The 71,126-nt window shown below is 47.2% G+C and overlaps 1 protein-coding gene across 1 annotated transcript; it reads left to right on the top strand.

Annotated features, from left to right (window-relative positions):
• The first annotated feature begins 31,971 nt into the window (after positions 1–31,971).
• LOC111150831 (regulator of G protein signaling 8) lies at positions 31,972–58,891 on the top strand. The gene is made up of 7 exons (XM_022508453.1): positions 31,972–32,010; positions 32,351–32,424; positions 34,344–34,472; positions 37,013–37,114; positions 37,920–37,984; positions 54,000–54,166; positions 55,363–58,891. The coding sequence occupies exons 3-7, from the start codon at positions 34,447–34,449 to the stop codon at positions 55,543–55,545; spliced, it is 543 nt and encodes a 180-aa protein (XP_022364161.1). The 5' UTR covers positions 31,972–32,010; positions 32,351–32,424; positions 34,344–34,446; the 3' UTR covers positions 55,546–58,891.
• Positions 58,892–71,126: the final 12,235 nt, after the last annotated feature.

Raw genomic sequence — 71,126 nt, 5'->3', positions numbered from 1 at the left:
TCTCTCCCATGGAAATACGAAACTTGAGTTCAATGAAACAAGATGGTAAAGATGAGTAGGGTTGATTAGTCCAGATAGGGCTGCCCTGGGGAAATTGTTCATTTCTGGAACCAAGAATCTTAGTGTTTTCCTAGACTGTGCTTTTTCTGGGACCTGAGCATTCCAGTTTTTCCTCTTGAGTTTGGGAGCTTTCTCATTGGTTAAGTTGACCAGAGTTGGATTCTATAGCTTGTAACCAAGAACTGTAATGTTTCACATTTATTTGTCACAGTAGTCCTAAAGGATAGTGGTTTTTGTTATCCCTGTTTTAAAGATGAAGAAACTGAAGCAAAGACATTGTTAGGACTTCCGGAGTTCACAAAGCAAGGAAAGGGTAGTAGTGAGGCTTGAAAAAAAGAATTAACTTGACAGTAGTTTGCAACTTGGTATCCTCTTCTTAAAGACGGAGAATAGGGAGAGCTTGTCAGAACCAAAATTCTAACTAGGTAAGGAAGTGCCAGTGAGATATGGTGTCATTCAGTGGCAATGCCTGGTACCTTCTCACCCCACCATTGTAGGTACCCAGGCAGCCTTTGGCCCTACAGTTCACTAAGAGCTGAGGAAGCTGAGTGTCTGGGTTCTAAAGGCAATTAGGTGAGAGGCACCATACTGATGTGGAGACCATCATCAGACCATAAAAGAGAAATGTCGTCCTTTCAAAGGGCTCTGGTGAGTTTGAGCCAAACATATTGTGGCTGAGTGGGAAGAGCACATGTGTGCATAGCTCAGGGATTCTTGTGTCTTTTCCCTTAGTTAAGCACCATGCCTGGGCTTTTGTGAGCAAAGAGAGATGGGCTGAGGAGAGCAACATTGTAAATGATGAGACCCTAGGTTTCTCCACTAAGACATAGACCCATAAAATGGGGATTTTGTAAGAGAGGTGTATGATTCCTATAAAGTATATATAAAAAAAAAAAAAAACACAACACAATCCTACACGTACATAAAAGCACATATGCAAAAGGAGGAGGAAAAGCAGGAAAAGGATGAGCCACTAAAACCAAAAAAGAAATTAGGAGAAGGAGGTATGTGGAAAACGAGAAAGGCATTTCAGTTAGGTCACTCTTTCTAGGTCAAAGGACGGCTGTCCCGGCATTCCGCACAGGTGATTATTCCCTTCCCTGTCCTCTTCCTGTGGAGAGCTGCTGAGGGGAGCTGTGTGTCAGTGAGCAGATGTTAGGGCAGCAGCGTCTCCCTGGATATTCTTTCAGAGGTCACCGCCTCAGGCCTGTGGTCAGACAGGAAGCGGTTTCCTGCCCATACATGGCTCTATCCCTTAGGGTGAGAGCTCGTGGTAGCCCTGAGCCCTCTTCTGCACTGAGGCCCAAACTTACTCCCCAGACTTTGCAGTCAGTGGTTCTCAGCAGGGTCCAGGAGCCTCAGAGCAGAAGGACATAATTGGCCTCTGTCTGGAGCCAGCTTGGTGGCAGGAGAGATGGAGCCATGTTAAGACACGCAGAGCTAAAATTATCCGCCCTTATTTCTGCAGCTGGAAGACACATGCTGTGAAAGTCATGGGTATTATGCTGTCAGTCCATTGATGGCTTCAAACCCCTTGTCTGAGCCATGATTTTATCTCAGGGGTGGGGGAGCTCAGGCACGCCTCTGTAGAGAGGACTGCTTTTCAGCACAGGGCTAACCGTGGCTGTGAGCCAGGTCTCGTCTCTCCTTCATGCATCTCCTTGAAGGACACCACAGGGCCCAGGCCAGGCTTTCCTCTCTACTACAGCCTCTCTACTACAGCTCATACTATGAGCAAAAATTCTTTTGGCAGGTCACATTGTGAAGAGATGAGGTCACTGGGTAGAAGACACACAGCAGGAAGCAGACTTTTCCTGGTTGACCTTCAACTAACTAGCACTGCTTCCCAAGAGTTGCTGCTGCCTCACCTACTGGTTATACATTTGGAGTTGGACTGCCTTGGTTCAATTCCAGCTGCAATACTTATAAGTCGTGCGACCTTGGCTTAGCCTCTATCAGCTTCATTGTTATCACTGGGCAATGATAAACTTAGCTCACATGTTGTTGTGATGATCATAAGAAATGATCCACATAAGAAATGTAGCACCATGCTGACAAATAGCAAGTGTCTAATACCTGCTACTTATTGATGATGATGACCAGAGAGTTGTATTAGGTGCCTCTGCCCCTTGAACTTTTTCTGGCCACAGCATGAAGATCATTTTGGTTCCACATTAGGGGGTTATTGGAATGATTATCCTGATGGTAGGTAGAAGTAGGAGTAGGAAAAGGAATAAAGATGGTTTGACAAATACTGAAATCAAATTCTTCACATTTCTGGCCACATCTTACCCTGCTTCATTCTTGAATTTGGACTTCTAGGTCAAAACCAAGCTCAAATGCCCAATATTCTTAGAAAGCTGGACTTCTAGGTTCAAAGCCAAGCTCAAATGGCCAATGTTCATAGTTGCTCCAGTGTTTTTAGTGGGCAGGAGGCCATCTTCCTCAGCTGGACCAGCTCCAAGCAAAGCAAAGTAGAAAGGCTGACTTTGCCTCTCCTGCCATCTTTGTCAAGGCCCCGTTTTCTATAGTGCTATCCTCCAAGGCATGTGGGGTCTTCATGATCCTTTCTAGTTCCTATCAGAACCTTATTTTAGAAGATGACCTGAAACAAATTCACACTGAGATGTAAATGACTGACAATTTAAAGTGTTACTTCTTCAGGGGAATTTCTCTCCTATTAATTTTAAGAGACGGGAAGGCATTCTGGGGACATAAGGTCCTCCTACTTAGGTGGTTAATTACCTGCTTTATCTTGGTCCTCAAATCTCTGCTGTGTGGCTCAGCTTTCATGGGTGGCATGATTAGCACTGGTTGAACAGGAGACCCAAATTATTACCCTGATTTATAGGATCTATTTCCAAAAAGTTTCTTGGGGATTCTAAGGCACTGGATCTCACCCTCTCATTCCCTGACTTATTCCTAAAATTCTTCAGTTATAGGAGAACCTAATAAAGTCAAGGGCTGCTTTTTCCTTGCTGAGTCAGGGGAACGGGAGGCATTTCTGGAACTTGAATGTTTTCCAAGAATTGGAAAGGGCCAACATTTCTCCTATACAGACTTGTTTTAAAAGAAACCTCACCCTCCCCATCCCTTGTCCTTTTATTTATGTTGTCATTTGCTTTTACATGTTCAAATATTTACTCTTACTGTAGCATTGATTCAGTGAATATTATGGGATCATTTCTAAGGCTTTCTGCTTCAATGCTCACCTATACTAATGGTGCATACCATAGATAGAGTTGCTTTAAAAAAAAATGATACAGAGTAGGAATACCCATAATATTTGTCATTTCACATAACAATAGTTACATTCACTGTGTGAGAAAAATGTTGTTTGACCTCTGAACTCCACTTCAGAGGTCAAACAACATTTTTCACAGACAGTGAAGGTGTGAAATGGAGTTCAGAGGTCCCTTGCTGTTAGGAGGCCAGGACTTACTTTTGTACCTGGTTTGCATGAGCATCAATGGTCATGGGTATAGTGAGGGCCTCTGACAACGATGCTAAAAATGTTGGTCCTTGGTAATCCTGACTGGAGGTGCCTTTCGTGAATTCTTCACTCATTCATTGCATGAGGACGCTTTCCATGCAATCTACCAAGGATGTCTTGAGTCTGCGATGGGCTCCTAGAAATGGGGGCAGGAAGAGTGGGTCTGGGATTCACAGCTAACAAGAGACATGCACATAACTCACATAGCCATTTCCCTTTGGTGTAGTGGAAATGGCAGAGAGGGAGTGGGAAGGAACCAGTTTTAGTGGGGAGAACCGGGGTGAAGGTTTAATTCATGGTTCTACACGTTTGTGCCACTTTCCCTGTGGGTCCAAGACAGCCCTGCTCCCTTACTTGCTTTTCCCAAATTGGCCTGTTTTACATCTGTGAATGACTGAATTGGGGAAGGCGGAAGACCTCTGCCCTTTGAGGGGGAGTGTAACTGATTCCAGGCACAGGGATATAAACCAGAAGGAAATCTGTGGTGGGGCTTGCCTAGAAATCGTTAAACTGAGGACAACGTGAGACATCAAGTATTTGCTTCCTCAGTGATTAACTTGTCAGTGAATTCAGACATCGAGTCTCAAGGGGAAAGCTCTCCAACCCATTATCGTGAACGCTCATGTACTTTGGGAAGTGATTCCTGTGCTATTTCATATAAGCTGAAATACTTGCATTTTATACAAGCAGAGAAGCCTGGAAATCTGTGTGGTTGCTGGAGGAATTATTATTTATCTGCATCCCACTAGATCACCTGGACCCTCTGGATATTTGGGTTAAAAACAGTGCTCTCTATGGGCACCAGGGTGGCTTAGTAAGCTAAGCATCTGCCTTTGGCTCAGGTCATGATCTCAGGGTCCTGGGATCGAGCCCCACCCCTGTATCTCCCCGCTTCTCCCTCTGCCCTTTCCCCTGCCCGTTCTCTCTCAAATAAAAAAAATAAAATCTTAAAAAAAAAACAAAACCAAAACCATTTAGGCTTGTATTTAAAACTATAGTGAAATCTCAATTGTAGAAATGCAAAGTCTTTACGCACTCTTGTTAAGAAGGTGGAAACTTCTTTAGGGCAGAGACTATCTCATTCCCACTGTGCATCTCCTGCAAAGCCAAGTGCCATACTATCCCATTTGTTACTGTTCAATAGATATTTGTTAAGTGAATGATGCAATTGGAGGTTTCATGCCTATAAATTTTTATCTCAAACCAGCTTTTCTGAACACTCAGCGCACTCCATGGCCCCCTTTCTGACTTCTCAGTCAATGCGTGTTGAGGGAAGGCCAACAAAACCTAATTAGGAAGGTAAATCTACTTTGAAATGGACACATATAAACAAATGTGGGCCAAAGCCAAATTGAAATTATTCTTCAGAATTGTCTGTGGTTATTATCCATGACCTGTGCTGACCCAATTTTTACAGATAATCAGGTTATAGTTGATATTGTTTCTGCATTTCTACTTTAGAACAGAAGGGAAAAAATGGGAGGATGCTGTAAGCATGGATTAGGAGAAAATAAAGTTATAGAAACCCGGGAGTTGTGGTGAGTTGAAGATCCCAGATAAAAGGGTAGTATTTTTCTTAGCTGAAGTCTGTACAGATTTACTATTAGGCCACCCCTGGATGATTTCTATTTGCTTTCTCTCCAGGTTGTTCAAAGTGGGGGGTGGAGTGAGGGGGATAGGTAGGATCCGAGAGACCAGAGCAGTTTGTCCCTCAGACTAGATGCCATAACTTTCCCAGCCCTCAGAGGACAGTTCTGGTTTATAGCTTCTGCTACTAAGCAAGCATTTTCCCCAGAAATTTGGGTGGCAGGAAAAAGTGTCCTTCCCCTTCGGAGGGAAGGAGCTGGGAGTTTGTAGAAGTTGAAGCCTAGGGGTAAGGATCTGTTTTTTTGTTTTGTTTTGTTTTTTAAGATTTTATTTATTTATTTGACAGAGAGAGAGAGAAAGAGAGAGCACAAGCAGGGGAGAAGCAGGTAGAGGGAGAGGGAGAAGCAGATTCCCTGCTGAGCAGAGAGAGCCTGACATGGGGCTCGATTCCGAGACCCTGGAATTGTGACTTGAGCCGAAGGCAGACGCTTAACTGACTGAGACATTCAGGCCTCCCTAGAGGTAGGGATGTTTGAAAAAGTTAGGTCAGGGCTCTGACTCGGAATTGAATGCTGAGTCTGGAGCATTCTGGACCCCTCTATCTTGTCCAGCATTGCAGAGTGCAGGGCACATAGCAGGTTCTCTGATGAATGAGTGGATGAGCTCATGAATGAACTTGCTGGAAACAACCAAAGTGCTCCTGCCCTTTTGTCATCTGCCTACTTAGCCAGTGACCTACTGCACTCCCATTTAGAGGAGGTGACTTACTGGGCCATGTGCTTGAGCAGACAACTGTGATATAAGTAAGCTAGATATCATGAGACAGAAGCTTTTATCTCTTTGACAATATTGGGTCATCCCCATGCCTTTGACCTGGTCTAAAACTCCTATCACTGTTATCACTTAGGGGGTTAGATAATAAAGTTAAAGAATTGAATTTCTTTAGGAAGTCACAGAAAAATGGAATATGTGCTTTCTTAGGACATCACAGATAATGGAAATATTTTACTTAGGATTGGACCCTTACCCCTCTCCCAGGTTAGCTGGTTGATTCCTTTGTTAACAAGTACATGACATACAGGGCAAGCGCTTTAAAAGCAGAGAAGCCATCGGTGGTGGAGGAAAGATCAGAGGATAGGTGACAACTCAAGGATTTCAGCTCAAGGATTGACTGGACTTTTGACTCTGTTTACTTAGATAGAAGAACCTGCTTCCCAGTTTCAGCCAGGCTGTGCCCCATCACCAGCTGGAAATCAAGATCCTTTGTGAATAGCATTCAGTTTTTCAGGCTGCTGGATGTGACAGATGCTTCTAAAGACTAATCTTGAGGTCAATCCTGAAATCGTAGCTCATCCTAGGCGCAGCTGCAGGAACCTCATTCATGGTATGCTTTGAGGAGCAAAAAGTTGCATTTGTCCCATAGCAAGATTGGGCATGAATATGGCCCAAGAGAAGTGATAACTGTGATCTGCCTTTTCTTCAGCATCTAGTGCCTTGCTCCCAGATAGAGTTTCCTAAAATAATGCTGTTACAAGGTCACAGTTCTGCTCAAGGACATCCACGGGCTGTCTGTTGTCCATCAGCTCAAACTCCCACTCTTCTACTCTCTGCCACCACTTTCAGTTTTTTGCTTCATTTGAGATAGAGCTGCAGATAGAGGAAGAGGGGGCCTAAGTGCCATGTGGGCACCATTTAACAGGTTTGCAAGAAAACATGACACACGTGGTAGGTAAATTTATATGACAGTTTTTAAAATAATGATTCATGAACTATGTAATTTATTTATTAAAATTGGAAATTTGAAGAGGATATTCAGCTGGGATTGGGACAACTCGAATATGAATCCCAGCTCTGCTATATTACTATAATAAATCCTTCGATAATTTCGTTTTCTTCTGGTGTCTCAATTTCCTCAAAGGCACTTAGCCTACTGGACTGTGGTGGCGATCAAATTAGTTGATTGCCAAAGAGTCCTTTCAAATGTTAAATTTTAAATTCAAAGCAGTTTCAGATATAAAATCCCATCAGTTAATAAAAATTGGAGATTGCATTAATTCTTTTTTTTTAAAGATTTTATTTATTTATTTGACAGAGAGAGATCACAAGTAGATGGAGAGGCAGGCAGAGAGAGAGAGAGAGAGAGAGAGAGAGAGAGAGGGAAGCAGGCTCCTTGCTGAGCAGAGAGCCCGATACGGGACTCGATCCCAGGACCCTGAGATCATGATCTGAGCCGAAGGCAGCAGCTTAACCCACTGAGCCACCCAGGTGCCCAGAGATTGCATTAATTCTTAAGTAAAGTGTTGTTTCAGGTTTTTTTTTTTTTTTTTTTTACTTAATAAAATGAGAATCTAATAAAAAGTATTCAGTCTTCCTGAGACACCTATGACTTCCAGTCTCTCTCTGCTATTCCATGAAGGCTATGGAAATTTGACATCTGGAGAGCAATCCCACATCTTCTGCAGACAGAGTCCGCCTGAGGAGAACCTGGAGTCTCATCCAGGATACCACCCTGGGCTGGCGTTTCCTTTCTCTTGTAAGAGAGGTCAAGAACAGGGTTGCCCTCGGTTTCATTTTAGGGAAGGGATGCGAAGGGGTCAGAAATTGGCGCACTTATTAAAATGTACAGGGACAAAGTAACTCAGTCAGTTGTAGAGTATACGTGGGGCGGAGGGGGGACATTTTAGGGGGTCAGGTTGGGGTGAGTGGTTACACCTGCTTCCTTCCATTTTCCAGGGCAAATGGCTTCAGCCGCTACCCAGCAACAAGCCGGTTCATCAAAGCCTTTGAGAATAGCTTTCAAAATGTGTCAGCCAATAGCCAGACAGGACCAGCCTGACAGCTGAAGGGCGCCCCCTCCCCTTCGCTGGAGCAGAGAATGGGGAAGGAGCAGATGGAGGCCCTTCTCCCCTTGGCTGGCTCTCAGGGCACATTGTTATGCATTCAGGACTCAGAAGCTGAGACCAAGGCACACTCTTCCCACACTTCTGCCCTCGGCCCAGAGCTCCGGAAGGAGTCTCACCAAGCCCTCTGTGGTCCTCTTCACGGGGGTGTGAGGTGTCGGATCTTATCCAGGGCACACACCCTGGAAGGGTTTGCTCTCCTATTAAATTTGCCTTTTCATGTGGCATTAATCAAACAGCTGAACCATGCTGGCGGCTGGAGCATAGCATTCATTACAGGCCCCGAGGGATCCCTTTCTCCAGATTTCAGACCTTCAGCTTCTGGAATAGAGATATCCGTCCTGCCGGGAAGGCCCCCCCCCCCCCCCCCGCTCTGCAGGCCACTCAGGAGATCCTCTTTCCCTGCATCCTCCCTGTAGTCCCCATGGTGCTACTAATCCCCTCGGATTCCTAACATCCCCGCAGCAATCAAGCTGACTTCGGGGAGCCACCGCACAGAGAGAAGAGCCTCCAACAGGGACATACATGGGGGTTTTCTGAGGACACAGCCATATGGCGCGTGGCTAGCCCCTCCTGTAAAGTCCTTTCCATGCTCCCTGTGGCAAGCGCCAATCCCCAGAGGCTGGAGTGGGGAGAGCTCTCAGGCCTGCTTCTCTTGTCCTCCTGCCATGGAGGGTTGGGTCTCTACACTAGTCTTTGCTCCCTGGGAGGTGTCTGGAGCAGCTGGGGTCTGCAGAAGCCTGCCTCCTCCCTCTCCTCTGCACTTCCTGCACACACACTGGAGTGAACTTCTCTGATTTCCAAACACTGGGCCTTGCTGATAAAAACTCCCACTTGGCCATAGCTCCCTTTTCAATATCTTTAATGTCAGCTGGAATAGATGAAATGAATGAGGGCCTGTTTCTATCATGATGTGGAAAACCCTCTGGCCCAGGGATGGAGGAGCTCGGGGCGATAAACATAGAGCAGGAGGGGAAACTGCCGTGTGTGTGTGTGTGTGTGTGTGTGTGTGTGTGTGTGTTTAAAAGATTTTATTTATTTGAGATTGAGAGAGGGAGTGCACAAGTGTGTGAGAAGCAGATTCCCCACTGAACAGGGAACCTGTTGCAGGGGTCGATCCCAGGACCCGGAGATCATGACCTGAGCCGAAGGCAGACACTTAGCCGGCTGAGCCACCCTGGTGCCCCTTAATTCCAGTGTAGTTAACATAGTGTTATATTAGTTTCAGGGGTACAGTGTAGTGATTCAACACTTCCACACAACACCCAGTGCTCATCATGACAAGTGCACTCCTAATCCCCGTCACCTATGTCACCCATTTCTCCCATCGCCCCACCCACCTCCCCTGTGGTAACCACCCATTTGTTCTCTGTAATTAAGAGTCTGTTTCTTGGTTTGTTTCTTTTTATTTCCCTTTGTACATTTATTCCGTTTCTTAAATTCCACATATAAGTGAAATCATATGGTATTTGTCCTTCTCTGACTTCTTTTACTTAGCATAATACCCTCTAACTCCATCCATGTTGTTGTAAATAGTAAGATTTCATTTTTTATGGCCAAATAATATTCCATTGTAAAGATAGAAAGATAGATTGCTCGATCGCTCGATCTCAGATCTTCTTTATCCATTCATCTGTCGACAGACACTTGGGCTGCTTCCATAATTTGGCTATTATAAATAATGCTGCAATAACATAGGGTGTTTTTGTATTCTTCATGTAAATACCCAGTAGGGAAATTACTGGATCATAGGGTAGCTCTATTTTTAATTTTCGGAGGACCCTCCATGTTGTTTTCCACAGTGGCTGCACCAGTTTGCATTCCTACTCATGGTGCTTAAGGGTTCTTTTTCTCCAAACATCCTTGACAGTACTTGCTGTTTTCTTGTGTTTTTGATTTTAGTCATTCTGACAGGTGTGAGGTGATAGCTCATTGTGGTTTTTAGTTGCATTTCTCTAATGATAAGTGATGTTGAGCGTCTTTTCATGTGTCTTTTGGCCATCTGTTTGTCTTCTTTGGAGAAATGTCTGTTCATGTCTTGTGCCCATTTTTAATTGGGTTATTTGTTTCTGAGGTGTTAAGTTGTATAAGTTCTTTATATATTTTGGATACTCTTTCTCAGATATGTCATTTGCAAAAATGGAGAGGCTGCTTTTAATATGAAAGAATGAATCAGAATGCACGAGTCCTGGCTCTGTCTATTCAATAAACCATCTTCTGCAGGATTGTAAAAAAAAAAAAAAGTCTAATTTCATCCAAATAAATAGTTAATGTTTCTCTGAGTGTTTTGTTTTGTTTTCTTATGTTTTTGCAGACATACAGTATGTCTCTGAGCACTTACATAGACATGCTGACTATAAGGAACTACACATTCGTTATGAAGATGTATGCACACAGTTGCTAATTCCTCCTGTTCCAATTTCCTCAGTAGATTCTGTGTGTAGGAAATAAGACTTACTTCAGGGTTAAATGAAATAATGATGAGCATCTGACTCTGGCTGGGACCACTTGCCCTTTTCTCATTCAGGACTGGTGAAATTTTGAACACTGAAAAAGGACTTAGCCCCGTAGCAAATTCACCTTCACCTGAATAATATTGCTGGTTTTTTTTTTTCTCCCACAAAAAGAAAAAGTCCCGGGGAAAGGTATATGTGACTTTAATCTTGGAGGCGAAATAATTCTCCATCACGGAAGGATGTAAGTTTTTTCTAGGACTTAATGGCATTCTTTTTCAGCTTTCCGGAGAGAAGGGATTGTTTTTCTTTAAGGAAATTTCAAGTAGGAAGTAATAAGAAATAACCTATTGAGTGCTTCTATGTGGCAGACATTTCTGTAAGTGTAAAGGTATCAACTCATATATGATCCCCATTTTACAGATAGGAAAACTGAGGCACAGCTGGGTTGAGTCATGTGCCTAAAGTCACACAGCTTTTAAGCAGTAGAGTGGGGATTCAGATTAGACGGTGTGGTTCCAGGACCGTCCCTCTTTAGTCCTATGATGGATATAATAAAACAAAAATATAAACAAAGAAACAGACCCTACAATGACCCAGATGGTGTCAGCTCCTTATTCAAAGTCTATCAGCTAGTTTCTAGAATCTGCATACCTTTGGCTTCTTCCTTCTCCCTGATTTTATGTTGTTCTTCATTCTGTTATCCAGTAGCTCCTGTGCCAGAGGGTAGCAGGGGAAGGAAGAGACAAGAGAACTCAAATCCATTCACTTCCAATGATCATCAGCCCTTATAGAAACTGTCAAGTGGGGAAAATGATTATTTATGCCATCCTTCCCAGTGTTACCTCTGGTTCCCTGAATTAGAGACATTATTAATGCATTAAAGATTTTGGAAGCCCTACCCTTTCTTGTGGCTTTTCTTTTCTCCTACTTCAATTTGAATCATTTTAATAAGCACTCACTTGGCCTTTGGCAATGAAGAGTCATGGCCCACGACATTTTCTCAGTTATAAGATTCCATCAATTGAAAGATGAGTTATGTTTTTAATACAGCTTTATTATTTGAGGGGCACTGACATGGATGGGGGTCACCAACCTTACCACATTATAAGTATATGCTGATTATAAAACATCTTGCTACAGAAATTTTAAAATGTGAGGAAAAATGTGTTTTATAATTGAGAAAATGTATTTTATTTCCATCTTTCAAATAAGGAATAAGCCTCATTAATGTAGTATTTTGAAAGGGTTCCTCTTTCATGGTCTGCCCTCTCTGCGTATCAAAATTTTGATTACAGTAGTCAGCTGGAGTTCAGCCTGGTTAGGATATCTATTTTTAACAATAGCTGAAGGGTTGCTCTTTTTCCAGACAAGAGAAAGATTATTTAAGAATAAGGGAACTGACTCATGGAAGGGTCAGAGCTTCCTTCTTGTTAGAAAGGGGCTAGCTTCCAGGGTTGCCCCTTAATGGGCTGGAAATTGAAATTGAGTGGAGATGCCTACCTAAGGCAGAAGGTTTGGAAAAGTCAAGAGAGGTGAGGCAGGTTTGAGATCACCTGGGCAAGTAGAGAAATTCAAACTCTAGAAATAAATTCAGACCTAAGGGTTTAGAATAAGAGACTAGGTTTAGAGAAACAACCATTGAAAAACAAAAGATGGGCTTATTAGGTCATCTTTGAGAAAGACCTTGGGATATCTATGAATTTTCTTCAGGACTAGCTGGTGGATTCTGAAATTAGGTGGGTTTTGACAAAGGGATTAAGGGATGAAGGCAGAGTAGGGGAAAATAAAAACTAGAGAAGAAATCAAGATTATTTTGTTCATGGGGGTATTCCTAGCAATGGCATCCTCGTCACAGTGCCTGACCCATAGTACAGTGTGCTAAATAAACATATGTTGATTGAATTAATAAATAACCCATATCTCATGTAGAGGTTCATTTGTTCATTCATCCATTCAACACATTTTATATTGAGTATATATGGTATAGATGCTCATAAGTGGGTAGATAAAGGTGCCCGATCCTATGGAAGTTTTGAAATTCCACATCTACCAAACACAGGATGTATATAAGTGGTTTACTAAACATGTATTTTTTTTTTAAGATTTTTATTTATTTATTTGACAGAGAGAGATCACAAGCAGGCAGAGAGGCAGGCAGAGAGAGAGGAAGGGAAGCAGGCTCCCTGCTGAGCAGAGAGCCTGATGTGGGGCTCGATCCCAGGACCCCGGGATCATGACCTGAGCCGAAGGCAGAGGCTTAGCCCACTGAGCCACCCAGGTGCCCCCTAAACATGTATCTTAAGCATGTGCACAACACGTACCCTGAACTGGAGTGTGTTTTGCTCTTTGTGTCCAAGGTCTCATATCTAAGGGCAGGGTGCAGGCTGGGAAATCTCTCTTGTGTTCAGGTAGTAACTCTCTTATTCTTTCATTTGCTTCTGTATTGTCTAGTGACCACTTCTGTGTACTGGGCCATTCATGTTCGATATTAGTCTCAGAGGGAATGCTTTCCTAAATCTCTATTTAAGAGTGATTGTAAGCTGTGTTGCAGTTTCTCAAAATTCAGACTTGATCCACAGAGTCTCCTCGGTAAGATTCCTGATCTCCATTAGCTGTACCCTTCTGAGTGTGCTGGAATAAAGGAAGATCATTTTCCCTCAACTGTGTTCTGGGAACAGAACAGCTGTCTGTTATAACGTGTCCACTTTTATGGTGCCACAAATTTATCTCACTTGTATCAGCTGCAGTGGGGGGAAGGGTCAGAATCTGCTCTAGTGTAGGTTTCCAGGTCAGTCCGGAAACAAACTAACCCCTTTAGTAGAGGTTATGAATGTTAAAATATCCCCTAGGTGTTCTACCACGCAATTGTTTTGTATATGCAGTGTAGTAGGCTAGTGGTTCACAAGTCAAGTCCATCCATAGGTGCCAAAGGCAAATCAGTGGTCAGAGAAAAATGAAAGAAAAAAAAATAGCACAGTGTACTGTGTGTGTCTTTGTGTGCATATGTGTACATGGGCATATGCATGTGTCTGTGTTTAAATATTTCCTTATATTAATATTTATGTACCTAAATGTGGGTGCTGGGTTGCCAATTGTACTTTCATGGGAAGAATTATCTTTCATTCAGAGCTTATGTCCTGTATGTGTTGGCATCAAAATTATCTTTGTTTTATAAAATGATGGCAATGGTAGATAAATATTTAATGTTCTTATTTGGAAAAATAATGGCCTTGCAGTTGCCATTTGGGAATTTTATAAATGTAACTGGGCCATGATTTACAGGTCTGGAAATCACCAAAAAGCTACCCTAGGGACTGTGATGGGCAAAGAAGGATGACTGTTTGCTCTCTAAGAGTAAGCAGTTCTGGTGGAAAAATTAGACACTTTGGCAAAATCACCTGCACAAAGTTTACTTCCAAAGCTGTGTTTGATAAGTGGCTTTTGCCCTGATAGGTGAATAAATTTGTATATCTATTTATATATTATATAACCACCCTGAGGCAAAGAAAGATTGTCCAAGGTTTCAGAAGAAACAAACACGAATTGAATCTCTCATAAAGCCTGGATTTCATTTAGTTGTCTATGTCACTTTTTGCTTTTTAATGAAGTTGGGGGGTACAGTAAAAAAGACTGATGTTCAGGGAATGGAGCTAGAAGTACCCAGAATGGGCTTCGAAATATGGGCTACTCTATGATGTATCAGTGAGCTTTTGCTGTGTAACAAAACATCCTAAAAACTTCTTGGCTTAAAACAACAATCATTTATTGAGGTCATAATGATGTAGGTCATTTGGGCAATCTTGGTTGGGCTGGCTTAGCTGATCTTGTTCATGTGTCCACAATCAGCTGATGTATTGGCTGGTGACTGGATTATCTAGTATGACTTCACATGTTTAGCAGTTGCCTGGCTATTGGTTGGTAGGACAGTGGTGACTAGATCACATGTTTCTATTCATCCAGTAGTCTAGTGTGGATTTCTTTACATGATGGCTACAGGATTTCAAGGTAGCAAGAGATAGAAAACTCCAGTTCACAAGTGCTTCTCAAACCTCTACTTGTATCATATTTGCTCTTGTCTGATTGGTTAAAGCAAGGTACATGGCCGCATCTAGAATCAGTGCAGGAGAGAGTATCCAAGGGCATGGGTGCAGAGAACTGTGAACAAACCATCGCTTCCACAGTCTACACTCCTGGTGATAGATAATAACTGAGTAGTGGTCTTATCAAATTACTAAGCATCCTTTGTCCAAAGTCTTCCAAGGATTTATTCCAGATGAACAAGAGAAATATAGTACAGGATTATAGAATTATGGAAATCGAAGAAAATGTATAGATAACCTAGCTTAGCACTGTCATATAATAGAAGAGGAAATAGGGACTCAAAGAAGTTGGATGGCTTGCCCACAGAGAGCTAGTACAGATAAAAGTTTTAGACCATCTATGCCTATACTCTGGGAATTAAATCTTGGGTAAGAAAGAAAACTCTATTTCATCTTTGATTTTTTGAACACATGAGATGAGGTGAAAAAAGCAAAGTGAAACAAGGTATAGTTTCTGCTTTTGTGGGGCTTTTAGTGTAGTGGGAATACGCAGACAAGAAACCAGATAATTAAAATTGTACACACACACGTACACATTTGGGTAAGTATAGGATGTTATGAGCAATCAAGGGGGATCGTGAATCCTGAGGGAGCAGATGGGATATCCATTATCCATAGTCTAAACTGCTTACATATAGGGGGACGCCCGGGTGGCTCACTGGGTTAAAGCCTCTGCCTTCGGCTCAGGTCATCATCCCAGGGTCCTGGGATCGAGCCCCGCATCAGGCTCTCTCTTCGGCAGGGAACCTGCTTCCTCCTCTCTCTCTGCCTACCTCTCTGCCTACTTGTGATCTCTGTCTGTCAAATAAATAAATAAAATCTTAAAAAAAAATAAACTGCTTACATATAAACCCATCAGTTTTCATAACATCCCTATGAGGAAGGTGCTATGAATATCCCAGTTTAAAGGAAAAGAAATTGTAGCACAGAAAGGTTAAATGAAGTGCTCGAGGTCACAAAACTGGTAAGTGGCAGAAGTGGAATTTGTGTACAGAGTACCTGTTCTTGATGTACCAGAATCCATGTTCTTTATCATTTCTATCTGCTGCCTATGGAAATGGGGATAGGGGAGAAGTGTGTATGGTTGAAGGATCATTCAGACCTCCTACAGAATGATCTGGTCGAGAACAGAATTCCTGGATAGATATAAATCCTATTCTCTAAAATAACCTCCAGATACGTGCACATTTCAAACTCTGTGAGTGATGCTCATGTGTGTGTTTGCACGTGAACATGTGCAGGCCTGTGCCCTTATGCATCCAAGTATAAGGAGGGTTGAACTCTAACAGACCTATATATAGATTGGCCCACAGGGTGAGGCTCAGCAGCTCTCTTGGCCCCTTTGACTAACCGTATCTATCCATTCTTCTCTTCTGTTTCCTTCCTATTCAGAATCTACTTCTCCTACCCTGGGACAGAGTTATTTTGATTTTGTTTCTGTTTGTTTACTTTCTTTTTTCAAGTTGGCAGTCTCTGCTTTCTCATTGTCAGAGGCTACTCTTCTGCTAAAGGAGGTACCCCCCTCTCTACTTTTCTTCTCTTAAGCCTTAAGCATTAACTGTGTTTCCTTTGACAGGTGATACTATATGGGAGAGCAAAGAAAACCTTCCTCAACAATGGCTAATTAGAGAGAGGTAGCCACTTTTGCCAGATGTAGAATATGCCTGGGAAGGGGAGGGAGCCTAATGAATCACTTAAGACTGAGCTCAGGCATTCACTTGTGGGGTGTGTGTGTGTGTGTGTGTGTGCGCGCACATGTATGTGTGTGCGTGCACACGTGTGCTTACATTTGCGCATGTGTGTGAGAATGACATACACTAAGGGAGATATTTAGACTTTGCACCTCACTAAAATGAGGAGGTTATCTAATTTCTGATGTTGGTTCTTCCATGGTTTCTGTATGTCTACACTGAGCAAGACATGTCCTAACTCTGACCAAGGACAGCTCCTCTATATTATTTTCTACAGCTGCTGTAACAAATGGTCCCATGCCAACCCTTCTGTAGGCTGGAAGTCTGACACGAGTCTCACTGGGATAAAAGCAAGGTGTTCACAGGGCTCTGTTCCTTCTGGAGGCTCTAGGGAAGGGCGTGTTTCCTTGCTTACTTGGGTTCTTTAGACTCATCAGGTTCCTTGCAGGGCAGGACTGAGGTCCCCTGGCCTTTGAAGCCGGTTTTCAAATGAGAGATTGTAGGGCCATTCTCAATTCCTTCCTACTCTTCCCTATTCTGGACTCTCCCCCATCCCTCACATCAGATCAAGTCTAGCTGATCTAGCTGCCCCAAATCTCTGTACCTTGTTTTTTCCTCTTGGGTATACTGTTTCATGTTGGTACTTGTCTACTCACTTGGGGATTTACAACATAACCTTGACTGGATTCCCACCCCCACCCCCAGTCCTTCACCACTCAGTGTCTTCTCAAAGCACAGGTCTGATCATGAAAATGACTTGACCATCAATCTTTTATTTGAAGTTTTTTCCTACCTGGTCATAACGTGCCCCTTCAATCACATCTTCCACCATGGCCTCTTCCTATCCCACTTCACATCCTGCTCCAGCCTCTCTAGAAAGAACACTCACTATTCTTCACACCATGCCAGGCACCTCTAGACTCCGTGCCTTTGCGCAGGCTGTTCCTCTGTCTTGAGTTCCCCCCATTAAACTCAGGCTTGTCAAAATCCACAGGTCACCTTCAAGGTGCAGGTCAGATGAGACCTCCTCTGGGAGGACGAATGTGTTGGCTCAGGTGGCTGTCTCTATTTCCCCCTGGTATGGTGGTGGCACTGAGTCTTCCGCTTACTTATCCATGCGTTAGAGTCACTTAGGTAAGTCTCTCTCTCTCCTCTGGATCATGGGAGACCTAAGTCAGTTGTCTTCATTACCTTTGCTTCCCCGCCAACACACAGTAGGCTCCGACGATGGCCTGCTGCATTGACCTGATTTTGTTGAACTGCTGTGATTCTTAATGCATCAGTGAGCTGGTGACTGTGACCGTCTGCAGAGGCAAGGTCCAGCACCCCCGAGGGGTCATCTGGGGCAGCGCTTGTCAGGACTCTGGAGATAGGCCAGAAGAAGAGCACCAGGGGTGGACAGCTCCCTAGAAAGTCACAGCACACCGGTTCTCTACCCCCTTTGCCTCCTGTCCGCTCCCTCCAGAGAAGCCCTTCTCTGAGATCTCTCTTCCCCTCATTAGCCAAGCTTGTGTGTTATCCCAGCTGCAGCTTCCTTTGGTCTTCTCCGGCTTCCACTGTTTGTTTATTTTCTTCCCTGTCAGCCTCTTCCTCTGCTGTGGTTGTAAATAGAGCAGATGACTGTCAGCTCTGGGGCCTGAGCAGTGAACCCTGCTACACATCAGTGACAGGTCAAGTAGACTAGCATCAGATGCTATGGGGTATCCCTCAGGCTCAGGAGCTTCTCCAGGCACTGGCCCAAGCTGCCCAGCAGATTTTGCTCCTGACCATCCAAATAGAACTTCACAGATAGAAGCATCCCATGATACACTCCATACCCTCCTGGGGTGGGGGGTGCTGCCTCTTTCTCCTGTTCTTAACACCGCAACCTCCTGGTCAGAAGTTGGGCAGATGACAGAGGGAGCACTTAGACTTGCCTGCAGGGTAGAGTGACGTATGACACCAAATATTTCACGCATGACACTCTTTCATGCCAATTCTTTTTTCTTCTCTTTGAGAAAGTTGGAGCTGTGCTTGATCTAAAGTGTCTAGCCATTCCAAATTCCCAAGGCAGAGTGGCCTTGCTGGTTGGCTCTGGAAGGGGATAGAGACCACCTTGAAGGCAGGCCAGGAATATGGTGCTCCGGTATCTCCCCCACACTGCCTCATGAAGTGATGTTTCCAACCTGGTCTGTTTTTGAGCCAAAGCAGGTCATCCTCTCTCTCCTGTGCCAGTTACCCCACGTCACCTCCTTCCCCCCTGCACAATCTGGGGATCTCCTCCCCCTCCACCTGCCGGCTCTGCCGCCCCCTCTGCTCTCTGCCTCTGCCTGAATTTTCCAGAGCAGCCGGCCCCTCAGTGACGAGCTGTCAGCGGGAGAGCCACACAAGGCAGTGCCATCCTGCTCGAGGCTTCGGTCCTCCCCCGACTCTGCGCATCATCTGTCAGAGTGCCCCTCTCCCTCCCCCCACTTCCCCACCCCCTTCCCTCGCCGCTCTGCTCGCTCTTTCCCTGTTCATGAGATGCAAAGCCCCAGGCGAGCAGAGCCAGCAGGAGCCGGGAGCCTAGCGAGCGGCATGGTGCGGCAGCTCTCCTAGGGGCGCTGAGGTGAGGGGGGCCGCCCTCTGCCACCTTCTCCCCTGTACAGGGTGGTGGCTGACTCCATCACTCAGGGCCTCACCGAGCCATGCCCAGCTGGGGCCGGGGCCAGCCACACCTTCCCTGCTGCACTGCCCACTGCCAGACAGGTAAGAGAGAGCTGCGCCTTCCTGCAGGGCCTGGAGGGCTCCCCGGACTGGCCATCCCCAGCCACAGTCTTGTGAGAAGGGCAGGGCACCTCGGGGCAGAAAAGGCACTGTCCTCCCATCGGTCCTCCTCGTTCATTCTCTAACAGAGCTCTGCAGAGGGGGGCAAGCCTGTCACCCCTGCCAAGAGCATGAGTGCAGGACTTTGCCATTCTTCCCACTCAGTGGGTGCCAAGCTGCAAAGATTCTCTTTTTTTGTTCTCCCTTCTCCTCAGTCCTAACTCCCCAGGTCCCCTGAAACCTGTTTTCTGGCCCTGGAGAGATGCGGTTTCTTCCCTCACATCCCTGCAGGCTCTGAGAATATTGTAGTTTGCTATCTGGACTGTGACACTGTCTCTTTTCGTTCCATTCATGTCTTTTCTGCTGCTGTTTTCAGTGGATCGCCTGCACAGCAGTCTCGCTGCCCATGGCATCTGTTTCGTTTTTTCAGCATGCAGGTCTCCAGCGTTGCTGGTGACTAACCCTGGTGACAAATGCCGATGCAGAAGGACTCACCATGCCAATGAGTGGAGGGAGATTTAAAGTACATCTGAGGTCACCAGTTTCTTCTGTGTCCCCCCAGCTCCCAGCTTTATGGAAGTATAATTGACAAAATTGGGAGATGTTTCAAGGGTACCATGTGATGATCTGATACACAGAGACATTATGAAAGGCTCCCCACCATCAAGTTAACTAACAACCATCGGCAGGTCACCGATTTCTTTTATTTTAACTAAAAAGATTTTTTCTATTATTATATACAATGCTGAAATAACATCATAGTTAAAATTTAGCTTACCTTTGGGGCGCCTAGGTGGCTCAGTGGGTTAAAGCCTTTGCCTTCAACTCGGGTCATGATCTCAGAGTCCTGGGATCGAGCCCTGCATCGGGCTCTCTGCTCAGCGGGGAGCTTGCTTCCCCCCTCTCTCTCTGCCTGCCTCTCTGCCTACTTGTGATCTCTCTCTCTTTCTGTCAAATAAATAAAATCTTTAAAAAAAAAAATTTAGCTTACCTTCTGGATTGTTTTCTTAGACATATTCTTAACACTAGACTTTCTGGGGCAAGCGTTTTTTTTTTTAATATAAATATAATTGATATGTAACATATTAGTTTCAGGTGTATGACATAATGATTTGATGTACGTATGTATTGCAAAGTGATCACTGCAACAAATGTGGTTAACATCCATCCCCATACGTAGCTACCATTTATTTATTTGGGGGGGGGCAGGTCACCAATTGCTAAGCAGTGAGTTGAGGGCACATTTGCCACTTACAGGAAGTGACAAGTCTCTGGCATCAGCTAAATGGGTCCTTCTGAGGGCTGTGTTGGTAGTGACTTTTGGGAGGCGTGGAGGAGGACAGCGGCTTTTCTCTTTCTGTGTTAGAGCCACTCTCAATGCATTGTTTCACACACGCAGGCTTTCAGGTTCTTGTAAGTCTTGATCTTGGGGTGCTTTCAACCTAGTGAAGTAAGGAAGGCCTACCCCAGCCTGCAACCGGGGCTGTTTTTGGATTATTTGTTCCTACAGATTTGGAAACCTTGAGGGTTTTCTTGGAAGATGGGGGGGTGCTAGAAAGTGGGGCAGCGAGACAGCTGTTATCCTGACGGCCTATACATGTTTGGGGAAATCTCAACACTGTGAACGCACAATGTGATATTTATGATGCTATTGATGGCTCTTATTATTTTGGGAATGATAGCCCCGTGAGCACCCAATCAATCCAGTAAACTAGCTTTTATTAACCATTTGCTCTCTGCTCAATCTTCAGAGTAGGTTTCCTGGAGAAGGTTGATAGGTCTGGGGTGAGCAGGGATTGGATTCTGTAGAGAGTCCTGTAGCCCACCGTGGCCAGGCATTGGTAAGCTGCCCCAAGGAACCTGGTCCAACAGGCACTTTTTTTCTTTAATTTCACCCAGTGCCAAACACACGAAGAATCTGAAAACTTTCTTTTCTCCCTCCCACCCCCCCCTTTTTAAAATTTTGTTTATTTGACAAAGAGTGAGAGAGTACAAACAGGGGGAGGGGTGGGCAGAGGGAGAGGGAGAAGGCCCCCCCCACCCCCGCCTGAGGTGAGCAGGGAGCCCGATGCACTGTTCAGTCCCAGGACCCTGGGATCATGACCTGAGCTGAAGGCAGACACTTAACCGACTGAGCCACCCAGATGCCCCTGAAAACTTTCTCATAATCGTTGTCTAACTGAATTAAATCTGTTACTGAGGTCAACATCTTTCTTTCATGGGTCGGTTAACTCTGACCTATAGATCATGGTTGCTTGGTTAATGATAACGATTTCCCAAACGCGAGGTACTCCCAGGGGATTGAGTAAGAATGTGGATGGATGGCTGACCGAAACCCATCATATTTCCATTTAAAAAAAAAAAATCCTCCAAATGCGGATTTCAGTGATGGGTATGCAGCAGCATACTGAGTCTGCTGAAATGTGTGTAAAATAGGGAAAACCCTGGGGGTCCTGGTTTCAAGTCTCCCTAGGGCTATTACCTTCACTCAGGGCTATTGGACAGCTTTGCTTTTGTGGTTTGTAAAATGGGCACAGGAATAAGCACTCAGCTTACCTCCAAAGGTGTTTGTGAGATAAACTAAAAGGAATAGGGGTAGCTCCATTACCAGAGCTAGGTATTTTCCCTGCACTATGCTGTTTCATCTTCTCAACTTCCCAGAGCAAACTGAGGCTCGTGGAGGCTAAGAAACTTGGTCAAATTCAGCCAGAGAAGTGAAAGCTATTTGTAGGTTGTGGCTGCGCCGTGTGAACCTAAGTTTTGTTGTGCGTGATAACTTTATGGCTTAGCGTTTTTGTGCTGCCCTTCTGATCCCAGGCTCTCTGTTTTGTGCTTTTTAATTTCCTCTTTGTCCAAACACCTCCATCTCCAGAAATGCTAGAAATGCTCCTTGCTTCTGTCTCTGCCTCAGGGATCAGGAAATTTTTCCCTGTCTGGCCAGCATCAGCCTTCCCATCAGGGCCTTTATTAGTGTGCTGTGTATGGAATTTCCAAAAGGCTTTTGAGGTTTTCAACAAAAGGTCCTAGAAGGAAGAAGGCCTCAGAAAAGCTGAATGGCTTAAGGTAGATTCCTACCTTTCTACCAGGCCTTGTCTCCCAAGGAAACATGTCAGAATTTGCTCAGCGTCTGTGTGCATCAGAGCGCACCCACACAGCCCCGGCCCCTCCCCCTGCCCCCAGTGCAGACATTAATGTGCACCCCGCACAGGCACCAAAGCGAGTCACCTCCTCTCCCTGAGGGCTCTGTGCAGGGAGGAGCAGATCCCAGAGCGAGATCTGTCCTTGAAGGTGGCCCAGACTCCACTCCACTATTTCCCACCACTATCCTGCTGCTCCAGGACGGGAGCCCATCCCTGGTCTGATGGCTGCGGAGTTTCCTTTCTGTGTGACTCTAAGTGGCTGGCCAGAATGGAGCTGGGAGGAAGGCTAAAGTCGTTGAAAATGGAGGATTAGCAAGAGCTTGTTTTATATTCAGAGGAGGGGAGAGGGCTGGAGCTGCTTTCTGCCCACAGCTATAGACCCTGATGGCAAGTGGTAAAGCTTTTGTCCCTGCCGCAGGAGGGGAAGAGATTGATAGCCAGTGCCCTGGCACTGTGAGATAGGAGAGAGCCACATTGCAATTATGGCGACCCCTCGTACTGACATCGCAGCCCCAGGGCTTTGAGAACTAGGTCCTGCTGCTTCTGATTGTCGGGCCTACTGCCCCTTCCTCTGCAGCCTCCAGCCCCGCCCCCATTTGGTGTTGGGCCCCTGCTTTCTATGACTTCGATGCTGTCAATATGACTTCCTGTTTTCGTGACGCTGAATAATGCACAATCCATGTTTGCTTATGCAACAGGAGGTTGGCATGGCCTTAGGAATTCTGATTTCATAGATAAGAAAGCAAGGTCTTCAGCCAAGATGACCCAGCCATGAATGGGCAGAGTTGGAACTTGAACCCTTGTCACCAGACACTGGAGCCTATGCCGTGTCTATGACTTTAAGTTGCCTCTCCCTGCCAGCATCCTGCTGTAAACCTGGTCTCACTCACCTGTCCACTGGCCGGCTCAGTTATGTTCAACAAACATTTATGGAGCATCTTCTTGGTGCCAGGCACTGTGCTAGATGTTGGAGATGCAGAGATAAAAAATACAGCTTTCACGTATGCAGTGTGCATAGATAATGTACTATGCCTGGTATGCTGCTTGGCACTTAGGAGATACCTAAATGTTAGCTGAATAAATGTTTGAATGAATGAATGCATGAGCGAATGAATGAATGAATCCACTTTCTTGCCGTTGGTGGGGTTAAGAGTCCAATTAGGAGAAGAGAGTTGTGGACACCTAATCACGGCATGTTCTGATGTAGAGAAGCATGTCTGGATCACAGAGACCAAAGACAATGAAAGTAGGAACCAGGGACCTTGGAGCAGAGCATGGAGCAGAGCAGTACTAGTAAGGATGGAGAGGAGGGGACAGATGTGAGAACTGCCAGGGAGATTTAATCAGTGTGATTTGGTTAATTGGCTGACTCTAGGAGATGAGAGAAAAGGAGTCCTGTCTAATTACTTCCCTATTTCTGGCTTGAGTTACTCAGTGGATGGTGGTGTCAGAAACTGAGACCAGGAATTCCAGAGGAAGAAGATTTGTATGTGTGTGTGAGGTGACATGGGGCTGGGGGATAGAATGGGTCAGGAAAAGAAGGGACGATTGTGTTCTCGATTTTTAGATGAATGTGTATTTGTTGTGTCTGTAGGATACCTGAGGGGGTATGTTCAGCAATCCACGGGCCATAACAATTTATATAATTAGAAGACGGTCTGGAATTAGTGGAAAATATTCAGAAATGATCAGTATACCTGATACAGTTGGGACTCTGAGCAAGGATGAGATTGCCCAGGAGCATTTAAGGAGAAAAGTGCAGGAAACCAAGGCTGGAGGGCAGGAGAATATCAGCATTATCGGGGAGCAGAGGAGGGGCCAGCAAAAGAGACCAACGGGAAGACCAGTTAGGAGAGTGTAAGGCTAAGGAGGTCAAGGGGATGGAGGTGCCTGGACTGAACGGTCACCATGACAAATGAAGCTAAGAGGTTCATAAGGGTAAGGACCATTGGACCACTGAGCCTCACAATGTAGAGGTCACTCTTTCAGCAAAATGGTAGGGATGGAAGTCAAAGTGTAAAGGTCTGATGAAAGGGTAGGAAGTAGGGAAACAGGAAATGTTTTTCGGCAGTTTTGCTGACAATATGAGGACCCCTCCCCTACACCCTGGGAGAATTTTTTTTAAATGAAAGTATTTTTATTTCTAAGTGTAGAATAACACGGGGGAAGGACAGAGTAAAGATAAAGGGTTGGTGAAGCCAGGCAGGTGGGAAGAGGGGCTTAAGTCCAGAGGAGAAAGGATCTACCTGGAGTAGACACATCTGTGAGTGGTGGGTAGAAAGTAAGCTTGTGTGTAAATTTGGATAGACTCGCAGGAGAGGAGACAGGGAGAGAGGTTGAAATATTTCATGCTTGAGGGCTTGTTTATCTTGGTGAAACAGATCAGGCTGGGGGTGTGTGAAGGATTGTGCTTGTTGCCCTCTCTTTCCCTTACTGTGGCTTCCTGCCCTTCAGCTGCTGGCCTCTGGAAAGCTAGTTCATAAAAACCAAGTTTGCTGTTTAAGGCTCGATTACAACAGGAATGGAAAAGGTTTGGGGAGGTAAACAAACAGATCATCATTTGCAGCCTCGTCTGGGGTTGACTTACTGACCTAGATTCCAAATGTGCGGGTGGGCAACTCAGGAGTGGGAAGAAAGGATGTAGTGGGATTCCATCCCTGGAGCTCTGGGCTGGAGTCCTGGCCATGCCTTAAGAAATGTGATCTTGGGCAAATTCTTTAAAATTTAATTTCTGTAGGTGATATCTAAGAGTCATACCCATTCTAAGCCTCTACGGATTTTGGCACCTGCTTCCTGGAAGTCAAATAAAAGGCTTTTCTGAAAATGGATTTATTCATGGGGAAGAAAACTTACAATACAGGAAATAAATACCCATTCAAATTGCCTCTTTCTATATTTCAGTTTCCTTACACTAAAAGTTTACACTTTGTAGGCTCATTTTACTGAAGCACATATTGTCAGTGGTCACACTATTTATAACATTTTTATGCATAATTTCAAAATACACAAGTCAAGAAAATAGAACAATGAGCATCTGTGTACTACCTCCTGCTTCCCAGCCTAGATGATTTTGAAGCAATTTGCAGACAGCATAGCATTTCAACTCTAAATATTTCAGAATGTATCTCTAAGTAAAAAGTTGCTTAAGAAAAAAAATAACCTCAATGTCGATATCATACTAATAGCGATATCTAATCAGTGCTCAAATTTCCCCAAATTACCTCATGATATTTTTTATGGTTTTAAATTCGAATCAGGATCCAAAATATATTCCACATACTACATTTGGTTGATGTGTTTCTTTAAATACATAGATATATATCTAACACTGCTGACCACTGTCGGAGAGACAGTCCTGTAATTCCTATAATCCTATAATGTCTCCTGATTTTGTGTCGTTTTGCCCCATCTTCGTGTGCCATTTAATTTAGGAGGCCTAAGGAACAATTTCAGTTTAGAATCCAAAGTCTCTGAAGTTTAATTTTAAAATTCCTTCTAGACACACTTAAAAGGGGAAGCATAAAGATAGTAAAGAGAGACAAGAGGGAGAAAAAAGAAAAGGCTGCAGTGAGTAGCTAGGAGATAAATGATGGATTGAGAGGAACAAAAGACAATGAAGAAGGTATCAGAGACACATGTCACCCCCTCTATGCCTAGACGCCTAGACATTTGAAAATCCTCCCAAACGTGTTTCACTTTTGTTTCACCTCCGCTAGCAGACAGTAAACATGGATCTTTAAATAATAACATTGTATTTATTTAGTACATTTTCCAAAGCAGTTTATCAACTAGTTGAGCAGGTGTGTAATCCAAATAATCTATGGGAAGTAGGGAAGGAGCAGGAATTCTAATTCCCATTTTACAGATGACGAAGCTGATGAGATAGCTAAACTCACACTAAAGCTCACACTAAACACTCATTTGCCATTTGCCAAGCATTGCTTGAATCCCTCAGTTAAGCTGTATAACAATCCTTTAACAAGCCTACGGCAGTGGTACTGTCGTCTTCCTCTTACCTGTGATGAAAATGACTCAAGCAGAGTAACGTGCCATAGTCACAGATCTGGAAGATTACAGAGTGGGGATTGAAACTCAGCCTAGTCACTCACTCTTCTTTTTTCCAGGTCAGTCTACTTACCACTAACTCAGCAATCTCTCTTTCTCTTTTTAAATTTTTTTTGCATATACTTGCTTGTTGGCAAAATTCCCTTTAAAGAGAAGCTCAGAGCATCACAAAACGTAACACAGATATTCCTCCATTTAGAATGGGGTTATGTCCCGAAGAACTCATCATAAGTTGAATATCCTAAGTTGAAATATCATAAGTTGAAAATGTGTTTAATGCACCTAACCTACCAAACATCATAGCTCAGCCTAGCCTACCTGAAACTTGCTCAGAAAACTTACATTAGCTATCGATGGGTAAAATCAGCTAACAGAAAAGCCCATTTTAAAATAAAGTGTTGCATATCTCCTGTAATTTATTGAGTATTGCACTGAAAGTGGGAAACAGCAGGGTTGTAAGTGTACAGGGTGGTTGTAAGGGTATCAGTTGTTGACTCTGGTGATCAGGTGGCTGATTGGAGCTGGGGCTCGCTGCCACAGAGCAGTATCACAAGAGAGCATCCTGAGATCGCCACATATCACCAGCCTGGGAAAAAGAGCAAAAGGCGAAATTCAAAGTGTAGTTTCCAGTTAATGTGTATCACTTTCTCACCATGGTAAAGTCAGACAATCATAAGGGAACCCTGATAGGTGGAACGGTCATAAGTGGGGGACCGACCGTGGTAGGGTACACAGTGGACTAGAATTTGCAAGGCATTTTCCTTCCCAGAGACACTTTCATTACTTTCTTATAACCATTCTGAGAAATAGGCAGGTAATTGTAGGTTTTACAGAAGAGGAAATTGAAATTCAAAGCTCTTCATTATGTTAGTGATTGCATAGCTATCTAGTTAAGGTAGTGTCACAGAGCTAGTTAAGGTAATTAGTGTCACAGAGCTAGTTAAGGTAGTTAGTGTCACAGAGCTAGTTAAGGTAGTTAGTGTCACAGAGCTAGTTAAGGTAGTTAGCATCACAGAGCTAGTTAATGGCGGAGTTAGGACCAGAGGCCCTTTCTTCCCATTCCAGTTCCTGTGCTTGTTCAGTTCTCTTTGCAAACCTCATGGGCCGACACCTTTGACTGCTGACTTCTTTCCACTACCTCTCTGATGTTCCTTGTGAGAAGTTGAGCAGACTTATTACAAATTAAATATCCGGATGCTTGAACTGATGAGCAGGAAATGAGGCTGTTAATACTCAGAGGAATGAAATCGAGACTTTTTTTTTTTTAGTAGAATTTTGGGCCGAGTGGCCTCTTTCTGTCCTTCCTTTCCCTGTGTCCTTCCAGTCTCCATGGAAACCCCAAATCAATGCAGCATATGTTGATTCATGTTTCTGCTGTTACTAGGAAGCTACAAAGTGGAAATTGCTTTTAAAAGATTTGTGGAAGAGCTTTAGCATGCTGACCAGAATTCAAATCTAATATCTGAATGACTGTTTTATTAAAAGCTTTTAATATGGTACTGTCCTAGGTGGTATGTTGATTAAATAAACACACAGGGGGCGTTTGGCAATAAACCTCCACCTCTACTAACATGGCTTTTAAAAATATTATATTGCAGACTTTAATTCCCTTTATCTTCAATTTAATTACATTTTTGTGGCCTGTGTGACAATGCCAGGTGCTCCTTTTGCTCTTGATTAATTCTAGCCTGCCCTGACCGGGCTGTGGGGAACAATAGTTTCCAAATGCCTTAGGTACCCATGCTGCTGCTCCTGAGAGTCATTAGCATTAGACCGATTTCAGACTTGACCCAGAGACCGTGGAAGTCTAACATGTTTCTGCCATAAGAAATCCTCAGTGATTTTTCAGATTTTTTTCATGAACTCAAAATCAAATGCAGCTGACATTTATTAAACACCTGCTTCATACAAGGCAATGAGAATTGATAGCAAGGGAGTAAGTCATAGAGTCTTTGTGGAACACGTAGTCATTTGGGAGGATCAGAAAACATAAATCACAAGGATATCCTACACACTATGTCACGGGCTATCAGAGAGTCACGCAGCAACGTGGTGGTATTAGGATGGAGGGATTCCTTCTGATTGAGACCGTTCTGAAAAGCTTTGGAAAGGAGAATTTTTATCTCGAAGGTATTAGGTTTAGAGAAGGAATTGGGAGTTAAGAGGCAGATTGGGGGGGCAGGGGGAACATTTTGGGCAGGGGGGGCAATGGAGAATCAGGTGTGTGTGTGCATGTGTGTATGCACAATGGGATACAAGACTGGATAGCTAAATGGGACCAAATTGTTAGAATGTCAGGCAGGACAAATCGTTACCACGAAGTCCATCAAAAATTACTCTATGGACCATTTATGGTACCTGATCGGTGGGTAACTCTGGTAGTAGTGTAGTGTGCCAGGAGGTTAATGGGGATGGGGAGGCGATGACATGGGGGCAGGAAAATCAGCTACTTAGGAGGGGGTGGACGAGACATACACCATGGGAGGTGCCCGGTAACCTCTGAGGGGCCGTGTCAATGGATGGGGGGGGGATAAAATTGAGAAGTGTTTCAGAAATATAATGAAAAGTTTTAAAAATCAATTCAACAGGGCAATAGAGAAAAAGAAACCAGAAATACCTATACTCATTACCCCGGGGGACTAGGACAGTCATTTCATGAGCAAGCGGAGGGAGCCCGGCAGGAAGGGAGGACTTGGAGGGAAAAGTGAGTGTTTCTGACACAGTTGCATCTGCAGAGTCTGAGAAGGATGGAATTGTCTAGCTGTCCTCTGGAAAAGCCAGTCCGGAGCTCATGAGAGGCAGGAGTGAGCATCAGTGCCAGAGAGATGCAACAGCCCAGGCCTGGGAAGGGTGGGTTTCCCAGGAGGAGCAAACCAAGAACGGGAAGGGCTGAGGTGTGTGGGGCAGCCTGGGAAGCCAGAGCAGGGCTCTTAATGCCTGTTTGGCTGGGAAAAACCATGTGTCACCGCTGGCGGAGATGTCCCGTGCCTAGTCTCCAGCCAGAAACTCAGGAGTAGTAACGAGAAAAGAATCTAGAGCTCTGTATTCCTGGGCCAGGGCTAGAAGCCCGGGGACACAGAATCCAAGGAGACGAGTGTGTTTCTCACTAGCATTCCAGCCTGCTTGCCTTTGCGTATCTCTCTCCTTCGGGAAAGGAGACCATGCCAGAATGCTTACCCTCTCCGTTCTGCTTCATCCCAGCCTCCCCACCCCGCCCCTGCCCAGCCCCTCGAATTCCTTATGCACCTGCCTCTATGGAAAGGAAGATTTAACTTAGAGGCCTCCCCTGAGAGGGGGCCAGTCCTAGGTCTGTGCTTCTCAAACTAGGGTGCTGTGTGGTTACGCTTTGGTGTTCAGGAACATTTTGGTTTAAAAAAAAAGTCTTAATTTTTTCTTTCTACTCGTGCCGGATGCACGTCCACATACTCTTGTCCCTCTGCTCTTCATATTCCTGCTCTTTCTTGAAACTTTGTTAATGATTTTATCTTTCCTTAAACATTCGGGTTGGTTTATTGACTTCCTATGACCATATTATTTCTCCAAAAGCTAATCGAAGATTCCAATACCTTAATATTAGTCAGCCTCCACCTGAGACTTGGGTCCCTCTGCAGCCCTGCCCTATCTCCTCAGCGCCTTTCAATCCTGGTTGTCAGATGGGCCAGCATGAGACTCGGAGGGGCCCTTTATCTCACCATTTCAGCACCGGACAAGAAGTCCCGTGAGGGTACCACCTTTGTGTTAAAGCAAAGGGCAGAGCAAGCGTTGGGAACAGGAAGCTTGGTAGCAGGCACCCGCTCTGCCACTGTAACTGGCTTGCCTCTGTTTCTCCATCTGTAAAATGGGGTTGATAAAGATGTCAGTCTTGGAAGTTTGTTGCGAGAGTTAAGTAAACAGCAGTGCAACGTTTAGCCCAGTGCCTGGCACATAACGAGGGCTTGTTGGACAGTGGCTCTGTGCATGAATTGGAGAGGCTCCACCTTACCGTAGAACCTAATCTTGGATTAGGGAAGTGCTTGTCAGTGGGCTTTTATTCCCCGTTTAACTCTGAACCCGTTTTGTACAGCGCAGTGTATGAATAAAATATCCAGAAGCAAAGGATTCGCTAACATCAGCATGCAAAGCAGGGGTTCTGAAGAATGGGAAACATTTCTTTGGCGTCTCATTTCATAACGCTAAGTTCCCTTTACCTAACAGAGGCACACTGTGGACACTTTGCGAGAGAGACAATGAGTTACTGTGGAGGCAGCATCAGACTTTTTATTTCATCCCCTCATCACGCAATGTGGGGTTGCGGCAGACTCATGTCACTGCGGGAATACAGGTTATGCCACCAGTAGATCTGCCAGGAATTCTGGGTCCCGGCATGACGTGGTGGGAAGAGCTCCGCTGTAAGAGTTCTGAGAAAACAAGTCTGGTCCTTGAGTTGCTTCAATTTTCTCATCTGTAACTCAGGGATAATAATAACCTCTCTGGCTCTGGAATAGAGTAGTTGATAACAATACACGAATATGCTTTCTACGTTATAGGAGGTTAAACAAATGCAATCTAATATTTTTAGTATCAAGCCATCCCTTTCCCTGGAGATTTCTGATGCCTCCAGCAAATGCCACCTTCTGGGTATCCAAAATGACTTGTGGTAAAGATTAGATGCATTTGGAGCTAGTTCCTGAGTGGGAGCAGGAGACTGGAGTGGAATGGGGAGAAGGGAAGCTTTGTCCCAGGGCAGGGATGTGCAAACTTCAGACGCATCAGAATCACCTGGGAGGCTGAGCTATGTCCCCTGAGTTTCAGATTCTCTAGGTCTGGGGGTGGGGCCCGAGAATTTGCATTTCTAACACATTCCCAGGTGATGCTGACGCTGCTGGTCCAGGGACCATACTCAGAGAACTACCATACTAGGGCAAGCAGGAAGAGACAGTCCTCCTTCTGGAACTGAAACAGGCAGTGTCAAGATCCATGTGGGTAAGGTGGTTTGGAAGAAAAAATTGCAGAAGACAGAAAAATTAGGGATAATGTGCCGATTGGGCAGAACAAAGGGAAAAGTCTCACTCCATCACGAATGCAAGAAGGGGGAAGTTGCTAGGTGATGGATGAGGGAGAGAGGTGAATTTCCACTGGAGGAAAAGCCAGGAGCACAGAGTTGGAAATATACATGTTTTGAGGAGGCAGAGGAGGTGGAAATTTCTCATTAAGAAGTGAGGAGTGGTGTGTTTGGTGCTGGGGGGTGGGAGTAGAGACAGACTGGGGGAGAAATGCCTCGGTGGAGTCAGGGGGACAGCTGAGATGTGGCAGAGGGGGTAATTGCAGGGCTGTGTGGTTTGGCTTGGTAGTGAAGCACAATAGAAATTGGGAGAAAGGGGGTGGAATTTAGATGTGTGACCTGCCCCGTAGCTTTCTTGCTCTCTGCATTTATCACATCACATCACACCCAGCAAGACAGCCCCCCTCCTCCTGGCTCATTAGGAGATTTGATTCGGCTTGGCTCCTGCTGTCAGCAGCTGTCTGGGGCAAGATCTTTATGCTCCCTGCTCCCTGAGCAGCAACCAGCCTTCAGCCAGCAGCAGAGCTCATTAGAAGAAGGCCCCCTGGACACTTGATTTTCAGCTCATCGGTGGCCGGAAAGAGTTAATACCTACGGCTTCTCAGCCCCCTGCACAGCCTCTGGGTGCAGAGAGAGGCAGCTTTGGGCTGTGGAGACTTCTCCCTGAGCTGCAGCCCGAGAGCAAGGAAGCAGGTTAGTGAAGAGGAAGGTACGGGAGGAGTGCCAGGCAAGCTCTGCTCGGGGGCACCTCCTGCATCCTGCCAATGAGCACGGGCGTGCAGACTGTGCCCGGGAGCTGAGCCGCCGCCCGCTGGCTGTAGGCTGCCTCAGTATTTACTGGATGTGACAAGCAGAGAGAAGAGCTTTCCGCGGGGCCGCTTGCTGCCCAGCTCAAGTGGTGGGAGGTGTGTTGTGCATGCATGCGTGTGTGTATGTGTGTGTGCACGCACGAGTGTGCCCGTGCATTCGTGCACGCGTGTTCTTCACCCAGCAAGGATCTGACTGCTAAAAGATAGATCTACTCTTTCCCCAGAACTCCTTAACCCGCAGCCTCTCTGACCACCCTGTTGGCAAAGACCCGCAGGCCATGAGGACTGGTCAAAGACAGTGAGTACTGCATTTGTTTTTCTCTTTGCTCTTCAAGGTGCCCATGTGGGCTGATTGCATTATCCATATTTAATTAACCTGCCTCTCCATGCATATTGATTGCTTTCTCCCCGCTGAGACTCTTAGTTTCTCTTCCCCTCTTTAAAAATCTTTGCTCTTTGCTTTTAACCTTTGTTTTTTGTTTTTGTTTTTTTCCTTGAGTACCCGCTTTCCATTATGTCCCATCCTGTCTGCCCCAGAGTCACCTGTCACTTGATGTCCACCTAACAGGGCACATTGCCATGGGCCTTCCCGGGTTCTGGGGGACCCCAAACTCCATCCCCACCAAAAGTCAAGGGCCAGATGGAATTAGAGCCCCAAGGTGCTGGGATGAATGAGGAAGCTGGGGCCACAGTCTCCTGCAGATTCTGATTGAATTGAAGTCAAGGCTGAGCTAAGTGAAGGGATGGGGAACAGTCTGGGGGGCGGTGGTGGGCAGCACGGGACTTGGGAGGGAGAGAGGCGGGCGTGCAAGCAGTCCCGGCAAGCCAGGATGAGCTAGCAGTGGGAACGGGAAGAGCGACAAGGCAGTGACTGCAGGCCTGCCCCAAATGACCTTGCCTGCTGTGTCTGTGGGGAGTCATCCGTGGTTCTGTTCAGCACCAGGGTGACGAAGGCCCCCGGCACGGGCTTCCCCTCCTTCGGGTGATAGACCACAAGCAAGAGAAAATGAGGCATAGGTGACCCAAACAGTGATTTCTTGTAGCTGGAAGAGAACCTTAAAGCTGGGAAAAGCTTCGATTTCCTGACTCCTGGGCAGGCAGGTGGATGCCCCGTTAGGACAAAGGTTAAGGGAATGTCAGTCTGAGCTCAGTCTCCTTGAGGATGAGCTTTGACACAAAGTCTAACTTTTTATGTATTTGTTTATTGATTTTTAGTTTTAACAAAGCAATCTTTTAATTTTATGAATGTTGGTATTATTAGAGAAGGTATTTAAAAAAAAAAGTTTTTGTGAAACATTCCGTGTAATAGCAAAATAATTTAAACAGAGTAGATCGAGTAGGGGCCTTATCTATCTAAATTAGGTTTCTTTTAAAATGGATTCTATGTTTGGCGTCAGGGTTCCCCGGGGGAGCCCTTTACGGATAGGCTGCTCTCTTCATGTGTTTCTTCCTATCATTTCTGTGGAACAAAGGGTTTGAAGCACTGAGAAAGCGGACCCTCAGGAGAGACAGATGATCAGTCACCAAGCCCTCAACCTCAGTATCCCCTTTCCTGCCGTCCTCCTCGCTTCAGGTCAGGAATGGGCTAGTCCCCAGGCTGTGGAAGGAAGGTCGCTGGCCTCCATCTGGGCAGGAGAGAGTAGCTTGCATATTCATTTTTCCAGCCTGGGCCTGGGATCCTGCAAAGGAGCAGGCCTGTGCAGTGGCCAGGGGGCCTGACAAGTCTCCCTAGGAGTTACTCTACCCTTCCCCCCTACTCACACCCTCCCAACGCTCCAGGATGGGTTCCCTGAGAGGGAGGCGGGAATCAGAAGAGCAGCCAATCACGTAATTCTGGAGCAAGTGCTAAACCCCCTCCCCCATCTGTGGCTGGCTGGTCACTTGGGCCCCGCTGGAATGAGACAAAGAGAACAGTAATTTTTGGCTTGCCGGGCCCCAACCTTCCTCTCCTGGGGCATGTGCCCCATTTCACTGTCCATGGCCAGTTCTTGGGGAACTAGATGCTCCTGCCCCACAGGCGGCAATGCGAATCCAGCCAGCAGGTCCTCCCGGCTCACCCTTAGCCAGTCACCCTCCCTTAGGACAAGCAGGCCCGTGTGGGGAGGGGCTGTGTCGGGGGAGGCATTCTGCCAGCAGCCGGTGGCGTCTGAGAGGATCTGTAGCACAGTCAGACCAGAGAGGGCCGCCCCCCTCTTACAGCAGATTCTTTGATTTTAGGTGAGAGGCCTCGAAAGGGTAAATCCCTGTGCCCCGCAGTCCTATCTCCCGCCCTGACGTCCCTGCACATCGGCCAGAGTGTTAACCGTAAGCGCGTGCCTGTATGGCCGCTTTACTGATGCCACGCAGGTAATGATGCTCACCTGTCTCCCCGCCCCTGCCTTTCCGAAACCCTCCCCACCCCTTCCCACCCCCTTGCTGTGTGAGCCTGCCCCAGCCTTCCACTCCCTTGGGTGGTCCGTCCCGTCAGGCCATCGGTGTGGCCGATGCTCTCCTTCCTGGTGCCCTTCTTGCAAGGTTGTGGCCTTGTAAGCAGAACCTACGTCAGGGCCAAACCCTCCCATTGACCGCGGGACTCAGGGGGTGGCCCTGTGTGTGAGCTTGCATTGAACCATTTAGGGACGGCTGTAGGGTCCTGGAACAGGGAAGAAAGATGAGGGCAAGCTTACTTCTTTTTGCTTTCCCTTCCTCCCTCCCTCCTTCCTTCCTTCCTTCCTTCCCTCCTTTTGAAGTAACCTTAACCTTTGACTCTCACTTCTGCTCCCATTATTTCAAACCTAACTAACGAGGTTATAATTCAGATCTCAGCTACACAAGATGGAAAATCAAAACCATTGGGCCCCAAAGAATATTTTGTGGAAGATTTTTTCAAACTACTGGGGAGAACCACCGTTGTCTCGGTAACGAGTATACCCTTTACACTGGCCCCCGCTGAATGTTGTTAGATGGCGTGTGTGGATTTGCTGTTTTTTTTGAAGTCCTCTTAATTGTTCTTGGGGGCCTCAACCTGACTGTTATGTTATTGATGATCCTGGGGCACCAAGGAGTGAACTGGCTTACTGGAAGTTGGGTTTTGGCCTTGGTACAGCCCAAGCAAGACCTTGACTTGAATTCACGGAATGTGGTGACTCAAGGGCCCTTAATCAGTTGCTCACATGGCCTGGTGGTGGAGCGAGCACCCTGTGATTTATAAGAGTGAGTGGCCAGGATGCTCACCATCGCAGGAGAGAGAATGGCTATCACCAATGTTTGGAAATGTCACAAAATCGATGGCTTCATCATGCGCCTGGCTGAGATAAGAGGTGGGAGCACAGGACGTGCAGGCCCGGTTTTCTGCAGGAGAGCGGATATTTCTGGGAACTTGGATGTTCCAGCTTTAAAAGGCGCTCAGAGATGGGCTGTGGAATACAAATGTTGTCCATCCTTGCCAAATATAATACCATCCCAGTAGACATTTTTTGGATAAGATTTCTGTGAATAACTAGCTTGGGTCGGGGATGAAAACCCACTTGGAGTGAGAGGAAGATATTTAATTGGGCGGCCTCTAGCGTCTCTGCCCAGGCCCAGGATTCACAAACCAGGGGAGGGGAAAGTCAGGCTGGAAGGACTTCCTTCCCACATGGAGAATAACATCTCTGGGACTATTTCTGTGGCACATTGTTCCCAGTGTGCACGTGGCAGTGCCCTTTTATAAGTCACGCTTCAGTCCTGGTTTGATTACACCCAACTCTTCCCACTTACCTTTGCTCTCCATGCGAGGAGCTGCCATGGTTAAAGGTCGGGGGTCAGTAAACTTACTCTAACAGGGGCCAGAGAGTAAATATTTTGAGTTCCATGGGCCATACAGTCTGTGTTGCAACCACCCAACTCTACCCTCATGCTGGAAAGCAGCTTTAGACAGTATGTAAATAAATGGGTGTTGTTGTGTTCCAGTAAAACTTTATTTACACAAACGGGCATCTCGCATGGCCATAGTTTGCTGATCTCTGGTTAAAGGCAAAAAGGGGCTAATGTTGGAAGTCAGAAAGAGACAGTGTAATTCTTCATCGGACCTTCCGTAACAGGTAACATGTAAATGTCTGGTCTTTAGGAAAATAAGAAAATATGAGAATTTTATACACACATGTTAGAGTTTTAAACATGCTGATTGAGAGAAGCCAAAATAGAAATAGGAATATGAGAGCTTCGTTAAGTAAATAAAAGAACGGAGAAAGGGGCCCGGTTCTTAACTGCTGATTGTATCAGCTGCTCGGGCCCTCACCTACAGGTGTTAGTCTGCTGCTCTGTAGCCGTTCATGCATCTTTATCCCCAGGTTTGGGGGATGAGTAGGGAGCACCTGAGCCACAATCAGTTTGCCTGAAAACTTCATTTGTGCTGGGAGAGGTTCTGTGATACGCACCCCTGTATTACTCAGGCAACCCTCTACTCTCCGTGCGGGCGCCACTTCTGGGGCTTTGCAATTAGGAGCTGCTGCTGCTGCTGCTACTCTGCCCTCCTGATGGGAGAGCGAAATGTGGATTGTTATTTTGTCTTCACTGTATTTCCTTTCCCTACAGAGAATCCTAATTTAGAAATTCTTCCAAGCTAACGACCTTCATTGACTTACTATCAACTTGAATGTGAGCTTTGAAAGAGCATGAGGCCTCTAGGGGCAGGGTACCTATTACTATTCCAGGAGTCGAGTTAGGGAGTGAGGATACATCCCTTGATCTTCTAGGTATTTCTCCTCTTGTTCATGAAACCTTCAGGGACCCCCCTGGGGAAGGATGGGGGGCGGGTCAGGGGAAGCGGCACAGGCCCCGGCAGCAGCCGCTCCTGGGGCCCTTTATAGAGCTGACAGCCACGATCATGACAGTTCCCCGTCCTTCTGCCCCTGTGCTTGTTGCAGGAACAAAGGGATGAGGACCCGCCTGGGATGCCTGTCTCACAAGTCAGACTCCTGTAGCGATTTCACAGCTATTCTTCCCGACAAACCCAACCGCGCTCTAAAGTGAGTAGTTTGGCCACACGGCACTGCCAGGGCACTCCCCGTGGGGCGCCCACCGCTGGGCTGAGGACCTGTTCTTCTCTAGTGAGATGTTGGCCAGATGCGCCGGGTGACAGTAACCTCCCGCCCCTCTGCGGCTCCTTTTATATCCCCAAGTGCATGGATGAGCAGGAACCCTCTTTTTTCCTTTCAAGAAAACCGTATTATCCACCACTCTTACAAAGCTGTGGTGAACGACGCTTCTTGGTTCTGCTTAGTTGTCAGTCTGAGCTCTCTGTTTGGAAACAAACACTCAAATACATTCTACAACTCTGCTTAGGTTCAGAGAATCTGGGTTCAGTGCCTATACTGGGCGAGGACTGGGTTCGATGATGTCATAGATGCACCTCATTTAACCCTCACAGGGTTGGGGGATGGGGGCACCTTGATCCCCATTGCAAAGGTGAAGAGATTAAGGTCACGGTAAGATACGGAGTCGGGAGCTCAGCCCACCTTTTCTGACCCTAAGGCCAGCTTCTTTCCGTTGTTACCCTGACGTGTCTATAGCCTGTGCTTTTTCAGCTTGGTGATTTAGACTGAAAGCCAATACACAAATACCCAGAGCTCCAGTGCTGAGGTCTGCCATCATTTCCTTGAGTGTACACGTTTCCGGCAACAGACTTGCACGAATGCGGGTGGTTTTCATTGGCACCCTGCCCCCTGCCCATCATTGTTGAGATTTGTTTTCCGGAGCAAATCCAAGGGGTCTGCTGATGGAGAGGGAGGGGCATTTCAGAAATATTTAAGAGAGATGTTTCTTCTTTCCTAGGAGACTATCCACAGAAGAAGCCACGAGGTGGGCAGATTCCTTTGATGTGCTTCTGTCCCATAAGTGTAAGTAGAATTCAGGCTTTGTCGTGCCGCAGCCAATCATCCGTTTAGCCAAAGGGGCACCAAATACCCACCATGATCCAGGTTCTACCCAGGTTCATATCCGGGTCCCCCAGACAGCTCCAGTGTCTGTGCTCACAGAGCTTCCTGCTTAGGGCAGTATATAGATAATAAGACGTAATTTAAATGTAGTGGGAAGAGGGCCTTCTTTTCTGTGTTCTGGGTTGAAAGGATGGTCCCAAGAAGCCTTCATGTTTTCAGCAGTTTCAGCAGGAAAGAATTTAGTTTGGGGAGTTAGAGTGATGGGCTCAGTGGAAATGATGGTCCAGTGCCCATCCTAGATCTTATTTATAAAATTAAATGACTACCCCACCACCACCACCACATGTCTCTGGAAAGTCTTGGTTTACTCATTCATCAAATGAATAATATTCTGTGCATTTTGTTAGTCACTTGAGTTGGTATAGTTTTGTGTTTGTTTGTTGCTTCTTACTTTGGGCGTTTACTACCCTGGCTGTAGCTCACTCCTCTGTTTCTGGCTGGCTGTGGGTTTTACTAGAATGCATTTCTGCTATCTCTCCTCTTCTGTTTTCCCAATACCCCCCCGCCCAGATTGCAGAAATAATCATGTGTATTTTCCTGTGGGAAGGACACTTTGGCCAAACTTTTTAGTTCTTGCTTTTTTCTCATCACAAGCAAGTCCGAATTCATCGGGCTTTAAAATCCTAGTGCCATGAAATACATGGGAGAGGGAGAGCTGGGGCAAGGAAGAGAGAGGGTCTTTTGCAGAGTAAAGTTTTCACGCAGACCTTCAGTCCTCCTTTTAAATTCTCCCTGTCAATACTAGAAATCCTGATTGATCTGGGAGCTGAAGGGTTGCTTTTAGCTTGGAGTCTCATTTCTCCTTAATTGAGGACATGATTCTGTACAATGAGGTTAAGGGCATTGGCTGGTAGTCAGACCTATGTTCTTGATTTGGACCCAGCTCGGCTACTAGATAATTGAGTGGCCTTGATGGAGTCTCCCAATCTTCAGATGTCCTCAGAAGTGATTTTGCTTTCCGCTGGATCAGCACTTCCCTCTGACCAGGCCCCTGATCCTAATACCGGTTACCAAATGCTCTTGAATACATTTTAAAATGCAATACAAGATCTAAGAATAAGCATATATTTGCAGCATGTAGTTTTGCGAGACAAATAGTCATTTTAGTGTTCTGCGGATTACACTTAGGAAGGAAAACAAGGCAGCAGAAATACAGCGCGTGTGACATATGGCTTATGTCACAAACAGCAAGCTTATGTGGTGACTTTGCCAAGGTAATGGCATATGTACAATGATAGTTAGGGTTTCCCAGTAAGGCTTGTTCTTTATGGGGCCATTTTTGACTTCTTTTCTGGAGTCCCGGTAGGCTAAACAAGTGTCGCTATTAACTTAAGCCTTCTTTTCTGGCTGCATTTGCTTCAAGGTCATCTTGGAGTTTGTTCTTATTTCAACCTCATGACTGACTCACTTAGTTCAAGTCCCCGAGGCTGTTTCCTCATTCTGAAATGGTGATAGAAATACCTGTGTGCTACCTGTCACCGGGGTCAGGGAATCTTCATAAGAGGACACCTTCAGATGATTTGGGGTTCTCTACTTAAAGGTGTTTTATAAGAATATGGCAGTATTTAAGTGATGGTTTTATTTATAAAATGCAAAATAAACATGCCTGAGGAATAGGTTTGCAGGGACGCCTGGGTGGCTCAGTTGGTTAAGCGGTTGCCTTCGGCTCAGGTCGTGATCCCAGCATCCTGGGATCGAGTCCCACATTGGGTTCCTTGCTTGGCAGAGAGCCTGCTTCTCCCTCTGCCTCTGCCTGCCACTCTGTCTGCCTGTGCTCGCTCTCTCTCTCTAACAAATAAATAAATAAAGTCTTTAAAAAAAAAAAGAATAGGTTTGCAAATTTCGCCAATTATTAATGCTGAGCCATTATAGACAGAGTTTACGGTGGGTCAATCAACAGATGCAATCTTGGGGTATATTTGGAGTGCTGCTCTGGCAAGACCTGGAGATCTAAGGGCTTCCATGTTATGTGATTCAGTGACTTGTGACCTGAAGAGGCCTGCTTCTGCTTCTGTGGGGGATGGCTTCGGTTTCCAGGACCTTTTCTGAGACGGGGATTCCACTAAGGGGTTACAAGCTGACGCCAGATTGCTTCTTTGTCCCAGACCGCTGCAGAAATAGGTTTTTTGAACTGTGAGGTTCTGTGATCCGTCTTGGAGTCTGATGTTCTGTTTTGATTTCTGTTTCGTACGGAAATAAAATGCCAATGGAGTGCATGTGTTTGAGAAGAAAGAGACCTGTATTCATGGGTCACTGGCAGAATTTCAAGGTTTTAGAGCTTGACCGCTCTCTCCCTGTGAAGGCTAAGGGAGGAGTCAGAGCCAGGTTACCTTGAAGGGTGTTGACAACTTAAAGTCTAATTAATTTGGGCTAATACTGTGACTCAATTAGGGCTGATTAAGCTTTTCCAAAGGGATTGCATGTGTGCTGGTCCCTTAGGAGGGACAGTGGTTGATCAGAGGTGTGCAAGGCTTTCAATTAAGATAGCAAAATGTCCTAAAATGTAAAGAAAGGAGAATCACTGAATGAGCTTCCAGAAAAAAAAAAAAAAAAAACGTGCATTAGTCTAGAAACCAACCCCCTGGTAATCCTTTATACCTAGGCAACTGTCCTCTCTGAGTTTTCCATTTCAGATAATTCAGATCATTATTTTTGTTCCCATTCTCAATTTATAGAGCATTTTTACCCTCCCTGCACTGCCTGGCTGTTTTGGGCCCTCATTTATTTAAAGAAAGGTGTATTAAGTGTTTATTATGTCCGAGGTCTGTGCGAAGCAGCTGGCTGGGGGTGGGGGCACTGAGAGGAACAGGACAGCACCTCCCTGGTAGAGAATGCAGCCTTCGGAGACGCGGACATGCATACAAATAACATAAAAAATAACCCAGTGTGTTGCCTACAGACGAGGGAGCTTCAGGATTTCAAATAGAAGCCCGACATTCGGTGCTCCTCTTCGGTCCCGTTCCGTGGGTATTAGAAGTCCTCACCGACCTGACAGCGGCAGGGCGCTTTCGGTGTAGAGCCTGGTTTCTACTTAATTGGAGAAGATGCTTCTGTACAATTAAGTTACGAACGTTAGCTGGTTGTCAGACCTGCACGCGAGCGATGCTAACCCGTCTCTGTTCCCAGATAGCTGGGTTGCCTTGACGGAATCCCTCAGTCTTCTGGAAAATCTGGTTCTTCATCTATGCAATGAAGGATCTGGAAGAGGATGTCTCAGGCACTGGATCCAGTCCTACCCTCCTGTTCTAGGATGCTGAGGCGGGGCCATTAGCAGACACCCAGGCAGGTGGTTTGCGTCAGCGCTGCCTGCCGGGTTATGTAAAACCCCTTCAAAGCTGAGATGGTTCAAGCAACCAAATGAGGGGCGAAAGCACCTGTGTTGGGAAGCTTTCTCTCCTTGACAGGGTCCTGCTGTGTGGGGAACACTTCTCAGGCTCCAGCCTCAGGAAAAGAAGAAAACAACCTTGTTTTTTAAACTTGAGAGCAAAAAGAAATCTGGAAAGCAAATATTCAGAGCAGTTTGGTTTCCAGTCACATTTGCTTATAAAGCTGAAGAGGCATGCATGGAGGTCTGGGGGATAGCCACTTGCTGAGGGCTTTTTTTTTCTTTTTAAACTCAGAAATGAAAAATAAAATTGAAATTGCTGATGACTTTATTAGCTAGCAGAGGATTTCTAATGTGGGTTAAGTTGGCATCTTTCTCCTGCTCACCCAGGGACAGTTAGACTTGGTGTCTGAGCTGTGCACTTAGGCTGCTCCCGGGTGGGTGGGTGCGTGCGTGCGTGTGTGTGTGCGCGTGCACTCACCGAGAGGCCTTCCTGTGTCTGTAGCTTATACCCAGGAGAAGGAAGGCTCCCAGCTTACGGGAGATGTGTTTTCTGACGGGTTGCGGGCGAGTGGGCACAAAATTGTCTGTCTTCTGCTTCGATTTCCTCATGAGGCTCAGGCATATGCTTGTTATTTGTCCTGCTTTTAGTGGGACATTCAGTCCTGAACTCTGATCCAGTTCAAACTCTGAATCTCCCTCCTTCTGTCCTTCCTCCCTCCTTCCTTTGTGGGATTTTTTTTTTTTTTTAACATAAAAGTTAGATTATTCCAGTTTGAAGAGGAAGCTGTAGACAGGGTTCCTTCCCCTTCCTCTCCCTTCTTTCAGCCTGATCCCACACCAGGGTGACAGAGCACTTTCCCCTGGGCCTCCATATGGTCCTTGGCTTTGTTTCATTGTTTGCACAGAGCATGGAGGGTCTATGCTGACCTGTCTCCACCAGGCCCAGGGACTCCAGATTAGTGGACTAGTACAACTGAAAGCTCTTTTGCATTTACAGAATTAGTATCCATCTCTGTGAAAAGGAGTCCAATAAGGAAGCTTTTAGTTTTTTAAAATTAGCCCCTTTGGGATAATGATTGAGATATAGAAAAATATAACAACTTGATCTGGTCACACAGCAACGAAGCAGAAGACCTCAAGCAAGCAAAAACATGAAAGTTACGAGCAAATGAAATTCCTTAATTATTCATCCAAGTGGTCGTTAGCTTTAGAATGTAGAGTTTATCTAGTTCCCACTCACTGCATAGCCCTCCCCACATCCTTCGCCAAGCCCCCCAAATCCTAGAACAGTATTAGTGCAAGTGTGATCCAAAGAAGGCAGCAGCTGCTGGGAGCTTGTAAGAGATGAAAATTCTGGAGTTCTGTCTCAGACCTGCTGGGTCAGCATCTCCGTGGCCTAGGGGCACAGTAAATTTTTCTCAAGCCCTCCAGTAATATTAATGCCCACTGAAGCTTGAGAAGCACTGCTCTAAAACCTAAGGGAGTAACGCGATGAATCTGGAACATCTTGGTGAGGCACGTGGCCTGTGCTTTCCAAGAAACCCACTGAGCTCTGGATTACAGCGTTCTAAAGTCCTGAGGCGGCACGTCCCTTCGATGGCATGTCGTCTGTGTATCGCCAATGCCGGCTACGTAGCAGGTATGGTGGACGGGGGTCACAGTAAAGAAACAAATAGAGCAAGTGTGTTTTCTGGATAAATGGAGACTAAGGGTTAGAGAGATGGGAGGTCTACCCAGGTCGGAAGAAGCTTCTCTTCCTCCTTGCCAACCTGTCTGCAGTGCTAGAATTTTTACTTGCCCCCAGGAATGTGGGTGCATCTAGCCTTTTAGAAGAAGTGCCTGGAATTGATAAGACAGTAACTCTTCCAAGCCTGCTGCAAAATTGAATGGAAAGCAACTGGATGGGCCTCCAGCACCATTCTGTCGCTTACCAGCCATGTGACCTCCAGCCAACAACATCGCCTCTCTAAACCTTGCTTTCCTCCTCTGTAAAAGGGGCATGATAAGACTTGCCTTGCACAGTTGCTTTGAGGATTAAATGTGATTGTGGTTGCGAAATGCGAAGCATGATAACGTAATGGGGGGGGGGGCTCCATGAAGGAGACCGGTTTTGATGATTTTGGTTATAATCCAACATTAAATTCACTGAGAAAACATGGATTCCTGTTTGCTGGAGAGGGCATCAGCTTCTTTCCCCAGGCAGCTGGGTGTTGAACACAAGGGTCAAGCGGGGACTGTGTCAAAATCACAGGGGGGCTTATTCAAATTCCATAATACCTCACCCCACTTTGCCTCAGGAGCTTTTGTCCTCCCTCCCTCATCCCTTTCCCATTGCCCCTCAGGCTATGTGAGAGACTCCCTCTGGGGATTCGGTTTTCAAAAGCCCTGCAGGAAAATCTGGTATGTTCCCTCTTTGAACCTCCCTGCCATGTTCCTGTGTCAGACCAACAAATATTCCTGGACTTTTTAGAATCTTTTAGGTGATGGACTAGTGCACCTGGAGTTTTATAATACTTCTCTTGTATTGAAGGAGTTATTTATGAATGCTTTTACCCTACTAGGGACCCCTTCTCTTTTGTCTCCCCTTCAACAGAAAACTCCTTGCTAATTTCTCACGATAGCTGCAGATACAGATTTTAGTTTGACTTTTTGTGGTTGTAGTATGATAACATCTTCTGCTTGACAAAATAGAAATGAACATTGGAATAGGGGTTGTAAGACCCACGCTGTCCTCTGTCTGCTGCTATCATATCCTAGGAATAAGAAGTCACCCAAACTTAGAGCCTTGTGTGCCTTGTGTCCCGTGTAGGGCTTGATCCTAGGGTCTCTCATGTCCCTTCCAGCTCAAAGAGCCTAACAGCTGTCAGGTCCTACAACTATTGTAACATACCATCTTGCTGTATGTACGCTAGCAAAGTGAAGATCATTGAAGAAAATTATGTTAATCATAAGACTGAAGTATAATTAGCATGGCAGTTGCTTGTAACTGCAAATAGTTTATTCTTTAAATAACCTCCTTACCTAAACCTTGCTAAGCCCCTGTGATGTGTTTAAAAACCTTTATTTTATTGATAACACACACAAAAAAGACTTTGATCCTAATGCTATTCTCATCACAAATTTCAAAGTGGTGAACTCAGTTCTGAATGAAAGAGATTTTTGGCTTCACCATCAGTATATGTAATCTGGGTTTTATAAATATATTTTCCTTTCCTATCCTCTGACCTTGGAACCAGTTTATTTTTTTCCTATCGATCAGGGATGCAAGAGGACTCTGGTCTTTTGGGTAGCACTTTAGTAAACAGAGAGGTTTCCTGCCACCCCCCCACCCAAATCTTTCCTGTGATCTGGTATTTTTCCAAGCCTGGGAATTGAGCGAGACTCAAGCCCACTCCCATGCCAGCTGAATCAGGGCTCCCAGACCTTGAACTGTTTACCTAAGCCACCCTCCCTGCTGCACCAGCTGCACTGCTCATTCATAGTGACCCAGTTTCTTTTCTTATGTAAGCACCCTGCATCCCAGAACCGAGAGGGAGAATGCCGGCGGCAGGCAGCATGTGCGGCCACGGGGATGTTCTTGGAGATTGTGTGCATGCTCAGGGGGATGCCAGGATTCTGCCGAGTGTTCCAGGAATTCTGGACACAAGCCTTTCCCTTCCCGTGACTAGATCGACATTAATTTCAAAAAATATATAATGTTCATAGAGCCTTGACTTCTTAGCATGCCGTACAAAGAAAACCAAAGTGAACTGAAAGAATGAAACTAAAAAAAAAAAGAAAAAGAAAAAGAAAAAAAAGGCAGATCCTCCTGTCTCTCCCATCTCCCAAGAACCCTTCACCTACTACCTTTAAGTGACCAGGGTTGTTTCAGGGAATTATGCATGTTTACTCTGAACGATGACTCCGTAAGCCACCGAAGTCCCAAACATGCACAGAGCGCTCCCTGAGGGTTGGGCCCTGCATGTATTAACTCATCTCACCCCCAAAGCTCCCCCCCCCACCAGCTGCTGGGATTTGCATTTCACAGATGACAGAACTGAGGCATGGAGAGGTTAAGCATGGTGCCCAAGGTGACACCGAGATAGTTATGGGTCCAAGCCAGGACAGAAGAGCTTCAGGACAGAACCCCAGGCAGAATAGCATCAGGGATCAGAGACAGGTGACTCTTCCCAGCTTCTTGGAATCTGTGGAGGTGCTAAGGGGGGCCTCCAGTCCCCTAGGTATCTGGGAAGGAGCAGGTTCTGGGGCACCCAGGGGCCCAGGTGTTATGCCCCCCAAAATGGGTCCTTGATTAAAGGAGCGAGACTGGTGCAAAGCGAAGGTCAAGCAAAGCTTTATTTCGCACCAAACATCAAGAATCTAACCGAAGGTTCGGGGCTGCGCCTCTTACAAGAGAGAGCGACCCTTCTCTGTTTCATAGACTAGCTTTTAAGGGCAAAGGCCATGCGGTCGGGCCTGGCCACGCACAGGTGACCAATGAGATTATAACACACAGAGAAAGCTGCACAGTGATGCTAGGTGACCAATTGAATTACAATTTACCCTATAGTAGATATTTGACCCAGCCTATCACACCTTGGTTAGAATTGGCACCCAAAAGGCTCCCAAAGGGCGGGGCCCATACTCCTTGGTAGCTAGGAGACAGTATGCATCCCCCCCACTGATCGGATGTCTCTACCTGGCCTGACCCACCCTAGTATCTGGGCTTTGTTACCTGGGGCTGGTTTCCCCCGACTTGTTTTTAAGTAAGTTCCCCTGGGTGGGTGGGCAGAGTCAATTTAAGTTTTACAACAAAATGGCAGTTCAACCGGGTTGGGGCTGCTCTGGCTGAATAGGCCCTTACACAAGCAGAAGAGCGAAGCAGGTCACAGGGAGAGAGGCCAGCGAGTGCTCACGAGCCTTTCAGAAATAAATGAGCATCCTTCATTTTTAACCAGCCTCAGTTTATGGACAAGCGGAAGGGAAAGAGAGGGTCCTGGTGGAGAGAAGGAAGGGGGAAGAGGGAAGCAGGGGCCAAAAGGGACCGAAGGACCGAGAGGACCGGGAGGACCGAAGACAAGGATGAGGGCTGAGAGAGATGCTGACAGTCAGAGAGAACCAGACAGAAAGTTCCCTGGGAAGAGGTGGGAGGGGTTAGGAGGAGGAGGAAAGGATCTAGCCGAGAAGAAATGCCTGTAGTTCTGGTCCCCTGCGATTCCTTTGCTGGGTCCCCTAAGCAGGAAAGGGGGGGCCGGGTCTGGGCCAGGTGGTCTGCCTACAAAGGCAGCTGCCACCACCTGCTCTGGGAAGGGAGGGGCTCCTGCAGCCTGGGGGCAGGGGGCTCCACCCGCTTCTCACTTCCACGTTCTCAGGTGAAGTTTTTCTTTGCAGGGTGGCCCTCCCCACCCTGTTCCGCTGCAGGCCTGGGAATGTGGCAGACTGGGGAGCCAGGGGGACGAGAGGGCAGGATGAACAGAGGAGAGGGCTGTGGACGGGCACGGTCTGTGTGGGGCTTTTGTGAGCTTTTTCTTTGCCACAATCTACCCTCGAGATGCTGCGGCTTTTCAGGTCCGGACCTTCCCAGGCCTTCTCCCACCCACTTCCCCATCTCTCCTCAAGCCCTTCTTTTGAAATCCCTGACACATTTTCTGAAGCCAGCCGTGGAAATGCAGGTGACCACATCTTGGGTTGAGGCGCCTGAGAGAGCTCGAGGTCTTTACAGGGTCACTCAGCCATGCTTGATTAGAGTGTCCCCAGGCCACCATTGGGGAATGAGCCAGTCTGCTTTGTGTGACACCCCTGTGCCTCAGGGAGGTGGCCCTGCCGTGGGAGAGAGGAGAGTTTTCGGCAGAATCCAGGTTGTTGGTAGCACCTAGTGGCCTCAGTTGTCACCGCAGATGAGGTGATGGCAAGTGTCCTCTTGCAGGAGAATCTCCAGCTCTGTAAGCCAGACGTCACATTTGCCCTACTGTGATGGGTTTTCAGTGTGATTGCTTGATTTGGGGTTTTCGTCCATCCTTCCTTTGGAGGGAGAGCTAAGGTGGGGCTCTCCGGTGATCACGATGGGAGATAGAGGCAGTGGGCTCTGAAGTCATCCGGATGTGTGTGCAAATCCACTGTCTACCTCTTACTGGCTGAGTGACCCACACATTGAACTTGAGCTCTCCAAGTCACTTTCCCTCGTAGCGAAACAAATTTCTGTGAGAGCTAACATGTGTTGACTTCTCATAGTGAGCCACAGGGCACTTAAATGTGGACCGCTTCATTTCGTCCTCATAACAATCTGGGGGAGTAAGTCCCAGTATAATTCCCATTTTCCAGATGAGGCAGGCTTCAAGACATTAGGACCCTTTTCTGAGGTCACGCACATTCAGACCCAGGCTGTCTGACGCCAGGACCTCTGCCTTGACATTAGGTGGGTGTGAGGATGGAAGGAGTTGATACGCGTAGATTGGACAATAGAGAACTTGGCCCGGGGTAAGTCCTCCGTGTGTGGCGGTGACAATGTGGCTGGTGGGGAGGGTGGGAAGCAGTTGGCTGAGAGCTGTGTCTGACGCAGGCATGAGTTGCAAAGGGAGCGCAGAGCAGAGCACTAATGTCCTCAGGGAGACTTAATCAGATCCATCCCCCTCACTTTGCAGTTGAGGAGGCTGAAACCTAGGGAAGTTGAATGTGTTGTCCAAGGTCTTTGAGCTAATTGTGGGTCTGACTCTGATCAGAATGGATGCTCCTAACTGGGACAGTGGTGCTTCTGTACCAGGTGGACCAGCAGGGTTCCGTAGGTTGCCTCAGTGAAGCCAACAGGTGATCATGAGCTGTGTATGAGTTTGCCACACATTTTACTTCAAAGCCCCACCCCCGCCTGAGTCAGTCTCCACTGCCTCCACGGTCATTCAGTTGAATTCTGTTGCCCATGTCCATCTTTGTCTCTAGGTTGTTCTGCTACCCCAATATACTCCTCTGCCTTCCATGGTGACTTTCGATTTCTCCCCACCTCATCTGTTGTCATCATTCCTGGAAACATCTCCATCCGTGGAGTTACTCATGGCCCCCTAGTCTTGGGCTGAGACGGCACCCCCTGCCGTCCCCCTCCAGCCGTTGCTGGTGTAAACATCCTTTAGGCCCTGCCATCAGGCCCAGCCAGGGACTGGACCGCCGACTCCTGTAAGAAGGTTGGCTTTGTAGCTTGGTATCCACGCCACTTACTAACCACGTGACCTCAAGCGACTGATCTCACTTCTCTAAGCTTCCTTTATCTTCTACAAAATGGCAATAATTCAGGGCCTATTGTGTAACTTTGCTATCCAGAGCAGATGCCTGTGGCTCACAGAGCATTTAGTGTGATGCGTGGCCCAAAGTATGCAGTCAAGGCCCGCAGTGGTCATTTCCAAAATTCCTTCTCTAATGTCAACCGTTTTTGTTTTTTTTTTCCAGCCTCCTGTTATCCTTCTCCCCTTTTCCCATGTTCCAACTTTTAGATCCTAAATCCCTGCTGTCTCTGGGTTCAAGCTTCATTTGCCAGCCTAAAGCTGATGGTCCATTCTTTGAACGTTGGGCGCATCCCCAGAGTAAAATGTCTTGCTCCGTTCCTGGTGCATCGTAGCCTTGTCCACGAGCTGGAACCTAAGACTTCACAAGTCTTTGCCTGTTTCTCACCCTATTCCTGCTCGTTCTTCCAGAGTAACTGTTCTGCACCCTTCCCAAACCTCTCTAGCACACACTGGACTTAAAATAGCCAACTAAATATTTTTAAATTGTTGCTCAATGTCTGTGACAGTAGACTAGCTTTTGAGTTCTGTGAGGTGGTGACGTCATCTGATTTACTCATGCCATATCCTCAAGCCTAGCGCATGGAGGTAGACCGTCTTCACAGGGACTTCACCCCAAATTAATGAAGATTGAGGCTGTTCAGCTTTATACATCTCAGAGATGCCCCTTCCCTGAGCAGTTCTTTCTATCTTCATCCACCTCACTTTCTTTCTTTCTACTTTTGACTTTAAAGAAGACAAGTTCTCCTCCTTCTTCTCGGTCCCCCTCCTTGTCTAGGATTTGCCCTCCCCAGATATATTCTTTTGATTCCTTCATCTTTCTCTTCCCTTGCTCTTTTCCTTCTGCCTGCAAATACGTCTGAAAAGATCTTGCTTTGGCGTCATATGGACCTGGTAGTGAAACTTGGCTCCTCTTGCCAGCTGTGGAACTGGGACACGTCTTCGACTTCTGTAGGTAAGACTTAATGTCTTCATTTGGAAAACCAGAGTGCTACTATCTATGGATCAGCATTGTTGTGAAGATAAATTGAGCTGGTGTTTGCAAAATCCCCAGCAAAAAGTATGGCATATAGTAAATAAATAAAATTTCCTGCCCCAAATCCTAAATAAATACATAAAAATAAAACCCTCCATCCCTAGGTCCCACCACCTTCTCCAGCTAAAACCAGGCAGGAACTCCTTCATTTTCCTGCACCCAAACTAGAAACTTCCCTGTATCAACATGTAGCCCTTTCTCTTCCTCTCCGTCATAATTCTCTTCTCAGGCTTATTTCTGTACTTTCTGAGGGGCAACATTTGATTAATTAAACTCTTTCTTTCCTTTAATTTCAACTCCTTCTAGTCGACCAGTCTTTCCTGATTAGATCAGCTTTCAAACACACTCAAGATCATCTTACAAAAGAACAAAACAAAACACAAACACACACAACAACAACAACAACAAAACCAGAAAACCCCAAAACCTTCTTTCCTGACTTCCTGTTTCCTTCCAGTTATGCTGTCTGATCTCTCTCCTCCCCATGTTGCCAGAAACATCTAAATGGACTGTTTCTGCTTCCTTTCCTCTTATTCACCCCCACGTGCACCCCTGTGCCCAGGGCCCCCATCACACCACTAGAGCCTCAGCTGCCCATGGTTGCTGAACCTTATCACCAAATCCAACAACTGTGTCTCAGACCATAGCTCGCTTGACCTCTGGGCAGCACTGGACACACGGCTGTTTCCTCCTTCCTGAAACCTTCGCTTCCCTGGCCTTTTGCAGTCCTGTGTTATCCTTCTGTCTCTCTGGCTCTTTCACGGACCTCTTAATGTGTCTTATAAGTAGGCTCGATCATTGTTTACACTAGTCTTCCTGAACTCTTTCTAACGACTCAGACATTCTTAATGACCGGCCTTCCCGGTGTGGCTCTCCCTTCCCATGATTCTCTTCTCTGTCCCCCCCCCCCCCCCCCGCCCGTCCCTTCTTTCACAAAGCTTCCTGCTGCTCCACTTCACCTCCCAGCTGATAAGCTTCTCTCCCTCCTGCAAGTCTTCCCTCCCGTCCTTAGATCTGGCTCAGGCTTCCCCGCTGGGTGCTTTCACAGCAACCCGTGCTTCCCCTGCCGTCCCACTTATCACGTACACCATAACTACCAAATTATGTTTTCTTGGCTCAAATGGCCCTTTCACTGCAAGTTCTGAGGGCTTCGTTGTGCCTGTTTCTAGCACATCTCCCAGAATGCCTGGGTCCCCTAATGGGTGTGTGAATGAGTGAATGAATGAACAGAGGTGGCGTCATGGCTATGTTGGGTTGGGAGTTTGTATACATTGTATTTTTAATGCTACACAGTCTTACCTGTGCTAACTCTGTCAAGCCTGTTCTCCAAGCATCCGCTTCTTCCCCTGCAAGACTGGGAGAAGTACAGCGACATTCCTGAGAGTGCTAGCAGGTGTTCTCTCTTTTTCAATCCTCACAAAGGCCCAACAAAGCGGAGACTTTGATGATGGGAGATCATGTCTGTCTCTTGTTTTACATGGGGTTGGAGAGTTGCCCTAGCGGTGTTATCGTCGCCAGCACCATCAGGGGAGGCAGAAAGGTAGTTTTCTTGATCTGTAACTGGAGTCAGGTTGCTCACAAAGTGCCTGTTTCTGCTCGATGAAAACAACACAAAAATCTGACACAAGCAACAAACTTCAGCTTTGCCATTCGGAGTATTTGCTTTCTTCAGGAGAGAGGACGTCCTGCCAAGTTACTCTTCCAAGCCACTTTGAATTTACTCTTTTCGATAAATGCACAGTGTTTTCGGGTTCTCCCCCTGCCCTTCCCACAGGAGAAGGCTCTTGGCCTGTGGTCCTCATGTCCTCCCTGCATTCACTGATCGCATCCACGGCTCTTGTCATGTGTGAACCGGTCACTGCTCAGAGACTGCCTTGCTGGACCAGCTCTGCATTGGCTCTCGTGGGCACGAGTCTCCTTGGAGCTTGCACAGCTTTGGGTGGTGTTCCGTCCAGCCTCTGCCCTGTGGCCTCTGCTACAGGGGCCCCTTCTGCAGGCAATGGCAATCTCCTGGCAGGCAGGCGAGCTCTCAGATCTGAGTTCCTCAGAGCCTGTGGAAACTTCTGGAGTCCATCTGTAAGAACTTGGAGGAGAGAGGTATGGCAAAAAAGAGCATCCACAGGGCATTTTTATGGGCAGATTTTTATGACCTGTTTTCTGATGTATTTGTATATTAGCAGTTAAAAAAAAAAAAAGAAATCGTTAAAACTGAGTGAATGATTCCCCGGTCGTCTCTCTGCCTAATCATTGCCATGTTAGTGTCTCACGCTCTCTTCGATTCCCATTTTATCTTGGGTTTCTACTCCCTCCTCTCAGGGTTTTAAACCCAAGGTTGGAATGAGGGTACGTGGGGTCCTGAGCCAACCTCTCCTATGGGTCCGACCTGTGCTACTCTCCTCTTCCTTCCCTGGCACAGGAGCGATTTTATTTCCATCCTGCCTGATGGGAAACAACCTCACATCATGTTCTGCCTTCTCCATACTCCTTACCTTAGAGAACTATATGTCTTGTCTCAAAGTGATCATATGTCCTTGTTTTTGTCTGTGGTGAGCATGGTTTATGCTCCTTGTCTCTGTGTAATTAATAGGCATGCCCCCCTTCACTCTCAACAATGTACTGGCTTGGAGGGTAAACTTCATGGCTACCCTACTTATGTTAAAGACTTTAAACTCAGGCCTCCAAACTGAGATTTCTTTTCAATTTAAAGTTTAACTTTGGGAATTCCATCAAAACCCTTTTCTCTCAAGTTCCTGGCTCTTGCAACTAAGAGTCTTGGTTTTTTGTGACGATTGTTCCAGTGTAGAGCACTACCACATCTATTTTGAAAGACAAAGATACCCAATGACTTTTTTTTTTTTAAAGATTTTACTTATTTATTTGACAGAGAGAGACACAGCGAGAGAGGGAACACAAGCAGGAGAGAGTGGGAGGGGGGGAAGCAGTCTTCCTGCCGAGCAGGGAGCCCGATGCAATGAGGGGCTTGATGGGGGGCTCGATCCCAGGACTCTGGGATCATGACCTGAGCTGAAGGCAGACACTTAATGACTGAGCCACCCAGGCGCCCCCCTCCCCATGACTTTCTAATTAGAAATGAAACTGGTTCACAAAGGTAAAGACAAACATTTAAATATGTTGATAGCGGGAGGCACCACGAATCCCTCCCTGGGTCGATCCTGGGCAGCTCGTTGTCCTGGGTCACACCTGTGGGCCTCGGATGCCCAGGTGATCCCCTCACTCAGAATTTAGAACTGTTGACATATTGTCCTCTTAACAAGTTTCAGAAAAGAAAAAATAAAACAAAACAAACAACAACATTCTTGACAGAGTCATTTTTAACCAATGCAGTAACTTCCTTCTAGGCTGTGTCTGCCATCCCCTGAGGACAGTCTGTAGAAAGAAATAGCTCTTATTTGAGTAGAGGAGAATGTGTTGAGGGTTAAGACAATTTAAAACCTATATTTTAATATAAAAACATTAGCTGAAGGTATAGGCTATTAATGGATGTTGTTTTCCAAATCTACGTGGTAACCCTGCTCACCTTATTCTGATTGGAAACTCTCCTTGGCAATATGCATGACATGGATTAAAAAAAAAATGAAAAAGATGTGTTCATTGTTAAATCATTTGGGAGGAAAATTATAATTAATCTAAATTAAAACATGTAATTTGATAAGCAAGATCTTTTAAAACAAAGTATCCAGAGGCTAAACCATTAAAACACAGCACCTCAAAAGTTTTTTAGAAGAGGCTACGAACCCTGTGAAGGTAACAGAATGGCTTTAGTGACTGAATTTCAGTGTGTACTTTCAGGCCTTCTTCTGGTAGTAGTGAAGGATTTGTCCTGAGGCATTCACCCCCTCCTGTAGTTTGTCTTATAACAGGTTGTTTTTATCAGGGTGGTTAACGTGGATTAGGGTAGGGAATGCATTACAAATATTACTTTGGCCTAATTAGAAACACAGGTTCACCAGTGGACTCAGGGGACAGAGGACTCTGCATTAAAGGACAGGCCGTGACCACCAAAGGTTGATGAAGAGTGACCAGGGCCTCCTATAGTCATTATTACTATGGCTTCCTCAACATTTCTCCCTCCTATCACTGCAATCCTTGAGCCCCAAGTAGAGCTTGTCTCCAAGGGTACCTGTGTGTTTAAGAGGTAGGGTCTTCAAGCAGACGTGGGGCAGTGGGGCTTGGACAGTCAGGGCTGGTCTCACATTATGGCTGCCTTTCTCTCTTGCTTCTGCAGTTCATGAGCTTAAGCCCCTTCCTATCTGTCTTCCTTTCCCCCTCCCTCCACATCCACAGATGGGGTGGCTGCGTTCCGCGCCTTCTTGAAGACAGAGTTCAGCGAGGAGAACCTGGAATTCTGGCTGGCCTGTGAGGAGTTCAAGAAGACCAGGTCAACTGCAAAGCTGGTCTCCAAGGCCCATAGGATCTTTGAGGAGTTTGTGGATGTGCAGGCTCCGAGGGAGGTGTGTTGGTGGTGGCAAGAGTCTTCTATCCATGGCTCCTGGCCATCCATTGTGCTCCTTGTGTGGGTTTGAGCCAGTCTTGATGAGTACTGTCTTCTAAACTGAGCCTTACCTCTCTGATGGCTCTTAATGGAGGGGAAAAAAAGGATCACTTTAAAGGTGCAAAGCCTGGGACTTCTAAAAAATAGTTCTGCAAGGGAGTGTTTTAGCTGTCAAGCACGCGCCTGTAGGACCTGTGTTTCTATAGGGATTCTGCAAGGATAGATGCCGTTGAATCCATGTTAGTTTCCTGGTGGAAGGCAGCAAGCCTTAGTGGGAGGAGCACCACTTGTTCCCAGCTGTGTGATCTTGGCCAAGTTAGCTAGTCTGTCTGAATCACATTTTCCCCAGTGTAGAAGTGTATAATACCCCGTATCATTCAAGACTACTCTGAGTATTAGGGATAAAGCACCTAGTCAACATTTGTCACTGCTCCTTAATGAGTAATTACAGTCATTTCTATTATCTTATGATAACTTATTATAATAATAAAATGAATTTCTATGTATGGCTGCACTGAGTTATAAAACAGAATTTTACTTGGGAAGGTTTTATAGAGGAAAAATATTTGCTATCTATGAGTTTCGGTGCATTATATCCCTGAAACTCTTCAATTATCCTTTGACTTGAGATGTAGGAGGACTTTGGCCAGTGGCCAGGACATTGTAGGCTCCTTATAATACTGCTTGGAACAGAGATGTCCATTATAACCATAGTCTCTCCTCTCGGGGCATTGTTTCCTTAGTAGTTAAGAAAGAACAAGAGGGCAAGCTTACTTTAGGGAATCCACATTAATACTTGCCTTCAGTGTTACCCTTTGCCTGGCATGGTGAAGACTCCTGGCTTAGGAATTAAGTGATTTGGGGTTTTGCCTTGACTCTGTTACCAACTCTCTATAGTACTTTAACCAGCTTTTCAGTATCTCCTTTCTTCAGTGTCCTTATCTGTAAATTGGGATGAGGAATATTGGGTCTTCAGACCTCTCAGGATTCTTGCTGGGATCGAAGGGGATGACCTCTAAGAAAAGAGTTTGAAAAGAATGAATAAGCTTACATGTGTAAGACACTGTCATTAATAATTATTGCACAGCTAGGAGCAGCTGCCAGGCATCTTGGCCCTTGAGGGCCTGTGACCATGCTTTCTGTTTGTGTCTCCAGGTAAACATAGACTTCCAGACCCGAGAAGCCACGAGGAAGAACATGCAAGAGCCATCCCTGACTTGCTTTGATCAAGCCCAGGGAAAAGTACACAGCCTCATGGAGAAAGACTCTTATCCCAGGTTCCTGAGGTCCAAAATGTACTTAGATTTGCTGTCCCAAAGCCAGAGGAGGCTCAGTTAGACCTCATATGGGGACTCTTGGAGATCACTGGCTTTTCCCCTCCCTTTGCTGCCAAGACCATATTCTAACATGAAATCTCATAGGTGTTCAAAAAGCAATGGCACTTAGGTTGGGAGCCTGGGGATGAGAAGTGGATGAAAGGCCATTCCAAAGTAAGATCCAGTCACCAGAGCTTGGACTCTATTCCATTTACCCATGTTTGTGTTTCGGTTAGTGGTAGCACCTTGCTGCTGTTACCTTTTTATTGGGTCAGCAAATTGCCCTCCATAATGCCTTGGGTCATTGCCGCTGAGAAGGCAGATTTGCTATGCTGGGCTATGTGTAAATAATGCAAATGCAATTTTCACCACTTCCACACCCTCCTCAGTTAGGATTCCTGACTCTAACTTGTACCATACCCCTGTGAGGAAGAGCTTAAAGACTCTGGCTCATGTTTGTGATTTGCTGTCACAATGTAACGGCCAGTCCTGGGTGCTGGGACCTCACAATGGAGAGAGGTCTCTGGGGAATCCCAGGTTTCTAGCACTGTCATTAACAGGTGGCCTTGGGAGAAGAGGCAAACTCCATGGCTATTTCTTCCATTTCCATTGGACCAGTATGAGAAGCTGTGATCACTGCCCATCTTAGCCTAGGAAATTCACAAGACTTTTTCACCCTCGCAATTCCAGGGAGGGGCTTGGGAGATGTCTTTCATGAGTTCTGGTGTGGAGCTGCTTTTAAGAAGGATACAGCTTGCAAATCTTCTTCAATTCTACCAAGAAGTATTCCAGAAGTCAAATGACCAGGGAACATAGCACCAGTAGACTTTTGTGCAATGGGGCACCATATATCCTTTCCGTTGCTTACTGTATTCTCTGCCCTCACCTCCCTGAAGCATCACACATCATGATCTCTTTGACAGACAGCTTGACAAAGGGAGGTGAATTCCCATAGCATGGACAGCTTTCATGGTGCCTAATACTTTCCTTGTCTCTCCCTGTCCCCCCTTCCATGCAGGTCATGTAATTATGATGGGGGAGAATGGGAATTTAGGCTGTAACTCTCCAGCTTGCTTCCTGGGAGCATGCTTTCTTAGAAAGGTCTCTCTCATGAGGGCCACCTTGGCTAATCAGCAACTTCCTACTTGATCTCTGACCTTTTGGGATTGAACATGGAACAGGAGGTGAGGCTAAGATCACTGTGAACATCTGGCTGTGGAGAATCTTCCTAAAATGCTTTCACGGTACCCTGAGGCTGCTTTTGGAACTGTGTCAGGAAACTCTTCCTTGGAGGACGAGCATAAAGCTCTAGCTGACTGAGAAAAAGTGGACTTTGGCACAAGTCTGTAATGCCCAAGATGTGACTCCTTAGCAGAGAGACCAGAAAGTGGAAGAGGAGTCTAGAAGAGGTCAGTCTCCAGCTGGACCAAATCACGGAGAATATGGTGGAGGTACTATTGGGATAATTCACAGCCAATGGATTTGGATTCATTGCAGATCTCCAAAACTTTCAGCTTGACTAAATGAAAGAACTCTGATTAGGCACAAGCTCTGGAGTTCCGGTGACTGAGAACTGGGTTGAAGCATTCTCTCCGTGTGGGGCGATGGGCCTCTTTAGATGCAGCAGATTCCAGCATTTGCATTCCTTTCCAGACACTCTGTGAAACTCTTTCTTCTTTGGCTGCAGCTAGACAAGGCCAAGGAGGCTCTTGAGTTGACTGGTTTTAGGGTCCATTGCCCTGCCATGACACATTGTATCTGTAAGTGAGGGTTGGCGAGTCTCTCTGAACCACCAAGGAGAGCAAGAACACATGCCACCTGGCCCTCACACTGAAGCATCCTGTGAAATCTCATGTTCCAGAACTCTGAAGCCTCGAACGGGTGTTCCTAGTTAGATCAAGTAGTGTCCCCCTGCCCCCACTGGTAAAAAACCATTCTTAGCTAAAGCTGCCAGAATTAATTTAATGATCGAATTCTTGAACAGGGTATTTTAAACATTGTTTACACATGAAATGTGCAACTTCTGCCAACTCTACTGTTGAATATGAGCTGCACGTAAGTCAGAACAGCACAGAGTTCCCGAAAAATGGAATGTCTAAGAGGGGCCTTTTTACCGCTTCCACTGTCCCCAGAAGTCTGCACAAGAGTGTTGGGCCGTGGCCTCCCCTGAGGCCTGGAGTTTTTGCCAATGGAATGAAGGCTGCAGATGGCGATGTCATGGCGCCCGGTGACTCCCCCCCAACGATGGGGAGGCGTGAAGGACCAAGCTAGGGTGTCCTGATTTTGCCGCTATGGGAGGGTATGTGGGCGTGTGTCTGTGTGTAGAGGAATGCGATAGCTCTATTTATGGTACTCCCGTGGAGTGTCTGCGTGCGTGCGTGCTTATGTGACCACTGTGAGCGTGAGTCTAGTACCCCACAGAGATGGTCTTCCCATGCGGTGGAGCTGTCCTCACACCCTTTCTGTCCTGCTCTCTGCTCTCTGCTCCGATGCCTAAGTTCAGGCACTTAGGTCATGCCAACCCAGATTTTGGTCTGTGATGAAACAAAGAAAAATGTTTACAACATCTAGAGCAATATCAAAGCATACCTCATCCCTGACCTTCCATGTCTCCCCGTCCTACCCTCTCTCCTAGTTCCTCTTCCATGGGCCCTTGTCTGCCCCACTAGGTGGGCATTTGCAGGGGCCCCTTCCATGTAAGGTCTTCCTTTGGTCCTCATGCCGGGCTCATGCTGTGGACTGCCTTCTGGGCTCAAGGCTTGCTCTGGGCCTGGGCACTTTGAAGACCCAGGGCAAGCCAGGGCAGGAGGCCAGGCAGAGCGGTGGATTTTAGGACTGCTCTCCACCCCGCAAGTGGCTTTTCGGCCCCACTTGAGTGTCAGCCTGTTTTTAAGCTAGTGTGAGATTACCTGTTGCCTTGGGCAAACCAAATAGAACCTAATCTATGACAACCCTTCGTAGTCCCAGGGTGCCTGTGGGGTAAGGACGCCCAGCATCCTCGGAGTGTGCCCAGGGCTTACTGGGAAAGCCTGTTACAAGTGCTAATTCTCAGGACGCACACCCAGAGATGCTGATCCAAAAGACTCGGCGGGGGGGGGCATCCAGAAAACTGCAGTTTTAGTAAGTTCCCACGCAGTAGGCTTGGGAAAAAGATGGTCTAAGACAGTGGCTCGCAGCCCTGGCTGCTCCTTGGAATCCCCTGGCGACTTTTCAGACCTAAATGTCCAGGTCCCACCCCAGAACATCTTGGGGATGGGACCCAAGGCAACAGTTGTTTGTTTAAAGCGACTCGGGTGATTCCGTGTGGATGAGGTCAGGAAGCACCGGCCTGGGGAGTGAGGAGGAGCACGGCTGAGATTAACGGGGGGCTAGGCCTAGAGGGTAGAGCGCACGCAGAGGCAAACAGGCACAATAACGGGGAACCTGCCAGCCTTGAGTCAGACTCTGGGGGGCTGCACCCTGTGCTGTCTCAGTCCGACGTGCTCCTTTGAGATAAAAATGTTTCTGCCCCAGCTGCATGGGGCGTGAGGCAGCGAGCCGGTCGGCTGATGACAGGGAGCTCTGGAGGGTGTCTGGAGGGTGTCTGATTCAGAGAGGTTTTGCCACGCAGCCAGCCGAGTCTCTCATTCGTAGTGCTTCCTCCAAGCTCGCCTCCTGGGCCTCTCCATCCTTCGTGAGTGTTCATGCCCTCTGGTCACTAGCCTTAGGTTGTGCCTCTGTGTCCAAGGCCACGCGACAGGGTAGTTGGAACTCAGGCAGTGGGCGAAGGGTGTCCCATCCTGGGACTGTCATGCCCTTTGGGGCTTTCTTTTCCAAGGCCACGGTGGGGTTTCAGTTCCTGCGCTAAGCCCTCACGATTCCCTCTTCGGTCTCAGGCTGGATGGGCAGCTGGAAGGTTCCCAGTGGATTTTCTTCTTTGGTGCTCGCCCCAGAACTTGCTGCTCTGAGCAAACCAAAGCTGTGAAATGGTGTTCTGCCCAGGCAGCTGGCCCAGCCTCTGGGTAGGGAGAGGGCCTGGGTTCTTTTCCTTGGCAGGGCCAGGGTGGCCCCATCCCCCGGGGCCCTGGACTGTGAGGGAAAGGCATGAACCCATTGTGTCAAGAGGGTAGGAGTGGGGAAGACTGAAGAGGAAAGAACAGGATGGGAAAGACAAGCGGCTGACGTGGCGTCCGCTTCTCCACGAAGCAGAAGGGACAGTGAAAAGCGGCACGTTCAGGGGCAAGACGGCCCCCATCGACATGAGTGCCCAGAGCTCTCCTGACCCTGTGTGTGCCTACTCCCAAGCCAAGCAGAGGAATTCCACGTTCCATCTGACGCTGTCCTGCAGTCGGCCGAGGGTCACTCTCTTTAAGTAGGTGTCTCTCCGGGTTAGAAGCAAGGGAGGCAGAGAGCCACCCCTGCCTCTGAGAACCTGTGCCACTTGGCATGAGATTGTGGAGGAAGCAGCTGAGAGCAGCCATGTCTTCCAGTCCCCCTGGCCTCTCGGGACCCCACAGGATGCTGCCGGCCGGGATGGGAGACTGCAGGACGGGGCCGCCAGCCTTCCCAGGCGTGAGGTCCAGGCCGACTCTGCACCGTGCCCTTGTTGGTGGTTCCTCCCTTCGGACCCTTCTGCTGCCGTCCCTCTGCCGCGTGCAGGGAGAGGCGGCCGCGTGGCCGGGTCACACGGCGTGCACGGGAGATGCGTGGCAGCTCGCCTGCCGTAAGAACCGCTTGGCTGATGGAGTCCTCATTGAGTTGTTTCATTCCTGTGCAAAGTGGAATCCTGTCATTCACCTTGACTATACACCAGGCTGTGAGAACATAATAAACAGAGAGCCTGAACACGCGGCCCTCCTCTCTCTGCCCACACTTCTGGCCCGCTGGTTCTTTGTGACGAGACAATCCACCTGACACGTGGACTCCCCGCCTGGGTTGGGGGGTGGGGGTGGCGGCCGGCATGGGGCTGCCCGGCGGGGGAAGCAGCCACCTGGGTGGAACTGGGGTGGCAATGGTTTGGGGTCGTGTGGGGGTGGAGGGTGACTTGGGGCCCACGAGGCTGGCCCTGGAACGGTAAAGTACCGTGCAAACACGAGATGGTGTTTTTATTAGCACCACCTACTGCTTGACATGCAGGGACAGAAAAGGCGGAGGGATGGTTTATGTGTTTGTTCATCTGGAGCCGTCTGAAAGCGGAGTGGGCTGCTCTTGCTTCTAACGGCACTTGGCTTTCTACATCAGCGTGTCCCCGAGGAGTGTGCTTTAGTCATCAAGCCTTTGCGTGTCTCTGGTGATCGGGTCCCGTGGAGAGGACTGGAGGAGAATGAGGTGTAGTGTCTGCTTGTCAGGCTCATCTGTCAGGTGTGGGGATAATGGGGACATGCATCAAATCTTAGTGATCCAAATAAGTAAAATGCACCAGAGAAGGTCTATCTATAAAGGAAAGCCGATGATTCTTTTTTGTTTGTTTTTGTTTTTTTTCAAAGTATTTATTTATTTGACAGAGAGAGATCACAAGTAGGCAGGGGTGGGGGGAAGCAGGCTCCCCACCGAGCAGAGAGCCCAATGCCGGGCTCGATTCCAGGACCCTGAGACCATGACCCGAGCCGAAGGCAGAGGCTTAACCCACTGAGTCACCCAGGCGCCCCTGTGATGTTTCTTCAAAGGTGAATGCTTTGGGTTAAATGATAAAGCCCCTTGCAACTCAAATGTTGGCTTCCAGATTCCAGTTTGGTGGACTGGGCTATGCATGAATGGTAGCAGCCTGGGATGGTGCAGACAGGAGGCTGCCGGTGGGGTGGGCATGGGACTGGGTCCTCTCTTTTCAGCGTTCCCCTTTGGTGCCCCCCACCCCTATTGCCACTTGGGTTTCTGACTCCTCCAGGACTGAGAAGAGCAGGGAAGAAGGAGAGGGAAGGGAGCAAGGGGGCCCTCCCTGATGCATGTGCCTTTTGGGATAGGCCTCAGGCTCTCCGGGCCTAAGAGAACTCTGTTGGGTCCTTCCTGGGTTCACTGGAGACCCTGTCTCCGAGGAGTCCTTCCCCTCTTGTCCCCAGCTCCCCCAAACAGGCTGAACTCTTTCCTACTCTGGCTGGTGGCTTGCCCCGCCCATCCTGGGAAGTGCCCTACCTTCTCTCTGCTGCCGTCTGTTTTGGAGAGCTCCTCAGATGACCCCATGCCAGTCTCCTCTCAGAGCGCCACAGCTGGTCCATTGGAAGCATCTGGGGCTTCCTTGTCCCCAGAATTACAAGGCCACAGCTGCTCTGTTTTTCCTCTGCAGCCAGGGCCCCCCCAGCCAGCCCATATAGCTCATGTTTTTGATTTTTCAAGCTGGGATCAGGTTTCCAAGCCTCCCTCTCTGAGGGACCCACTGTACCACTCTCCCTGGGGGTTAGGTGAGAGGCAGGCCATTAGCCCCATGGGAGGGGGAGCTAGACTCACCCTGTGCTAAAAGCTCTTTCCAAAAACCTTCACAAATTCTCTCTAGCCCCTGACCTTTTCCTCTGTGGGACAGGTTTTATAGGCCCCTCGCTGGTTTTCTACTCCCTCCCTGCAGTGTTTGCTTGGTCTGGAACCCTTTGGATCTGAGATCTGTCTCGAGGCCTTGACAGAGTCTTTTTCAGAGGAAAACACTTAACACTATGCTGAGCATCTCATTAAGCGCAGTAAATGTGGGGAAAACAAGCCCAATCCCTTCTGGTCCTATTGTCCACATCAACAAAGTGGCCAGAGGAAAACAAAAGAGTACTCATTGATGTAACTCCCTCCTGTGGTTGCATTTCTTTGTTGAGGTCTGTCCTTGTCTCCTGTCCAGTTGTTAGGGGACAAAGCCATTCCGAAGGCTAGAAGAAAAGTGTGGGGACCCGTCATGGGTGCTGCCTTCCCTGTCCATGACTGATTCTAGAGCACAAAGCGGGGGCCCAAGTCCCCACCCCACATCACAGTGGCTGCATGTCTGGCCATGGAAACAGAAAACCACAAGCCTGCGAGAATTGTCTTTGACCGGCGTTCCATCAGCACACTCTTCCTGCTCATTTGGGCTCTGACGCTAGACTGCTTGAGTTGGAATCCCAGCTGTTAACTCTTACACGTGGTCGGAGCCTAGGAAAGTTATTTCCCTGTGCCTCCATTTCCTCATCTGAAAAACTAAACTAAGAACAGAGTCAACCAGTTGGGGCTATTGTGCAGACAATGTACGTAGTAGGCACTTGGCAGGTGCTAGCTGCTGTCTTCTCTCTCCCCGGGCTCACAGGGACTCAAGCCAGCACCTTCATTCAGAGCTCACCTGCTTTTTGGTGGAAGCAAAAGGATACTACTCAAAGCAAGTGATGGTATACGACCAGTGTCTCCTCCTTCCCTGCTAAATCATCAATGTCCTGAAGATGGTCTGCCTTGTTCCTTAGTCCAGTCCCTAGCTATTTCTAGAATATTATATCTACACATCTACATTTACATATCTACATATCTACATTTACATATCTACATATCTACAATATTTTTAGAATATTATATCTACAAATGTTTTTGAGCTGCCCTTATAGATTAGGCCCTTGAGTAGGCTGGAGGCAGAGACCAGAAATGTACCCCCAGGACCCTCAGAGAACTTCCTTAGCTCTCCCAGGAACTTATCCCTTCACAACGTAGGCATAAGGCTTACCAAATGGGGGCTACAGAAAGCGAGGCTGTACTAACAGAAGTGGCCATACTAATAGAAGACCCTTAGGAGCCAGGAACTTTGCAGAGCAATTTAGATGCTCCATCTAGTCGGAAGCCCACAACAGTGCTTTGAGGTAGGGTGTGGATTTGCTAGGCTTCCTATCACACACTACCACAGACTGAGTAGCTTAAACAACAGAAAGGTGTCCCCTCCCCATTCTGCAGTCCAAGATCAAGGTGCAGGCAAGATTAAGTTCTTCTGAGGCCTTTCTCCTTTGCTTGTAGAAGGCCACCCTCTTGCTGTGCCTCACATGGCCTTTCCCTGGAGACCTTACCCCTTGGTCTCTTCCTCTTGTAAAAACACCTGTCAGGTTGGATTCGGGCTGACCCCAACAGCCTCATTTTAATTTAATCATCTCTCTGAAGGCCCATCTCCAAATTGAGTCATATTCTGAAATACTGGGGGGAGGTTATGGCATCAACATACGAATCAGGGGAGACACAGTTCAGCCCATAACAGGTAGATACTGTTTGGGGGTTATTATCCCCATATACAGATGCAGAAACTGAAGCAGGAGAGCTCAAGTGCCAAAGGCAAGGTCATGCGACCTGCAGGTGGCAGAATCGGTTAGAATCCCAGCTCCCGCGAATCCAGGACAGGTCCTGCTTTGTAGAGGGGAATGCAGGGCTGGGGTGGGGTGCACAGGTGCAGGGGAGAGGAACAGGTGCCGGAGCTGAGTTCCCCCCGGGGGGGGGGGAAGGATGCATGTCAATGTCAGCGCAGGCCGAGGGAGAGCTGCGGGGAGACGTGAAAACGAGGGTCAGTTCTTTATCTTTTGCTTGTTCAAAAATCTGGGCTCCTGGAGGAGCTGAAGGCCTGGTGGAAAGTGATGGTGGCTGACATGCACCGCCAAGCCAGCTGGAAATTGGATTAGCCAATTATCTGCCCGAGCTGTTCCCGAGCTGCACGTTCAGGTGCAGCTGGGCTAGTTTGTTTTGTTTCTGCCCTGCTCTTTGTAATCTCTCTCCATTAGGAGGGCGATCAGTTCACTGCCATCTCACAGGGCACCTTCTTCCAGGGGGAGGCTGAGTCACAGCCCCACCCCCAACCCCCAGACAAGCATGGTCTTTGTCTCTCACAGCTGCGGGAGGAAGGGGCGGGAGAGCACGTTCTTGGGGTTCGGGCTCCCAGGTCTTCCCCCCAAGGGACAAAGAGCCCCGTCCCCCCAGACATTAAGACCCGTCTTGCAGGCACCCAAATGGGCAGGGGCTCTCCTCTTAATACACGTGGCGGGAAAGAATATGGGGATTTGGATGCCTGAGATTGAATCCTGAAACTGTTACTTATTCTGGGTGTGTGACCCTGGGGAAGGAATTTGGCCTCTCCTAGTCTGTTTTCCTGTTAGCAAAAAGGGGATTATAGTACCCACGTTTCCAGGCAATGTGAGGTTTGGAGATGAGATGGGCAGAGCACTTGGTCAGGAACTGGTCTGTGTAGGTGTCCCCAGAATAGTAGCCACAACTATTGGAGATCCAAACTTTGGTTTGCAGTCATCCCAGAGCCTGTCCTGGGGCGGTTGGCAAGTTTATCACAGTAGGTCGAATGTAAGCTGTATTTGAAAAACAGGACCTCTGTCCCTAGAAAGAAAACAAAGTGCCTTTCATTCAACAGGGGGCTTGCCCCAGCCAGGGTACTAGGACCCCTTCCTTACATGCCCTATGACCTAAATAGAATACGGATCACTCTCACTTGTCATGCAGGCTTTCCAATGAGACACACAAAATGCAAACAAATTAACTGAACTTTGAGTTGGAAGAGTCTAAAAACAAAATCCCATGCCGTGCAAAACCAAATCAACTGCTTGGCCCTTTTGATATGCTCTGACCTAGTTTATGCTAGAGCCAGGATTAGACTTTTGACTTGTAGCCTTTGGAGAAACACGTGAAATGTAACTGATGTTGGACGTTCTCAGTCAAGGTGCGGGGTAGTAGGTGGTGCTGGAGTAGATTGAATGGAGCCCGCCTCGAATACAGAAAGGCGGTGTGTGTGTCTGCTGGGATGTCAAGGGGAATTATTTTAATCCTGCGTTTTAAAAATGAAATTGTCAGGGTTTTCCAGGAGGTGCTTTCTCCGGTCAGTTGTAACCAATACGGAGGATGATTTAAGTCCCTAACTGTTCATGACCTAGGTTGGCAGCATCTCATGGGAAATGGCAAGGAAGGGGTGAGGAGCTAGGAAGGGAGCTTCTAGGACCTTCTGCATCATAATCACCTTCAAATCACAGAATCCCCCAGGCGGTAACCTGCTGATAGGGCAAACTTCCTCTCCCTGCGTGGAGTTGAGTCTTGGGGAGATGAATAGACCCCAATTACCCGTGAGAATATATTGGTTTGCTTTCCTGACTCAGGGCTGGCAGTTGCTAAGAGAAAGGGGTCTTGCGGGAGAGGAGGGGAGATAGTGCCTGTGGGCAGCCAAGGGGAGCTGTGGGACTCAGCCCCTCCCCCTGGCAAATGGCCCTTTTCAGGCAGCTCTGCCGAGGGATTTGTCTCAGCCAGGAGGAAACATTCTCACGCAGAGGGGTGGCATCTGGGCCTGCTTTGTAGCCACGGAGACAGTCTTGCCCTGTCGAGGGAGCAGCTGTTGGCCACCTGCTCACCAGCCTGGGTTAAGCCCTCTTTTGAGGAGGAGTGAGGGAGTCCGGCCTCGAGAATAAAGGGTGCGTTCAGCATGGTCTGCCTGGGCCATTAGCTTTGGGAGGCGAGCCGTGAGCAGGGTGTGGCGGCCCAGATGCTTGTCATGTGTCCCCCCCCCCCCGCCCCACCTCAGGTCCCACCCACAGGGCCCCCTCCACCCTCTGGCAGCTGGCCTGTCTGCCAGCCTTTTTGTCTTGGTAGCACCTGCCCCTGCTTCCACTTCCCTGTCTCTGGGGAAGCATCTGTCCCGGAGCCAGACAGTCCAGCAGCGGGCCAGGCAGAGGCCGGCCATGCCAGGCTGCTGTGGAGACATTCAGGGCCTTTGGCTTCCTGCCCTTGCCCTTGAACAGGGACCAGTCCAGCTTCCCCTCCAAGGCCCATCTTTGGGGGTGGCAGGGCTGGGGAGTGGGGAGTCGGTGCTTGAGGAGGGGGTGCTTGGCGGGGACAGGGGAGCAGGGAGATATTCTTTAAAGGTGTAAGGAAAAATGCTATCTGTACACATCCACAAGCAATCAAAGAAGAGAGGAAAGAGACAGACAAGGTGAGGAAATAGAACGTGTCCGATAATCACCCGGCTGGAGCGGAGAACTTGGTGTGGGCCCTCAGTTCTTTGTGGAGGGATCAGTGCTATTCATGGAGTACTATAAGCCTGTGTCCTATGAACACTTTCTTTTTCCCCCTCATCATGACGAGGCAGGGCTATCCTTGTTTTGGCTTTTGTTTGTTTTTTTTAAATTGAGATATTATTGGCATCTAATATTTTATTAGCTGCAGGTGTACACCCTCATGATTTGCTCTTTGTATATATTGCAAAATGGGCATGAAAGGAGTCTAGTTAACACACATCACCTCACATAGCAACACGTTTCTCTTCTTGCAATGAGAACTTTTTTTTTTTTTAAAGATTTTATTCATCTATCTGACAGAAAAAGAGAGAGAGATCACAAGTAGGCAGGGAGGCAGGCAGAGAGAGGAGGAAGCAGGCTCACTGCTGAGCAGAGAGCCTGATGCGGGGCTCGATCCCAGGACCCTGAGATCATGACCAGAGCCGAAGGCAGAGGCTTAACCCACTGAGCCACCCAGGTGCCCCCTTGCAATGAGAACTTTTAAGATTGACTCTCAGAGACACCGTTTTGTTAATTACAGTCACCCTGCCACACAGGCCAACCCCGGGACTTACTTTTTTTTATAGCTGGCACTTAAAAACATCTTATTGTTCAATCCTTACAGCTACCCCAGGGAGCAGGCATTATTGTCCCATTTTATAGAAAGGCACATGTGGCTCTGAGGGGTTATTGCCACGACCCCAGGTGAATGGCGGGATGGGACTGCAGTCTGAATGCGTCGGATGAGCACCGAGCTCCTGGCCACGGCCTTCAGCTGCTCCCCGGGGCTATGCTTTGCCTTCCTGAAGCAGAGACCTCTCTAGATCACTTCTTCTACAGGAGAGCTAAGCTATTTATTTAACTTTTCATCTGTCATTCATTTTCTTCCTCTTTTAACCCAGAGGATAAGCAAGGGCAAGAGTCAAGTTCGAACCTTCTTGGAAGGCAGCCTCTGCTGTCCAGGCCTCTTAAAGGACACACAGTGAATGCCTGGATGCTCCCTGATGATCCAAGGTGACACGGGGCTGTCCTCCCGGCGCACAGATGTCCCTGACCCTCTATCTATAGGGCTTCGATAGGAATTTTTCAAATTCGAATCTTCCTTAAAACAGATTGCAAATTCCATTAGAAGTTGAAGGCGTGGGTGAGGGCAGGTCTGTGGGCTTGGGAAAGAGTGAGGCCTCTGTCCAGAACAGGATCTGTGCCTGGGGGCCCTCTGGGGAGGGGTTTTATAGGCCCTGCCATTACTTAAATACACGCAGATCTGGGAATCCTGTAAGCCTGAGGCCTGTGGACAGCTGCTCTGCCAAGGGTGTATTTGCCTGGTAATTCTCATTTTTATTTGAATGCCCATCTGCCCCATCACTGACATCAGAGCACAGCTGCAGGTCCTGTTTTCCCTTCCCGGCCCCTGTGCCCTCGGTGTGGCCTTGCACTCAGGATGATTAAATGGCTCTGTGGGTGGCCTCACTCTGTAGTGTGTGTTTCAGGGTGGAGGGAGCCGACCGGGGGCCCAGGGCGGCTGAGGATAGAGGCCTCCCATCAGGAAGGACAGGAGAGGCTCTGGCGGAGTCTAAGTGCCCTAGGGGAGGGTGTTGCTGGGCAGGGGCAGAGTATGGGAGCGCCTTCTGTGGTAGGAGTGAGGAGGTGCCCTGGGAACAGGAGGCTTCTGAAACCCAGAGAGGTTTGCCACTTTAGTAACCAAGCTTTCAGCCCTGGGGATTAAAGGGCAAGTGACTTCACCCAAAACCAGGGCTCGCTCCAACCTCTAGAGCCTCCCAAGCCCAGCACAGGCCAAAGCCATGAGGACGGGTATGCAAAGTGCTGAAGACATTCAGTAACTGTAAGTTCTAGTCTCACGATGACAAAACATAGTTTCCTTGTTATTCCAATTGCCCCCTACATCCCTTCTCTCCCAGCACTTCCTCGCTTCTGTTCCTCATGGCAGTCCTGGATTCAGATCCTGGATCTGGTTATCAGCCAGTTGTGTGATCTTGAACAGTTTCCTGAACCTCTCTGAGCCTCAGTTTCCATATCTAGAAAATGGGCCCAGCTATTTCCATTCCTAGATATATAACTGTCAGAAATATTTTAATATGTGAACATCAAAAGAAGTGCCCAAGAGTGTTCTTAGTAGCACTAAGTAGCAACAGTAGCACTTAGTAGCAATAGCAAAAGATTGGACACCACACAGAAGGCTCTCAAAAGAAGAATGGATAAATTGTGGCACATTCACACAACGGAATTCATATAGCTGTGAAAATGGATGGCCTGCAGTTGTACTGTAACAACAATATGGGTGAATCCTAGCACAATAATGTTAAGCTAAAAAGCAAGTCCTTTTATTAAAATTTAAATATAATCAAAATAAACAATATATTTTAAGGTTCCCCTGTATATACAATAAAACTAAAAAAGAACAAATGATAGGGGATGGGGTTGGCCTCTTGTAAGGGGAGATAGGGAAGGATTTTTCTTAATCATGTAGAAAAACTTATTTATTTTGTTATCGAGAGATAATGGATAAGACAGTCGAAGCTGGTCTTACTAGTCTCTTATGAAAATTAACTATAGGAGAGGGCTGGTACATTATTTTAATTTGTGACAATGTAGGGAAGGAACACATGAGTAGAGGTAAATTACCATTAGTATTCTAATTCTTGGGTTAGATGTAGGTTCAAGAGTGTTCTTCAGATCACTAAAGTAAATGATTGAAATAAAAATAATTAAGATCCAAGCATGGACCAATAAGGATAGTGTGAATGAATAAAGTATCATAAAGATTAGTTCAGTTTTATGCCCTGAAATCCTTTAAAAATATGATTGCAGAGATTACAGGATTGCATTAAATGAGGTAATGTTCATAACAACCTACTAATGCACTGTCTGGCATCCAGTAGGTACTCAAGAAATCAAGTTAATCTCAATGTTTCCAGCCAACCATGGACCTGATCTTGCTCCCTATAAATCAGTATCCTTAGTGCTTTGGTCCTTTAAGAATGGATCCTAAGTCATTCATTAATTTCCTTCTGCTTCCTTCCTCCTTCCCACTCCTCTCCTCTCCCCCACCAGAGGAAAGGAAGCTTGTCTATCCTGTGGTACAGAGGAATGCAGGCAATATGCATGAGAAGGCTTTGAGACTGTTAAGTGCTCCCAGGAAACGGTTGCTTTCCTACATGCCCTGCATCCTATCAGTGGATAGAAAGAACGAGACAAAACTCTGAGCCTGGGCAGCTTCTGCCGGTGAAATGAACATGTGGCCATGCTGCTGGTTCTGAGAGGTGAGAGGCTGATGTGGTCTGTAATATTCTAGGAGAATGCTAGGGGAGGTGGTCTGGGCTTGCACCAGGAGCGGCACCAGGAGCAGTCTAATGGAAAGAACAGTGGATTTGGACCTGGGGCTGTAAACTTTGGTTAGAAAACTGACCTTTCCATTTGCTGCCTATAGGTAGGCAAGTCCCTCAGTCTCACTGAGCCCTGCTTTCCTTATCTGTACTGTGCAACTGGGAATAGAAATTAAACACACACACAAACACACACACACACACACACACACACACACACACACACACACACTACAGTGCTTACCTGACACGCAGCAGACATCCAAAAACTGTTTGCTGAATCTGAAAGCTCTCCAGAGCTCCAGCTTTCCTCCAAGGGATTGATAGACTCACTCCAGTTAGAGTCGAAAATACCTGATTCAGACTTGACAAGAAAGTGTCATTTTGAGTTTCAGTGCTGTTAAGTTTGGTGGAAGAGCTGGGTGACATCTGTCATGGAGTTGGAAGCAGTCCCCTGACTTCTATCCCCGCATCCCGAGCCTCCTATCTGTCGGAACAGGATGCCTGGAGATGTGGCAATCACACGTACTCCTCTTCTCTCAGCTCTTGGTCTGATAGAACCGAGGGAAGGAGACAGCCACAGTGGTCCTGGAAAGGAAAAGAAGTCACTGGAAAGCAATTCTGGAGAACCCCAATGGTGATGGAAGTTGGACAGATGGTTTGGGGATACGGGTGATTTCACAACCCATGGGTCTTTTAAAAGTCATCGGGCTTGACCTGAGAAAGTTACCTCCTTTTTCCTCAAAAAAGTGACTTAACCCAACCCAGCAGCATGATTAGGTCTAGGTCTGTGAGACAGACCGGAAGCCCAGGGTGAACTCTGTACTTATTTTCAGAGGATGTATTGAACACTCATGATGTGCTAGGTCTGGTGCTGAGCTTTTTATATACTTAAGAAAAAATCTTCACAGTATCTAACCATCAGAATGTCTCCAAGTACTCATTTTCTAGGTGTGAAACAGATTGGGACAGTTTCTTAGGTCAGATGGGGTTACCCCAAGATCAATAGTGAAAATGTGGGGGCAGAAACCAGACATTGGGGTGGGGGAGGCTGCCACAGACAGGAAGTAGAGGCATCCTGTATTTTAGGTCACACCTGCCTGTCTAGAGGTGGGGGTGGGGGCTGTGGGTTTCGGCCAGAACACAGTTATGAGGCCCAGAAGGGAGACCCTGGAGGCCTTCAGCATCCCCACTGGAAATATGTCCCCCTATAGCCATTACTGACCTTCTCACACCACCCATCCTGCCTCAACACATCGAAACTGGAGGGTGACTAGAATTTGACTGGGATAAAGGCCTTCGCCTGAAGGGATAAAACTCTGGGA

This window comes from Enhydra lutris, unplaced genomic scaffold, assembly GCF_002288905.1.
Source record: "Enhydra lutris kenyoni isolate GAN:26980312 unplaced genomic scaffold, ASM228890v2 scaffoldscaffold24, whole genome shotgun sequence".
Lineage (NCBI taxonomy): Eukaryota > Metazoa > Chordata > Mammalia > Carnivora > Mustelidae > Enhydra > Enhydra lutris.
Note: the sequence above shows the minus strand (reverse complement) of the source record. Positions and strands in the feature narration are given on the sequence as shown.

Coding starts and splice junctions, on each gene's coding strand:
- LOC111150831 (XM_022508453.1), top strand. CDS start 34,447: ATGGCCGCTTTACTGATGCCACGCAG. Junction 37,985..53,999: donor TGTGCTTCTGTCCCATAAGT/GTAAGTAGAATT, acceptor CCACATCCACAG/ATGGGGTGGCTGCGTTCCGC. Junction 54,167..55,362: donor ATGTGCAGGCTCCGAGGGAG/GTGTGTTGGTGG, acceptor TTGTGTCTCCAG/GTAAACATAGACTTCCAGAC.